At 46.4% G+C, this 72,089-nt stretch overlaps 1 long non-coding RNA gene across 1 annotated transcript; it reads left to right on the top strand.

Moving 5' to 3' along the window:
• The first annotated feature begins 19,594 nt into the window (after window positions 1-19,594).
• Window positions 19,595-45,317, top strand: LOC141065434 (uncharacterized). Its single transcript, XR_012226410.1, has 2 exons — window positions 19,595-19,908; window positions 45,137-45,317. It is a non-coding gene; the product is annotated as an uncharacterized lncRNA (long non-coding RNA).
• The last annotated feature ends 26,772 nt before the right edge of the window (window positions 45,318-72,089 follow it).

Here is a 72,089-nt window from a genome sequence, read left to right as displayed (position 1 = left end):
GAACCATCTTAGAGAACCTATCACAAATCACCCAAATAACAGTCATTCTCTGAGAGACAGGCATATCAGAGATGAAATCCATTGAAATATGGGTCCATGGCCTCCTGGGAACCGGCAAAGGCATCAACAACCCACTAGAGCGAGAACAAGGTTTAGACCGGGAGCAAGTCCCACAGGACTGCACAAAATTCCTGACATCATGAGACAAGGCGGGCCACCAAAAAGACCAACTCACCAGATCTCTAGTACCAAAAATACCTGGATGACCAGCCAATGCAGAGCAATGAACTTCAGACATCACTCTCTTCTTCCACTGGTCAGGAACATACAACTTTCCACTGGGACAACGCTCAGGTTTGTCCTCCTGGAACTCTTCAAGAGCACGTCTCAAATCGGGCGAGATGGCAGAAAGAACTACCCCTTCACCTAAGATGGTAGCAGGCTTGGTCACCACAGGAGAATCAGCAAAGAAGCTCCTAGAGAGAGCGTCAGCCTTGACATTCTTAGTGCCAGGAAGAAAAGAGACCACAAAATCAAAACGTGTAAAAAACAAGGCCCACCTAGCCTGTCTAGGGTTCAAGCGTTTGGCCGACTCCAGGTAAATCAAATTCTTGTGGTCAGTGAGGACCATGACTTGATGTTTAGCTCCCTCCAACCAATGTCTCCACTCCTCAAATGCCCATTTCATGGCCAACAGTTCCCGATTCCCCACATCATAGTTACATTCAGATGGAGAGAACTTTCAGGAAAAGAAAGCACAGGGATTCATTTTAGATGTTACAGGATCCTTTTGGGACAAAACAGCTCCTGCACCAATCTCAGAAGCGTCCGCCTCTACCTGGAACGGGAGTGAGACATCAGGTTGCCGCAAAACCGGGGCAGGAGTGAATCTTCGCTTCAGCTCCTGAAAGGAAGAAACAGCCTCCGGAGACCAATTCATCACATCAGCACCCTTCTTAGTCAGATCAGTCAATGGCTTGGCAATACTAGAAAATTTTGCTATGAATTTCCGATAAAAATTAGCAAAACCCAAAAACTTCTGGAGGGCCTTCAAAGAAGTGGGCTGAACCCAATCATAAATATCCTGTACCTTGGCCGGGTCCATTTCAATAATTGACGGAGACAAAATAAATCCCAAAAAAGAAATCCTCTGTACCCCAAAAAGGCATTTCGATCCTTTGACATACAGGGAATTCTCCCTCAAGATCCGGAACACAGTCCGAACATCTTCCACATGAGAATCCCAATCCTTGGAGAAGATCAAAATATCATCCAGATAGATAATCAAAAATTTATCGACAAAATCTCGGAAAATATCATTCATGAAGCACTGGAAGACAGAAGGGGCATTAGTGAGCCCAAAAGGCATCACCAGGAACTCAAAATGTCCCTCCAGAGTATTAAACGCCGACTTCTATTCATCCCCATGCTTAATGCGGATTAGATTATACGCCCCCCTGAGGTCAAGCTTGGTAAACCAGCAAGCACCTTTAACTCTGGAGAATAGATCCGAAATCAGGGGTAACGGATACTGATATTTAATAGTAATTTTGGTGAGGGCACGATAATCAATACAAGGCCTTAATGAACCATCCTTTTTGGCCACGAAAAAAAACCCAGCACCTAAGGGTGAAGAGGATGGTCTAATATGACCCTTCTCCAACGCCTCCTTAATATAGGATCGCATAGCCTCGTGCTCGGGTATAGATAAATTGAAGAGTCGACCCTTGGGAAATTTACACCCCGGGCTCAGTTCAATTGCACAGTCATAACTCCTATGAGGAGGCAAAGACGCAAACTCATTCTCACTAAATACATCATAAAAGTCCGCCAAATAGTCAGGAACCTCATGCGACTGAGGAGAGGTGGAAAAAAACGGAGCCTCACTAAGGGCACACCGACAACCCCAACTCACCACAGACACAGATTTCCAATCCAAAACTGGATTATGAATTTGCAACCAGGGAAACCCTAGAACAATGGTATCATGCAAATTATGCAACACCAAAAATCTGCAATTTTCTTGATGGTCTGGGGTGACCCGCATTACCACCTGGGTCCAAAACTGAGGTTTATTTTTCGCCAAAGGCGTAGCATCAATCCCCCTCAAAGGGATAGGCGTCCGCAGAGGTGTTATAGGAAATCCACAACGTTTAGCAAAATCCAAGTCCATTAGGTTCAGGGCTGCACCCGAATCCACAAAAGCCTTGGCGGAAAATGTGGACAGGGAGCAGATCAGAGTAATTGCCAGAAGAAACTTAGGTTGAACACCACCCACAGAAAACGCGTGTGCAAAACGTTTCTCTCGTTTAGGACAGACAGAAATAATATGCGAGGCATCTCCACAAAAAAAACACAGCTTAGTACGCCTTCTGAACTCCTGACGTTGCTCCCTGGACAAAACTCTATCACATTGCATAGGTTCAGACACTTGTTCAACAGGTGGCAACACCTCTCGTGCAGTCCTGCGTTCACGTAAACGCCGATCAACCTGAATGGCTAATGACATAGAATCGTCAAGACCAGAGGGAACAGGAAATCCCACCATAGTATCTTTTACGGCTTCTGACAAACCCTTCCGAAAAACAGCTGCCAAGGCATTATCATTCCAGGTAGTAAGGACCGCCCACTTTCGGAATTTTTGACAGTACAATTCTGCAGAATCTCGACCCTGGCTCAATGCCAACAGGGTCTTTTCAGCCTGATCAATAGCATTAGGTTCATCATACAACAACCCCAAGGCTTGAAAAAATGCGTTCACATTAGTCAGAATAGGATCATCTGGTTTCAAAGAAAACGCCCAATCCTGGGGATCGCCACGCAGCAAAGAGATGACAATTTTAACCTGCTGCACGGAGCTCCTTGACGAGTTAGGCTTCAAGGCAAAAAATAATTTACAATTATTTTTGAAATTCAAAAATTTAGACCGATCCCCAAAAAATACATCAGGAGTAGGGATCTTTGGTTCAGCAGCATGTGACTGAGCAAGGTACGCGGAAATTCCCCGCACTTCCGCAGCGAGCTGCTCCACACGATCAGACAATTGCTTTATCTCCATTGAGAGAAAAAAAAATCCCCCTACGGCCTCAGAGATATAGAGGAAAAAAAATATACACACTTTTTTTTTTTTTTTTACAATTCTTTCTTGCTATTGAGTACCCTAGGATCTGCGGTATGGCGGGTGATTCTGTTATGAATGAGTCACCGTAGGAGGCAAAAACAGAAATACTAGCTAAGTCCAGAAAACCAGAGAAGTTGGCAGTTATCGGATTACAGACCCCTGAACCTATCAACAACAGCTAGCAGTAGCCGTGGGGGGTTCCTACGGTGCCCTAGACCCCTTGATCACAGCCGGAGAACTACATAGCCTAAAGACAGAAAGGAAAATCTAAACTGCCCCAGAGCAGACCCTAAAGCAATAGGCAGCCCCCAACATATAATGACGGTGAAGCAAGATGAAAAAACACTCACACAGATAGAAAGATAGACTGAGCAAATGATGGGGCCCAAGCTAACTAGATAGGACAGGATAGAAAAGCTGCTGTCTGTAATCCGCCAAAACCCTATCAAAAACAAGAGCCAACAGCTGATAGGGAAGAAAGCCCTGAAGACGCTAGGCTTCAAAAAGACTATATCAGTACTCAGGTATTTTCTGAAGACAGAGCAAAAAGGAATTCAGCTCACCCCAGCAGGGAATGGCAGAAATCAAGGAAAACAATGCAAAACAAAACCAAAACAAATGCAAAAAGTAGAGCAGAAAACTTAGCTTTTGAGGAGCAGGAATCAGACTGGTCTCCTAGAATCCCTCAGAGAGATCACCAGCAAGGCAGAAGGGCATCGGCTGCCTTATATCCAGTCAGTAATTCCCGTCACCCAGTCATCATCATCCTGCCCAGGTGCTTGGTAATCAGCCTCACTACCTTTCTTCACCAGAAGAGGGAGTTCATCAGACCTCAATGGTGAAGGGGAAAATGAACTCACAGCATGGAGGTATTAACTGTCAATGGTGGAGGTATTAACTTTCAATGGTGGAGGTATTAACTTTCAATGTTGGTTGTTGTGAATTCACTTTCTGGTCTACCTTTGGTTGCTGGTGGGGGTGGTGGAGCAGGTTGTATTGACAGAGGAGTCATGGGTTCTCTTTCCGGGCTCCCTCTGGTGGTTGTAGGAGGTAATGAAGCTGATCTAATTAACAGAGACCTGCCACCTGATAAAGAGGACGACGATTGGACATCTGGAGTCTCTGACTGGATTTAAGACAGCCGACTCCCTCTATCCCTGCTGGTGATTTTTCCTGCCTCCTGAGGTCTTAGTTTCCAGTTCAGTCCCTGCATTCTCAAGCTAAGTGTTCTTTGCTATTGTTCACATTTGATTTGGTTTTGTCTATTCAGTTTTCTGTGGTCAGCCAGCCTGAATACATTTGAGGATTCCCTAGCAAACAGGCATTCCTCACATGTATTCAGGCTGTCCAGCAGCCACAAATCAGGCAGCTTTGTCAAGAGAAACTAAATCTCTGAGCACGCCAAAATACATGAAGGGCACCCAAGCATGCTCGGGAAAACTTGAGCAACGAGTATACTCGCTCATCACTACTAATATAGCCTCGAAGATACAGTTCCAGAGTCTGATTTGTCTGCTCCGTCTGCACATTAGTCTGAGGATGATGCTCAGAAGACAGATAAACATTAACACCAAGCGCAGTACAGAATCCCTTACAGAATCTGGACGTAAACTGCACTTCCCGATCAGAGAGGATTTCATTCGGAACTCCATGCAGCCAGAACACATACTGGATGACCAAATCTACCATCTCCTTGGCTGAGGGAAGACCAGTACAAGGGATGAAGTGGACAGCCTTAGTAAGGTGATCTATTACAACCAGGATCTAAATCTTTCCCCCAGATGTGGGCAATTCCTCTATAAAGTCCGTAGAAATAGACCCCCAAGGGCGAAAGGGGACAGGTAATGGTTGCAGCAATCCAGTAGATGATACACGAGGAGTCTTAAAGTGTGCACATACCTCACAAGAGAGAATGTAGCTCTTCACATCTTTCAGACACGTAGGCCACCAAAAGAAACGGCTCAGGAACTCCAGTGTCTTCTGTACCCCCCAATGACCAGACAACTTGGAGTCATGGACAAACTTGATAACCTGTAGACTTACGACCTTTGGAAGGTATAAAAGTCAATATCAAACCCACATTCTTGAGAACTAAGTTCACATCATCAGTAGGGTTAGTGAGAAATGGGTCTGTGTCATAGGCTTCGTTAATGGTCTACCATAAGTCCTTATTGTGGATGACTCCGACAAAGTTGGCATCCGAAAAAAAGGTCTTGGATGGGGCCCCAGGTACAGAATCCCTGGTATGGACTTGGGACAAAGCATCCGCTTTCCTGTTACGTGAACATGGGTGGTACGAAATGAAAAAATTAAATTGATTCAAAAATAGACTCCAAATAGCCTGACATGGAGAAAGATATCTAGCAGATCTAAGAAATTCCAGAATGCGATGATCCGAGAGCAACTTGTTGTGCTGCCCCCAGCAGATGGTGCCTCCATTCCTTAAATGCAGAGGTAATGGCCAGAAGCTCCTTTACTCCCACATCATACTTCTTCTCTGCAGCAGAAAGTCTATGAGAGAAAAAAAAGCACACGGATGTAACAGACACTTTTCTCCCATTCTCTGCGAGAGGATGGCCCCCAGAGCACAATCTGAAGCGTTCACTTCCACGATGAAAGGATGTGCTGGGTTAGGATGAATCAATTCAGGTGCAGAAGTGAAACGGGTCTTAAAACAATCAAAAGCCTCTTGAGCTTGTGCAGACCAAAAGAAAGTATTTTCCTTCTTGGTTAGTTGCGTAATGGGTTGAACAATTTCAGAAAAATTATGAATAAGCCGTCTATAAAAGTTTGTGAATCCGATGAAACGTTGTACCTCCTTGACATTTTTAGGTGCGGGCTAATCAAGAATAGCCTGGATCTTACTTGCCTCCAAGTTATGTCCCTGTGGTGAGATGACATAACCCAGAAAATGAATCTCTGTGCGATGGAATTCACATTTCTCAGGCTTGATGTAGAGATGATTCTCTTTCAGGCGTCTCAAGACAGTCTTAACATGCTCTTGATGTTCCTGCAACGAATCAGAAAAAATCCAAATATCGTCCATATAGAACACGACAAATTTATATAACAGATCTCTAAAAATGTCATTAGCCAGGTGTTGGAAGGTTACCGGAGCATTGCAGAGACCAAAGGGCATCACAGGGTACTCGAAGTGCCCATAACGACATCTAAATGCAGTCTTCCATTCATCCCCAGAGCGGATCCAAATCAGATTATAAGCTCCTCGAAGATCCAACTTAGAGAAGATCTTAGCATGTCGTACTCTTTCCAGCAGTTCAGGAATTAACAGTAAAGATAACGGTTCCGGATGGTTACCTTGTTGAGCTCCCGATATTCAATACAGGGTCTAAGAGTTCCATCCTTTACAAAAAAGATGGGTGCCCCAGCCAGTGATGAAGAGGGGCGAATGAAACTCTTAGCCAGATTCTCGTCAATGTATTCCTTCAAGACTTTCAGCTCCGGAGCTGCTAATGGGTAGACATTTTTTAATGGAATTGCCACTCCCCGGAAGTAGTTCAATAGGGCAATCATAAGGCCTATGAGGAGGGAGCTGATCTGCCATCTTCTGTTCACAAATATCAGAGAATTCATTACAAATGAATGGTAACATAGATACCTCAGTAGTACGTTCAGGCTCGGACTGGCCCATAAGGTAACAGGGGAATCCCCCGGTGGGCCCCTGTGCAGATTTGGGCCCCCAACCCCACTATATGGGCAGTACTTGGTATAATTCAATTGATTCACTCTGTTCCAAAAAAGTAGCAACTCATCATTCATTAATCAAAGTGCCCAGTTTATTATTACATAGAGATATAGGAAAATTTGTGAACGAGGGAAGAGTAATATTTGTATGCAAGTGAAAATTGGGCCCCCCCCCCATGTCAATGTTACTGGTGGGCCCTTAGCACCCCAGTCCGACACTGAGTACATTCCATATCCTGAGTACTTGCCTGACTTGTTACTGGTGTCTCCCTTGGTGGAAAAGTGATCTCTTTGGTCTCCTAGTTGCTAATTGGATTCTGTGACTGCAGCCAGGGAATTCCTAAAATTAAAGGGAAATGTGGTGCAGAAATTAACATAAAGGATAGTATTTCCTGATGATTGGGCTCAATGAAAACCTCCAGAGGTGCTGTCTCCTGATCCACCGGTCCTGAAACTAGAGGGAAGCCATCCACAGTTTCCATGGTTACCCGGGTGGCTCTCTGCTGAGTCTGTATGCCATGTTCCTAGGCAAAGGTTAAGTCCATGAAATTACCTCCTGCCCCTGAATCCACCATGGGTAAAACAAATGTATTTATTTGAATTAACTGGTTATGTCAGGGACTCGAAGGATGTCTTAAGTATTTTTTCGGAGCGCACATGGTCATCTAATTATTCATGGCTATGTTGCGTTGTAGTGTCGTTGTACACATGCATTTCGCTTGATTTGGCTCTGAGGGCATTACAGTTCTTTTTGGAGAAATTCAGCCACTATTCAGAGGATTTAATTTGTTATATTTTACAGGTTACCCATTTTTTGTTGACTCACAATTTTTTTTCATTTTGATGATCAATTTTTTTTTACCAAGATGGAAGATGAGGGCAGCCCTTAGACAAGGCACTTATCAGATAAAATCCCAAAACTCAGATCACTACAACTTCCTGAACTAAGGAGATGAATATTTACAGAGAAGTCCCATTTCTCCTGCGCACAAAGAATGAACATTGCACAGAAAAGCTTCTACATCTGACAGTAGACTTGGTGTAGTGCGTGTAGAGGTGGCAGTCACCCCCAGGATTGTAGGTGGTCACCCAGTCAAAGAATTTCACATGGGGTCCAAACAATGGCGGATCTTAATAGGGGCGGATGGGGCAGTCGCCCCGGGCCCAAGGTTTTTAGGGGGCCCAGGGCAGGGGCCAATCGGTCGGTCGGCATCGCATATGATCTGTCAGTCTGTCACTGTGTGAGCCGCTCAGCCGCCCGCCGCCGCCCAGTGGCGTAGGAACTTGGAAGGGGGGCGGCGGGCAGTCCCAGGCAGCACGTGTGTGGGGGCGGCGCAGCACGGCAGGAGGCAGAGCAGAAGTTCCTCCTCTCTCTGTGTGCTGTGGGCGGCCCGGCCGGGACTGAGAAGCGTGGAGGCGGCGGCGCCGACTGGCAGTGCACAGTGAGGAGGACTCGCTCAGCCCAGGAGATTTTGGCAGCGGCTAGCGCAGGGCAGGTGGGTCACTGACACACTCACCGTCGGCGTCACCATTTGGGAGGACTGGAGGATGCTCTGCCTCTCCCCAGCCTCCCTCCCTGGCTGCTCCCTCCGCTTCAATCCAATGCATTATGCAATTTATGCGGCTGCCTCCAAATTAGAGGGAGCAGCCAGGGAGGCTGGGGAGAGGCAGAGCATGGAGGCAGCCACATAATGCATTGGAGGGAGGCTGGGGAGAGAGGCAGAGCATGGAGGCAGCCACATAATGCATTGGAGGGAGGCTGGGGAGAGAGGCAGAGCATGGAGGCAGCCGCATAATGCATTGGAGGCTGGGGAGAGAGGCAGAGCATGGAGGCAGCCACATAATGCATTGGAGGGAGGCTGGGGAGAGAGGCAGAGCATGGAGGCAGCCACATAATGCATTGGAGGGAGCAGCCAGGGAGGCTGGGGAGAGGCAGAGCATGGAGGCAGCCACATAATGCATTGGAGGGAGCAGCCAGGGAGGCTGGGGAGAGGCAGAGCATGGAGGCAGCCACATAATGCATTGGAGGGAGGCTGGGGAGAAGCAGAGCATGGAGGCAGCCACATAATGCATTGGAGGGAGGCTGGGGAGAAGCAGAGCATGGAGGCAGCCACATAATGCATTGGAGGGAGGCTGGGGAGAAGCAGAGCATGGAGGCAGCCACATAATGCATTGGAGGGAGGCTGGGGAGAGAGGCAGAGCATGGAGGCAGCCGCATAATGCATTGGAGGCTGGGGAGAGAGGCAGAGCATGGAGGCAGCCACATAATGCATTGGAGGGAGGCTGGGGAGAAGCAGAGCATGGAGGCAGCCGCATAATGCATTGGAGGGAGGCTGGGGAGAGAGGCAGAGCATGGAGGCAGCCGCATAATGCATTGGAGGCTGGGGAGAGAGGCAGAGCATGGAGGCAGCCACATAATGCATTGGAGGGAGGCTGGGGAGAAGCAGAGCATGGAGGCAGCCGCATAATGCATTGGAGGGAGGCTGGGGAGAGAGGCAGAGCATGGAGGCAGCCACATAATGCATTGGAGGGAGCAGCCAGGGAGGCTGGGGAGAGGCAGAGCATGGAGGCAGCCGCATAATGCATTGGAGGGAGCAGCCAGGGAGGCTGGGGAGAGGCAAACCTGGCAGAGCATGGAGGCAGGTGACTGTGTGATTAATCATTAACATCCCTAACCAGTAGCCGGCCATTCCGGCGGTACCCCCTCCCAAGCGCGGCCATTTTATTCCTTTCCAGACCCCGCATCCGAGCAGGCCATTCACCTCCCCTAAATATCAGCATATGCAGTGTTTTTGTGAGAAGAGCCACAAAATGTGGACAGAAAATGTTTTCCTGGGAAGGGGGGTACAGGGGCCCAGGTTTTATGAACAGCCCTGGGCCCATAGGCCACTTAATCCGCCACTGGGTCCAAATACTTCAAGTTACTGGTCTGGGTGGGAACGTCTGATTTTTACTGGTGATGGGCTCGTTACCGCACAGTCTCCAGATACTCCTCAACTCATACTGGTGCAAAAGCAGTTTAAAGATCTTGCAAGGTCTACCTCTGGATTCTTATCTTGGGACTCTATCACCAGAACCATCACCTAATTACACCCCAGAAAGTGAACAGCAAAACTAGTTTCCAGCGCACCATTACCAGCCAGAGGGGGATTTACCAGTGCAGTTGGGGAGACCCAGTGTTTTTCCTTTTTAATGGTGTCTATTAATTAAGGTCATGGAAATAGAAAAAGAGCCAGCTCACCAACAATGAAGATCAGGTGCAGGGAACTCCGTCCTGGTCAGACGATTACCTCAAGTAGAGAAAAAAAAGGGGGAAATGTTCCAGCTCCTTAAAAATTGGAAATTCTTTGTTTGACAATAATGTTCTTTATAAAACATCAATGCTCTGGGACGGATCAGCAAGAGATCAGCAAGCAAGACAGGGTGACAAAGCGACGCGTTTGTCCAAGCTTTGTTTTTCATTATTGTCACATAAAGAATTTCCAATTTTTATTAATTATGGTCAGTGTAATTATTTTTGTGTTTACGTGGGCTTCATACACTTTTTAGGATTAGTGTAATCTCCGACTGCCTGCAGGGGGCTGTTTTATCTGAGCAGCCGGTGTTGGTGCCAGTGAGTTTTTCTCCATGATACATAGTTCTCTATTGATCGTCTCCTTTGTTTTCGTTGGCTCCTTCTTCTGTTTCTCTTGGCTGAATCAGCAATCATCTTGCCTTCTGCTTCTTTCCTGCACAGATCATATGATAGGAGCTCAGCTTTGGAAGCCTGGAGCGCCATGATAACACGAGTACAGCCACGAGAGGTCAGATACTCCAACACCGCAGAGATCAGCCGCCAGAGCGCTGTCCAGCTGCTCAGTGGTCGGGAATTGTAGACTGGATTATATACGTTCTAGTCTTGTGTTAGAAGCAGCGCATAACGTTATTTAGGACTGCGCTTATGTAAGAAGATGAGCCAGAACAGAGGCAGCGGTTTCTATGCACTTTAGGGCCGGAACTACCGGGACTGTCACCACTGTTGCCGGGGGACGATTTATTGGAGTGGAGAGGACCTTTGCACTGGAAAGTAGGGGGCGTGGGGGAGATAAAAGGGACTGAGCGTGGGAACAGTAGAGATTTGGCGGGAAGGCGACACGAGAACAGGGTGAAGGTTGACTCCCTCCCCACTGCTCCGACTGCGAACACCACAGACTCTAGTTCCCTGCAGATTGACTTACCATCGGCGAGCATCCTAACTGAGCTGCCCCTGGATGTTCCCGAACCAGTCCAGTCCTTATCGCTTGCAGTGAAAGATAATTCTACTCGCTCTGATCTTAGCAAGCCCATTAGAGTTTCGCACGCTGCCGTGGCCTGCGAGCCTGCATGCTGCTCATGTTCTGCGACATCCCAGAGGAATCAACAAAAGAGACTGTTTCTACATTCCAACGTACTCAAGCCAAGCAAGCACGGATACATGGGCATGGTCGGGAGACAGTGCATTCCGTTCCTCCGCAACAGAGCCAGAGACATTGTCCACAGACTATGACACCGGTGGGAGATATTCCAGTCTCTACCCAACAAGTTACCTCTTTCTTACACACCCTTCCCCCAAATATTGTGTTTTGTGCAAATTCTGTTGTTGCGCTCAGTGTTCCTGTGCCATTTCGTTGTTGATTTCACCTCCTTGTGCGGAGTATCCCTTGTACATCAATAACCTGTTTAAAGTAAACTCCGTTAACCCCTTCTCTGCCTCCTGCTCTTCACTGCATGCAACGAACTTCACTTCCAGTACCTTTACACTTACACCAGTGTTATACAACCGCGGAACAGCTACAGTCAATTGGCCATTTATATCCATAAAGACTTGAACATTTCCCATTTTTGCTCCGTTTCCTTCTCTTGTTCCAACAGTCAGAACTCTCTTGCTTTTAATATAACTACGGTATATGTGGGTTTATTTTCTGTGGGAGCAAGTTATAGCTTTGACTGACGCCATTTATTTTACCATACAATGCACTAAACAATGGGGACAGAAGATCCAAGTTGAGTGAAATGGTGCAAAAATTGTATTCCACCGATGTTTTTTGGGTTGTATTTTTACAGAGTTTATTCTGCAGTAAAATTGACCCGCCAACATGATTCTCCAGATCAGTGCAATCAAGGCGATTGGTTAATCTTGTAATAAAAAACCTTTGTTCTGCCATTTTCTCAGACCTGTGACTTCTCCCATCCATGAAGTTGGGGTACAGCTAGTTTTCCACATTAAGCTGCTATTTTTATTGCTTTTATTCGGGGGAGTACAGATGACCATTTGATTGCCTTTTACTGTTGCTTTTTTTATTATTGTTTTTTTTTTTAAGAAAATGCAGCAACCGAAAAACAGCAATTCTGGTGTCTGGATTTTTTTCTTTTCGCCATTTGCTTTATATCATTTTATATTTCAATAGACCAAACTTTTTTTGAACACAATAATACCAAATGTGTCCATTTAAGAAAAAACGTTTAAATGCCTATTTGTGAAGGGGAAGATATGGAGGATTTAAACTTTTAGACATTTAAACATTTTTATAAACTTTATTTATAATTTTTACTTTTATTTTTTATTCCCTGTGGGATACTGGAGCCTGTGAGCGTTCAGTCACTTATACCATAGCCTGTTATACCAGAGTTCTGCTCTGCAGCACATAGCGTGATCGTGGCTCTCCTGTGAAGTCCAGCTTGTGGATGAGTTTCACCGGACGACTACTCATCGGTTCCCCACCATTGCAATGGTGTCCTTTGAATCTAGATGTCATAAGTTAATAACGTTGTTTTTATTGGTGAAACAATATATAAAATCCATAGCATAATTCTCTTTTGCGGGTGTATTGGTCAAGTGTCTGCAGATGTATCGTTATATGTCACTAAACTATAGAATATTAAGGAAAAATCTGAGTAATCCCATCTACCGGTACAATACAGTAAGCTCATGATTGTGATGATCGGATATGAGCGATGCCCAAATCAAATTCTCATGGTTTTCTCACATTCATAGACACGTCTATCTTAGAAAACTTTAAAGGAAGTGTCCTTGATTCAAATCACTCATGTACTGCGAATCCAACATGGAAAGTCAATCTGCCATCTCCCCTCCACCCATAACCGGACAACCCAACACTAGGCCTGAGGTGGAGAACCTTGCAGATGGTGAAGCATGCCGGGTGTAGACTCAGAGAAAAAAAATGAAATCCAGAACTGTATCCTAGATGTGTAACCAGCAAAAGGTCCTGCCCGCCAATCACTCTGTATCGAAGAATGACCTAAGGAGCCTGTTGTCCACCATCACTTGTGAAATGATCTGTTAGAAGATATTTACCTCCACATTGCAATCCCCACATCTATAAACGCTTGTATAAAGGTCCCATGAATTGTTCTCAGATTATCGACTTTATTTCTCATCCGGTAAACATCTGTGTTCTAATGAGCCATTAAGAGCAGAAGAAGATGACTTTCTGTTGTTTTTTCAAAACACTCCAAGGCCAACGGCTGCGAATGTACAGCAAATAATGGCAGCTTTGTCTAAGTCACGTGGCACATCATGCTCATTCCTTAGGCTATGTCCTGGTGCCAAGAACAGAGAGCAGAAACACTCTAAGATATAAATCATGAGTCCAAGTAGAAGCTTCTTGGTAGAGGTTGTTTTTGATCCAGGTACTGCTCCTCCGTGAGAAATTAGATGACAACAACCACACCAACAAGAATATGGCTTCTAAGGCCTTACAGAAGTCGGGTCTTTGATTTACCACAGGAATCAGGGCTAAACTACACCACAAATATGCAGCTACCCAACTCTGTGACCAGAAAATGGCAAAAATGGCAACAAGACATCAACAAAAACATCTCACCCAACTACACCAAAAGAAAACATCTCAGAACCCCAACCCCCCAAGGACACAGCACCCATCTACACTGTCAGTCTCCTGCCTTTACCTCAAGTAAAGAGCCATACAAACTATTATTATTATTTCATTATTGCTTAAAGGGAATCTGTCACCCCATTTTTTGACTATCAGCTGCCGGCACCGACATCAGGGGCTTCTCTACATTCTGTAATGCGTTCTGTAATGCTGTAGATAAGCCATGTAACCTGAAAGATAAGAAAAAAGAATTAGATCATACTCACCCAGGGGCGATCTAGGTCCGATGGGTGTAACGGTCCGGTCCGGCAGAATGCTGTAGATAAGCCTCTGATGGCGGTGCTGGCAGCTGATAGTCCAAAAATGGGGTGACAGATTCCCTTTAAGTGCCTTTGGCTCAGTCTTGAGCTATGGCGACTTGATGGATGAACGCGCTGTAGGATAGTATCAAGCCATCGGGTTTCTGGCTCCGTCGTTGCCTTGATCCTTCTATTCTTCTGACTATGATGTCCTTCTCCAGTCATTGCTGTCTTCATAACCCAAACTATACAACTAGGAAATACTTCCCAACTACACCACCAATATCACTTACCCACAAGCACCACAAGCAAGCAGCCCACAACCTGCACCAGCAGAAAATAGCACCCCCAAACTACACTACATAAACAGCCCTTCCTACAAGTGCAACAGTTAGAAAAAGTCGTCAAAACTACAACCCCCATTTATATCCCTAAGAAACTACCACCCCAAACTGCAAACCAAGTAAATAGCCTCAAGACATACAAGAGCTGCAAAAAAATGTCCTTAGGACCAGGGAAGAAAAATCAAAGTGTAAACATATATTCCCATAAAAGCACGAATCTTTAAATCAATATTCAAGTTAGAATATACACCCCCTAGTGCAAATAATCAATTGGCATAAGGCATAGGTTAATATCAATAACCCTATGCTCTCCTGCTATCCCTTCCTGACAGTGGAGGTTGGCTCCCTAGAAGATACGATTATTTGGCGCTCCCACTCCACGACGGCTGTCCCGGACTCGCCCTGATAGACCCTAAGACACTACTGGTGGGAAAACAATGAGCAATTAAAAGAGATGAAAGGATAGTGCTTATTAATTATACCATTAGATTAGCAGGTTATTGTATGTAATAGAGTTCTTGTGTAGTAGATATATAACAATAGTCTTGTCCCTTTAAGGATAATAACCAACAATTCAAATATCAAATAGGATTTAGACAAAGATGGCAATCTCTCTACAGCAGGACAAGAAACATACAAGAAGCCAAGGAGGACTACAGCAAAAATCACAGCATGGTTCAGATAGGGAACATCAAAAATGTATCCACAATGCTTCCCATAAATACACAAATAGCAGTAATGGATGCCAATGAAAAAACAAACAAAGCAGGGGCTTATCCCAAACTTAGCTTCCAGCCTCGACGCGTTTCACCGTCCACGCGGTTCATCAGGAGGCACAATAAGGAACCAGTCAATCCATAGATGTGAAGTGTCCAGATAACGAGGCAGACCTAAGGAGGGTTTTTTACAGCAAAATAGTCTATAGAACTAGGGTAATACACAGCTAAAAAAGTTGAATGTAGGCCTGAAATGCCACAGTTTGTAGCCCACAGAGAGATGAGGCGTCTGACAGAGATACCACACTTTAAAAAGTCTGGCCATTTTTTTCTAGTATTCAGAAGCCGTATAACTATTCATATTTCATATATTTTATATTGACATACTTAAGCACGATAGAGTGCAACTTTTTTATATTGTACATGGAGTTAGCTGCTCCTAAGTTAACACCTATTCACACTAGCTTGGATGTGCCAGTCAGTTTTTTGCTATTTTCTATGGAAAATGAACTGTGACTGAGCAAGATCTGTACCTGAGCCTTCACCAAGATATTTACCAGAGCCTCCAGCAAGATCTGAACCAGAGCTTCCGGCAAGATCTGATCCAGAGCTTCCGGCAAGATCTGATCCAGAGCTTCCGGCAAGATCTGATCCAGAGCTTCCAGCAAGATCTGAACCAGAGCTTCCGGCAAGATCTGAACCAGAGCTTCCAGCAAGATCTGATCCAGAGCCTCCAGCAAGATCTGAACCAGAGCTTCCGGAAAGATCTGATCCAGAGCTTCCGGCAAGATCTGATTCAGAGCTTCCGGCAAGATCTGATCCAGAGCTTCCGGCAAGATCTGAACCAGAGCTTCCGGCAAGATCTGAACCAGAGCTTCCAGCAAGATCTGATCCAGAGCCTCCAGCAAGATCTGAACCAGAGCTTCCGGAAAGATCTGATCCAGAGCTTCCGGCAAGATCTGAACCAGAGCATTCGGCATGATAAGTACCAGAGCCCCCTGCAAGATCTGTACTAGAACCTCTGGCAAGATCTGTACCAGAGCCCCCGGTAAAGTCTGTACCAGAGCCTTCGGCAATATCTGCACCAGATCCTCCGGAAAGATCTGTACTAGAAGCTCCGGAAAGATCGGTACCCGAGCCTCTGGAAAGATCGATGCCAAAGCCTCCAGCAAGCCAATGTGAAATTCTACAGGTGTCTTCTGCGGGAGTGGGACTTGTGGACTTTCTCTGATGGAAGAGCCTGGTTCTAATTGTTACCTCTACACAAATATGTCTAGAGAAAAATTTCTCATCCTTGGAGCCCCATATTGTATTGCTGGCCCACTGGTATTGTATGGGTCCATAGATTTCAGTGGATATCATGTTGTGCATTCATCTAGCACAGATCCATAACATGGCCATATACAATGTTCAGCTGGGATATTAACCTTACATGGGCTGATAATAAGAATGAATGCTAGAAGAAGGAGCAGAACCTGCGGTCCAGGACATCGCGTCCTACAAAGCAATTCTGTCCGGCCTCCAACTTTCTGGTGACAGATATACTTGTCTCAGTTTGTTGCTCACATATATTCTCTCCACCAGAGAGATGAGTGGCATGTAGCGAGGTAGGATTGAGGAGGAAGAAGTAATGACGGTGCACTGTGTGGCCATCTCTGAGGCCTCAATAAATTGGCAGAGTGTGAATCCCAAGACCCCGGTGGTGTCCCTAAAAGTGATAGATGAGGCAGAGAAGAGAACGTAGAGGAGTGTGGCTACCCTTCTTATAGTTTATAGTGCAGTCAGGATCATTCTGCAATTTTCATCAACATGAGAGCTGCATGTTCTCTTCCATTATTATTATTTATTTCTATAGCCCCATTGGTTCCATGGTGCTGTACATGAGAAGGGGTTACATACAAATTACAGATATCACTTACAGTAAACTAACAATGACAGACTGATACAGAGGGGAGAGAGGACCCTGCCCTTGTGGGCTTGCATTCTACAGGATGGTGGGGAAGGAGACAGTAGGTTGGGGGGTTGCGGCAGTTCCAGTGATGGTGAGGCGGTAGCTCCGGTAGTGGTGAGGGGGCAGCGGGGTCACTGCAGGCTGTAAGCTTTCCTGAAGAGATGGGTTTTCAGGTTCCGTCTTAAAGATCCGAATGTGGTTGACAGTCGGAGGTGTTGGGGCACAGAATTCCAGAGGATGGGGGCTATTCGGGAGAAGTCTTGGAGGCGATTAGGTGAGGAGCGAATAAGTGTGGAGGAGAGAAGGAGGTCTTGGGAGGACCGGAGATTTAAGGTACTGTCACACTTCGCGATGTACCAGCGATCCCGACCAGCGATATGACGCGGTCAGGATCGCTGATACATCGCTAAGTGGTCGCTAGCGAGCTGCCACACAGGCAGATCTCACTAGCGACATCGCTGGGGACGGGGGTCGCTACTTACCTGTCACACCAGGCGATCCTGCGTCCTCCCGCCCGGCTCCACGCGTCGCTCTTCGTCACAGCAGGAAGCGCCGCAGGAAGCTGACGACGAGAAACAGTCCAGCCTGTTCTCGCGCGATCAGCGATAACCAGCGGGGAGCGGGTTGTAGGTAAGTATCAGACACAGCGATATCGCTAGCAATATCGCTATAACGTCACAAGTTATAGCGATATTGCTAGCGATATCTCTTAGTGTGACAGTACCTTAAGTGAGGGAAGGTGTCAGGAGATTAGTTCAGAGACATATGGAGGAGACAGGTTATAGATGGCCTTGTAGGTCAGTATTAGTAATTTGAACTGGACACGCTGAGGGAATGGGAGCCAGTGAAGAGATTTGCAGAAGGGAGAAATGGAAGAGTAGCGAGGAGAGAGATGAATTAGTCAGGCGGCAGAGTTAATGATGGACTGGAGAGGTGCGAGGGTGTTAGCAGGGAGGCCACAGAAAAGGATGTTGCAGTAGTCGAGGCGGGAGATGATGAGGGCATGCACAAGCATTTTAGTAGATTGAGGGTTGAGGAAAAGACAGATTCTGGAAATATTTTTGAGCTGGAGGCGACAGGAGTTAGAAAGAGTTTGGATGTGCAGTTTGAAGGACAGAGCAGAGTCAAGGGTTATTCCAAGGCAGCGGACATCCAGAACAGGGGAAAGTGTGATGTCATTAATTGTTATAGATAGATCGATCAGATAAGGAAGATCTGTGAGATGGAGGAAAGATGATGAGTTCAGATTTGTCCACATTGAGTTTGAGGAAGCGAGAGGAGAAGAAGGAGGATAAGGCTGATAGACACGCCGGGATTCTGGACAGCAGAGAGGTGACATCTGGGCCAGAGAGGTAGATCTGAGTGTCATCAGCATAAAAGTGGTACTGGAGTTCATGGGACTTTATGAGTTGTCTCAGGCCAAGTGTATAGATTGAGAAGAGTAGGGGTCCTAGAACAGAGCCTTGGGGGATTCCAACATAGAGAGCATGGGATGAGGAGGTAGTGTGGGAGTGGGAGATGCTGAATGTGTGGTTGGAAAGGTATGAGGAGATCCAGGATAGGGCGAGGTCTTTGATGCCAAAGGAGGAGAGGATCTGTTGTAGGAGGCAGTGGTCAACTGTGTAGAAAGCAGAGGACATGTCTAGAAGGAGTAGAATAGAGTATTGTCCTTTGGCTGTAAATAGTTTGTTAGTAATTTTGGTCAGGGCAGTTTCAATGGAATTATAGAGACGGAAACCAGATTGCAGATTGTCAAAGAGCAAGTTAGATGAGAGGTGGGAGGAAAGTTCAGTGTGGACGTGCTGCTCCAGGAGTTTGGAAGCGAATGGGAGCAGTGATATTGGGCGATAGCTGGACTTAGCGATTGGGTCGAGGGTTAGCTTTTAAGGATATTCGTGATTGTGCCATGTTTGAAAGCAGAAGGGAAGGTACCAGACGTTAGTGATGGGTTAGGGATGGGATAAGTGTGGTGGTGAGGTTGGGGAGGAGGTGATATGGGATGGGGTCGTGTGCACAAGTGGTGAGGTGTGATTTGGAGAGGAGACAATTAAGCTCCACTTCAGTGATGTTGGAGAGGGAGGTTATGGGGTTTGGGCATTGGTCCGGTATACAAAGGGGCTTTGGTGATTGAACAACAAAGACTTGCTTTGTTTGGTCGATCTTATTTTTGAAGTGTGTGGCAAAGTCCTCAGCAGAGATGAGTGAGGTTGGTGGGGGCAGTGGTGGGCGGAGAAGGGAGTTAAAAGTTTAAATAACTGTTTGGGATTGTAGGATAGGGAAGATACTAGGGTTGTGAAGTAGGCCTGTTTAATAGAGGTGAGGGCAGATCTGAAAGCGAGTGTTGCCTGTTTGAAAGCAGTGAAATCATCTTGCAAATTTGTTTTCTTCCAACGTCGCTCTGCAACCCTAGACACTTGCTGGAGCTTTTTAGTGATGTTAAAGTGCCAGGGAGTGTGGAGTTCCATAGTGTGGAACAGATAAGAAGGTGTCCACCGCTCTTCCGATAGGTGTGAGTCCTAGATGTGGAATGGACACTTAACAGGCATTTATGGCATACAATTTTGATAGCTCCTATGTGTCACATTTGTTATGGTTTTCAATTACTTTAATCTGAAAATCTAGTTTTCGGACCACTAAAGTTTGCTCACTCATGGTCTAGAATATCAGTATGTTCTCTTGAATTGCTCTTCATAATGACATTCTACTATGAATGTCATCATTTTCCTGGTGTGTGACTCTTTCTTCTCCATGCAGATAATCCTGGGAGATGTCCAGCAGTGAACATCGTTCCACCTTGTCCGACTCCTTTTCCATCTCCGTTGTGTGGGAGGGACATGCATTGTCAGGGCAGTCAGAAGTGCTGCCATAACAACTGTCTCCAGCAGTGCACCGACCCCGTAAGTAACAAAACTTTGGTTATTTTATCACCAATATGTTGTAACAGCAATCATCTATTCCTGTAGTAAAAAAATGTAAAAACCCTAAGAACTCCACAAAGACTCTGCTCTGTATGGAAAGTCACAACTGAAAAATGACGAAAACTAATAATATAGCTGTAAGAAAGTGGAGCATCTGCCACGTACAACAATGGTAATGTCATGACTGGGCCGTATTTTGCTAGGAGTGTACACAGCATCCTCAGATGAACCTTAGTCTTTGACTTTCATCAATATTCTCTTTCACCTTCAGTCATATAAGTACTTAGTCTACTATTCTGCACAGCTCCCTCAGGTGAGCCTTAGTCATGCTGGAGCTTCATTATTAATCTCTTTCACCCTCAGCACTATGAGTTCTTAGTCTAGGAGTGTACACAACGTCCTCAGATGCACCTTAGTCTTTTGACTGTTATCATTATTCTCCTTCACCTTCAATCATATAAGTACTTATTCTACTATTCTGCACAGCTCCCTCAGGTGAACCTAGGTCATGCTGGAGCTGCATAATTCATCTCTTTCACCCTCAGAACTATGAGTACTTAGACTACTAGTGCACACAAGTTCCTCAGATGAGCCTCATTAATATTGGAGTTTCACGATTCATTTCCTTCACCCTCAGTACTATGAGTACTTAGTCTAGTAGTGTACACAAATCTGTCATTTGAGCCCTAATCACATTATACGTTCATCATTCATCTTCACCCTCAGCACTATGAGTTCTCAGTCTAGTAGGCTTTACAAGTCCCTCTGAACATTATTAATATTGAAGTTTCATCATTCACAGCTTTCAACCTCACAACTATGAGTACTTAGACTACTAGTATACACAAGTCCCTAAATGAGCCTCATTAATATTGGCGTTTCACAATTCATTTCCTCCACCCTCAGCACTATGAGTACTTAGTCTAGTAGTGTACACAAATCTGTCAATTAAGCCCTAATCATATTGTTCATTCATCATTGATATTCACCCTCAGCACTATGAATGCTCAGTCGTAGGCTATATTCACATGTTGAGTTTTTGCTGCATTTTTTTTCCTGCGGTTTTTTTTTTCCTTTCAAATGAAAAGATGTGTTTTACAGTACCAGCAAAAGCTATGAGACTTCAGAAATCTCATGTGCACACATTGGTTTTTTTTCCCTGACTGAATTGGAAAACTGCAGCATTTTTTAAAACTGCAGCGTGTCACTTCTTTCAGCGTGTTTGCAGAATTTTTTCACCCATAGAAAACAATGAGTGAGTGCAAAAACGCAGGTATCAAGTTTTGCTGTGTTCTTTTGTGCAGAAAGCTCTGGAACAACAGACACTAAATTGTATGAACCTGGAAACACAACAAAAACAATGCAGAAAAAATGCAGCAAAAAATTCAGCAAAACTTCTTTACTGCTAAGAGTGCAGGTTTTTACTGCAAGACAAAAAGCATCAAAGATGCAACGTGTGAACATAGCCTGTTAGTGTACACAAGTTGCTGAGGGGTCTCAGTCATATTGTACTTTCATGATTCATATTCTTCACCCTCGGGCTCTACAAGTACTTAGTCTATGCAAACAGGAGAAACAGAAGGAGTAGTGGATTCAAGATTAATTATAAAAATACAAAATGTATTAGTAATTGCATGCACAGAAAAGCATAATAAGTCAAAATTCAAAATTCCATGAAGTCATAAGACGCAAGATAGGACAGACCCAACGGGGAGAAACAGATATGGACACTGTGCACCCCAGCAGTCACAGAAGCACAAATACAGTCATATCTAAAAAGTTTGGGCACCTCTATTAATGTTAACCTTTTTTCTTTATAACAAGTTTGGTTTTTGTAACAGCTATTTCAGTTTCATATATCTAATAACTGATGGACTCAGTTATATTTCTGGATTCAAATGAGGTTTATTGTACTAACAGAAAATGTGCAATCTGCATTTTAACAAAATTTGACCTGTGCAAAAGTATGGGCACCCTTATCATTTTCTTGATTTGAACACTCCTAACTAGAGTTGAGCGACTTTGGTCAGATCGGGTTTCGTGAAACCCGAATGAAACAAAATAAGTTTCAGATGAAACTCGTCCGACGAGAGCAAAACAAAGTCGGAGTTTCGTCCGAAACCCGACCCCAATGCAAGTCAATGGGAAATAAAAGTCGGACGAAACTCCGACTTTTTTTGCTCTAGTCGGACGAGTTTCATCTGAAACTTATTTTGTTTCATTCGGGTTTCACGAAACCCGATCCGACCAAAGTCGCTCAACTCTACTCCTAACTACTTTTTTCTGACTTCCTGAAGCACTAAATTGGTTTTGTAACCTCATTGAGCTTTGAACTTCATAGCCAGGTGTATCAAATCATGAGAAAAGGTATTTCAGGTGGCCACTTGCAAGTGGTTCTCCTATGTGATTCTCCTAGGAAGAGTGGCATCATGGGCTCCTCAAAACAACTCTCAAATGATCTGAATCTGAGAACAAAGATTATTCAACATAGCTTCTCAGGGGAAGGATACAAAAAGTTGTCTCAGAGATTTAACCTGTCAGTTTCCACTGTGAGGAACATAGTAAGGAGATGGAAGAACACAGGTACAGTTCTTGTTAAGCCCAGAAGTGGCAGGCCAAGAAAAATATCAGAAAGGCAGAGAAGAAGAATGGTGAGAACAGTCAAGGACAATCCACAGACCACCTCCAAAGACCGGCAGCATCATCTTGCTGCAGATGGTGTCACTGTGCATCGGTCAACAATACAGCGCACTTTGCACAAGGAGAAGCTGTATGGGAGAGTGATGCGAAAGAAGCCGTTTCTGCAAGCACGCCACAAACAGAGTCACCTGAGGTCTGCAAAAGCACATTTGGACAAGCAAGTTACATTTTGGAAGAAGGTCCTGTGGACTGATGAAACAAAGATTGAGTTGTTTGGTCATACAAAAAGGCGTTATGCATGGAGGCTAAAAAACACAGCATTCCAAGAAAAACACTTGCTACCCACAGTAAAATTTGGTGGAGGTTCCATCATGCTTTGGGGCTGAGTGGCCAATGCCGGCACCGGGAATCTTGTTAAAGTTGAGGGTCGCATGGATTCAACTCAGTATCAGCAGATTCTTGACAATAATGTGCAAGAATCAGTGACGAAGTTGAAGTTACACAGGGGATGGATATTTCAGCAAGACAATGATCCAAAACACCGCTCCAAATCTACTCAGGCATTCATGCGGAGGAACAATTACAATGTTCTGGAATGGCCATCCCAGTCCCCAGACCTGAATATCATTGAACATCTGTGGGATGATTTGAAGCGGGCTGTCCATGCTCGGCGACCATCAATCTTAACTGGCACCTTCTACATGGTGCCACTAAATAAAAGGGCCACAAAACACTATCACCTATAGCATATTGCGTATTAAATAGTGCAGCTAAACACCACACTTAAGAACAACAAAAAAATATAAAAAATGCCAACATAGCAATGACAATAAAGTTAAATACTGCATAAACATGCATATGGACAACTATTGATTCATTATATTTCACATTGTGCCGTTATATGGGCTTGATTATTTTGTCACTATTACCTATGTCAATATGCATTGGCTTTCTGTATACTGTTCTTGCATATTTATCATTGTATACTTATTGCCTAATTACTGCTTATGCATGTTTATGGCATGGCCTATGTTCTCCGGGTCCTCTGCATGGAGATCGGCGTCTTATGTGCCTCGGGTACACGCACTGGGTTTCCTCCCCGGCGCGTTTGCCCTGATGCCTGACACCTGTCCCACTGCTAGAGGACCCGGTTGTTACATGGCGCATGTGCCGTTATCGCGGCGTGGACTTGATTCTTCTGTCACACCTGTAGTCACGCCTCACTGTGAGAGGGCTTGGTTATTTGTATGCGCAGGCGCCGCTAGTGCAGCTCTGATTTGTCCGTTTATATCACATGATCACACAGGTGATCAGGATGCCATGACATAAAATAGTCCTCTCCACACCTAGCCCTCACTCCCTTGAGAAAGTGCCCGCAGTAGGCGCGAAACGCGCGTCGGGAGTCGCCGTTCGGACCTGGTTAACCTGTGCACTCCTGGTAAGCAATTTACCTTCACTTTGTATGCATCCATTATGGATTTGGGAAGCATTTCAGGGACTGCCATCTATCGCTATCACTAGCAATATTTCACTATATGGCTGCAGGGAATCCCTCCATTTCTAGCTATAAATATATGTTTTTTGGCCATGATATACAGAGATGGGGTCATACCTGCATAATAACTGTATTCAGTTCTATACTTCCTAGATCTTTTTGTATTATTTGTGCTTCTGTGACTGCTGGGGTGCACAGTGTCCATATCTGTTTCTCCCTGTTGGGTCTGTCGTATCTTGCGTCTTATGACTTCATGGAATTTTGAATTTTGACTTATTATGCTTTTCTGTGCATGCAATTACTAATACATTTTGTATTTTTATAATTAATCTTGAATCCACTACTCCTTCTGTTTCTCCTGTTTGCATAGTATTTATGGAGTGGAACAATGCATTTGATGGCGGTTGATTTATTATGGTTACCGCTTTTTTCTATATACAGAGTATTGGGCGTTTCTGTATGTTTTAAGTACTTAGTCTAGTAGTGTATACCAGGGTTCCCCAACTCCAGTCCTCAAGGCCCACCAACAGATCATGTTTTGAGGATTTCCTTAGTATTGCTCAGGTGATAATTGCTTCACCTGTGCAATACAAAGGAAATCCTGAAAACATGATCTGTTGGTGGGCCTTGAGGACTGGAGTTGGGGAACCCTGGTGCACACAAGTCCTTTTGGTGAGTGTCAGTGACATCAGACCTAGTTCCATGTCCAGCACTAGGGGAGAAAATAAATCTAATAGAGAAGTAATTCTGTCCAGAAACCAACATTAGTTCTTCTTCTCTACATCGGGGACGAGTAGGAATCATGAGTCATCCTGGTTGTCTATTGGGCAGTGTCTCTTCTCCTTCAGAGAACTAGATGAATTTGAAGCTTCTATAGTTCTATAGTTTCACATATGCTCCACAATATAGACACATACACAGATAGAAGGACTCCACCAATCCTTACTTGTAGTCAAGCTCAAAAATCTCACTTCTCTGCTGTAGATATGGAATTGAGGTCAAATCTATAAGACTCAAGTGACCATCAAAATTATTATGATACTGGGGGCGTGGCCTAGCCTTGGACGTGAGAGGCAGCAGGATTTTGAGCTCTCCTCCAGATACCTCATATTAAGCTGCTAAATAACGTTTTTCTGCAGTGAGAAAGGATCTTTGGCCTCACTCAGCACCTGCACAAACGACTGGCCTTGAGTGGACTCCAGTTTTATCTGACTAAAGTGCCTTTTTCTCTGCTACTGGGAAGGACACCTCTCCGGGACAGGGTGTGAGAGAAGAAGCGGCCATCTTGCTCTGGACACCGGGGCTTTATACCCCTCTGATAAGGAGAATCTTCAGCTTGCTGCCTTCCGCGACCGTCCTTTGAGTTCAAGGGCTAAACTTCCTATTCAGAATACCGCCGGGAGCCCCCTCAACCCAGGAAACTCCCTGCTACCTAAGTTCCCGCCGGAGCCGCCATCTTGGTGGGGAGACCGCCTGCCACGTGAGTCATCTTCCCCTGCCGACAAAGACGGAGGACCGGTGACTACTCTGGCGCCCCACTAGCCCAGCGTCACTTACCCGGCTTGCCGTGGGCAGTCCTGCAGCGCCTGTCTGGCGCTGGTCGGCCGGGGGCATGCATCCCATCGAGGGCGGCTTCACATCCTGCCGGGCAGGCTTCCTGGTGCCGCGGCGGTCGCCCGTGGGAGTCCTCTCCTCTGGAGCGCGGCGGGTGGTTCTGGGCTCGGCGCCGTCTGCAGGGGCGATCCCGGAGCCGCCTCTCTGTCCTCCGGTAGGGCGCGGTACGGCGCTTTACGGCCCCTCTGTGCTGGGCGGCGTGTCCGGCCTCAGTGCGCCTGTGGAGGGACCCCTAGATCTCCAGCAGCCATCTTAGCTGGGCTCCTGTGGCAGTGAGGCTGTGTGGACCGCGCTGGGACGGAAAGGCTGAACTGGCTTTTCTCCCCTCCTGCATATTGTGCCTTGCGTTACTGCCTGCTGCCCCACACCCCTTTGTCAGCAATACTGAAGCAAGGGAGTCTGTGTGGATAACACTGGGCAGCAACTACTTGCAATAAACAAGCTATATATTTGGCGGATATTTGAGACTTTCCACAGACCTCACCATAATTTTCTATTTTTTGTGCCATAAACAATAATCTACCTATATACTTATGGTGGAAATTTTTCATCCTTTTATATTTATTTGGCATTTTCTATACTCTGCCAGCACAGTCGCAGTCTCTATCTCATTTTGTGCTCCTCTAGCGACATCCAATGGCCATGTTAGGTACTGCGTTCAAAGTCTAGACATAATGCACTATTAAACAAGTTTCTCATATGTCCAAGATGTGAACACAGCTTTCACATTATCAGAACTCTCATAATGGCTAAATCACAAAAAGAACGTGAAAAACTATCTAATAAAGCAGCAGCAGACGAACAGAAAAAAAACACACATGGAGACTTAGACAAATATCAAAAGAAAAAATCCGAAACCTCCCAAACTTCTGCAAGAAGGTCACTCAAAAAATCAACTTCTTTCGAGAACTTGGACGATTCTGAATCTAGTGGTGACAACTTCAACAGTGACTCTATGATGGAAGATGCCGCTCCCATCTCTAGAGCGTTCATGAACAAACTGTTAGCTCAAAATATGAAACTCATCCTGGAGGAGATATCCGGCATGCGTTCAGATCTCCAACATCTGGGTCAAAGGGTTGAGGCCTTAGAGTCTGCAAACTCAGAGCAAGTAGACGCTCTTAACTGTCTTAACGAGCAAGTCCTCAAACAACAACAGCTTAATGTAGCTCTATTAGCAGCAGAAGACCAGGAAAATGGGAGCAGATGAAAGAATATCCATATAAGAGGCATTCCTGAATCTTTTGCACATGATACCTTGGGAAAAGTATCCAGAGAAATCTTCGCCAGCATTCTCGGTCAGGACAGAGCCGCCTCTATCACTATTGAACGAGTACATCGTGCTCTGAGACCTAATCCAAAGCAAGACGAGCCACCGAGAGATGTTATCTGTGGCCTCCTTAGTTATGTGGACACTGCAGACATCCTAACAAACGCTAGAGAACAGGACAAAATCCTGTATGAGAACTCTCAACTGCAACTCTTTCAGGACCTTGCTCCATCGACCCTAGCTAAGAGAAGGATTCTCAGACCACTCCTTTCAGCTTTAAGAGCCAAAAATCTTAACTACAAATGGCTGTACCCCTTTGGCCTTGCAATAAACGCAGGAGGCAGACAAATCTCGATACGTTCCCCGGAAGACCTACCCAAAGCTTGGGACTCTTTGGGCATTTCACCCATGGATCTACCTTCATGGATGCCGATAGACACTGTAGGGATTTCGACTCGCTCAGGTGCAGCGGGAGACAATTATGAGGCAGGTTTTCCCAAAGTCCATGAGGTTTATTTGCTCCATAAAACAAAGCTCCGCCTATCACCAACATAGCCTCTAGCTTAGGCCAAAAGATCATAAACGTCCGTGGCTTCAGACTCGGACACAGAGCCTCAGCACAAGCTGGGAGGTGTAGTCCTCCCCATATACAACGAATACATAGGCCAGGGCAATGTCCCGAGCAGCGCTCTATCTGCAGCCGCAGACCCAGGAAGGCTTCTCCTTCCTTAGCACACAGGCCACTCTCTGTAGTGTCCCACCTGGACACAGGGAAGTCTGTCCACCTCTGACAGACTCCCTCACACACTCTCTCACATGTGCCAAACACCTCAATTACATAGCCCTGTAACCACACCCACAGGTGATCACATGGCTATGACCTCACTAAAGGTTCTATTGCACATAGACACACACAGGCTTCCCTGATACAGTGTAACAGAAATATCAGCAGTAGCTCTGCTGATCAATACACCCTGGAGCCTGCATCCCAAGGCCACCCACCTTGAGACCCATAATGGTCATTTAGGACCCTGCTCCTGTTACCACACTGAATGTGCCTGTACACTCGTCCTGGGACACCCACACAGCGCCCCCCAGCGGACATAGTGGTCACTACACCACATACCTCCCCCCTCTGTTCAAACACATGACATCACCCAGGGATCTTGAGACCGGGCACCCATGTCACCTTGCCCTACAAGTCGAGAGGACCATCTCCGTCTGTTTCGGTAATCATGCTGCAATATATTTACGTTAGGCCTCCCCCGCCCCCAGCAGTCAGTATCTCGGCCTTGGGCTTTGGCCTTCCCGTTAATATCCGTCAGTGTGACCAGACACTCTTTAGTCTCCACCTGTCTGCAGTGCGCTCCGTCACCCGACTTTTCTCTCACTGGCCGGCTCTCCCAGTTCGTATGGTCACGAGTCCCACGTCCAGTTGGGCTAACTGGCTGGTCTGAGTCTGACCCTCTGTCGCTATGTCCACCACCAGGTCTTGTGCCTATGTCACTAAGATTAGAACGGCCACTTGCGGACTCTCGACGTTCTTGCCTTCGACTACCTGTCCTTTCATTCCTTGGAGAATCCCTTCGGGTCCTTACACCTTGGGTTGGAGGTGGATGCCACCTGACGTTCTGTATCTGCTTATTCACCTGCAGTCGATCCTGCGTTAGCTGCTCAATCTCCTTCAGGTATGCTACCCGATATTCCAGGAGCATGCGAAGCTTCCCAATGCTTTCCACCGAACCAACCACAATGACAGGAACCATGTCATCTTCAACAGCGACTTGGATTTCACCAGCAAGTGGGATCCTCACTCTCTTCACACTGGATCGATTCACCATCTCCTGCATCATCTTTCCAAGTCTGCCAATGACTTTCCCCACCAGATTTCTGGGTACCGGAATTATGTCTTCCACCAAGCCCAGCCGACTTTGAGCTCCCCTTGCAAGCTCCAGACGTCGAGCGGCTTTCCTATTACGCTTCACGAGCATCTGTTTCGTGCGGAGACATTGTAGGTGCATCTCCTTCAGGACAGCCACCCTTCTCTCTGTGTCTTCCGTTTCTGCCAGTATCACCAACTGGTTTGTTTCTGGTGCCCAGCTCACACTATAGGCTTTTACTGCCTTTTTAAAGGTCTCATGCACACCTTCGCTGGCACACGCTTCTCGCACGTCTTCGGGTACCTCCATCACGCACTTGAAGGTCATGGACTTGCTCTCATCCTGGACAGATGGCTCTGGGTTCCCCACGAACACTTCCCTCAAGGTATCTGCCAAGACCGGGTGACTGTCTTGTGCAGCTCTTGGCTCAACATCTTCCTGAGATTTACAGTCTTCAGGACCCTTTTCTAAGATGGCTACTGGCAGTTCTGTCTTACTCTCACTCGCGCTCACCCGCGGTAAGTCTTCGTCCAATTCCTCCCGCAGAAGACTGTTAACTACTCCTCTGAGTTCCTCCATCTCTTCCTTGAGGTTCTTGTTCACACTTTGCCAGGTGGACAGGTGACCTCTGAGCTCCAAGACTTCTTTCTCTAGCGCTTCTACTCTGTGCTCCCTTTCTTGCTCAGAGCCACAGTCACCCCCCGAGATTGAGTCTTCCCTCCACTTACTCACTAACCGTGTGACTACTCCCGCCGTCTTATCCACCAGGTCAGCGTCAGTTTTGTCACAAGTTTCAATCAGCACAGCACTAGATTCTGTCCTAGTGGTGGCTACTGGCAACAACACGTCACAGTCACACCACATCGTACGGTGAACCCCCAAGACACTCTATCCGTGTGTCAGCTCAGCTCTTTTTGCTCACCACACCATTCTCATTCACACTGTGGTACCCTTCAGGTGACGTCAGGTCAGTAAATTCATCTAACGCAATTCTTACTCTGGTCGCCCTTATGTCTGGCCTGTCCACGTTAGGAGGCGTCAGCGTCTTCGTACTGGTTAGTCCAACAGTAGGAATGTCTCCATCCTCATGGCATATATCATCAAACCTGACAAAGTCCCGGCCCCACTCCAAGGCATACACTACGTCTGATGGGATACTACCCCCTTGGCACTCACTGCCTCCAAGCCCCTCAAACATTATTATGTCTACTGCATAGTTCACTGTGACCACATGTGCACAGCGAACCTGGACCATTTTCTCAGTCAGACAGAAAGTGAGAGGAGTTCCTATCAGCGTCACCTGACTCTTTGAGTCTAACCGTCCTGATATCCCTTCCCGGTGTAGCATCACGGTACACACTTGCGGCCAGTCATCACTCGGAAAGAATATCTCACATTCTGGAAATGACATACATGAACACTGCAGTTTCCCAGACATACCCACTGAGCCAACCAGGGCTGCCATTTCTTCACACTTGGCCCCTTTCTGGACCACCACTTCTTTTTTGGTTACCGCCCTATTTTGGGACTCCACCCCCTTTTGGGTTTCCACCCCCTTTTCGGACTCCACCCCCTTTCGGGATCTCCCCATGTCCGTTATACCGGTCTTCTCAGACCACAGTTCACACCACACAGTTTGTCTTTCAGGCTGGTACTGGCCCTTTAAGCACAACACCACACCAGTTCCTTCTGGCACTGCCACAGCTCCTGCTGTCACCGATCACCGACACCACTGGCTGCTGTTCACACACACACAGCGGCTGGAGTCACTGCAGCTCCTGCTGCGCCATCTTCGAGGACCCGCCGATCCACCGGAAGCCGCTTGTCCCCTTCGTAACCGCGCCGGGTTACTGGAAGCCGCTTGTCACCCTCCAAGATAAAAAAAAAACACAAAAGCGCGCCCATAGGGCCTTACCAGTGCCGGTATAATGGGTACAAAGAAATAATACAGGGTACTCACCCTTAATAGATGAGTAAAGCCACAACTACTGTATCCGCTTAGTTACACTCCATAAAGCTGCAGCAGGATGGTGTAAACAGACAGCGTCTGCTACCAATGCTCCCAGGGCAGATCCCAACAAGAAAACACCAGGTCCTTGTGCTGCGAGACCTTCGTGACCCCACTGAGCCACAGCAAGCACCTTCAGGTTTTGCAGAGGAAAACGGAAAAAAAAAAACACATGCAGGAAAAACTCCAAAAAAAACTTGCGTGTCCTGACTGTGTGCTATTCAGGACGCTCCTGTCTCCACTTGAAACCGTCCAACACACAGGGCACACCGGGTGCAATTCAGGGAGCCGACCCTCCTCCCATGGTCTCCTCACACACCGGCCTCACCAGGTCCAGGGGCTCGGCGGGTGCTCCTCAGGACATCGGTCTCCGCCTGAGACTGCCCAACACTCGTGCCTCACCAGGTCCAAGGTCACACCACGTGCTCCTGGGATCCGACTCTGCTCCCAGGGCTGACCCTCCAGGACCTTTCCTCACTGAACCCTCCAGGTACACTGTCTTCCTCACTGACCCAGGTCAGTACCACATGAACAGCTGTCCGATACCTGTGTCGGCCACACGGGTCACCGTTTTACTCCTTGACTCAGGTCAGTACCACATGAACACCAGTCCGTCTCTCCTGTGTTGCCCACACAGTTTCCAAGGCGCCTCTTCTCCTCAGAGGTATCCCACAAATTTTAATACAGTCACTTTCTCTGACCTCAGTCAGTATTACTCACGGTTGTCAGACCGTCTGCTCTCCTGGCTCAGAATCGCCAGCACTGCCACACGTGTTTCTGGGAATCGCTGCCCGCATTCTCCACCAATTGTAGGGATTTCGACTCGCTCAGGTGCAGCAGGAGACAATTATGAGGCAGGTTTTCCCAAAGTCCATGAGGTTTATTTGCTCCATAAACCATAACTCCGCCTATCACCAACATAGCCTCTAGCTTAGGCCAAAGATCATAAACGTCCGTGGCTTCAGACTCGGACCGAGAGCCTCAGCACATGCTGGGAGGTGTAGTCCTCCCCATATACAACTAATATACCCAGGCCAGGGCAATGTCCTGAGCAGCGCTCTATCTGCAGCCGCAGACACAGGAAGGCTTCTCCTTCCTTAGCACACAGGCCACTCTCTGTAGTGTCCCACCTGGACACAGGGAAGTCTGTCCACACTGACAGACTCCCTCACACTCTCTCACATGTGCCAAACACCTCAATTACATAGCCCTGTAACCACACCCACAGGTGATCACATGGCTATGACATCACTAAAGGTTCTATTGCACATAGACACACACAGGCTTCCCTGACACAGTGTAACAGAAATATCAGCAGTACCTCTGCTGATCAATACTCGAGCCTGCATCCCAAGGCCACCCACCTTGAGACCCATAATGGTCATTTAGGACCCTGCTGCTGTTACCACACTGAATGTGCCTGTACACCCGTCCTGGGACACCCACACAGCACCCCCCAGTGGACATAGTGGTCACTACACCACAACACCAATTGGAATCTTCCTCCCCTTACTAGATCGCAAGAATGGTCGGTGAAAAAGAAATATATTTCTCCTAAAACCAAGAAGCAGGATCCCAAGAAACACCCACCTTGAACTGCAGAAACTCTGAGTCTACATTAATTTCATCTATTCTCCTGTGATGACATTACTTTTTTAATGTCTTGTAATTTCTTATTAATGTTCCTCCTTTTAACCTAGCTTTCCTTCTACTTTATGTTGTCTGCGTTATATACTTTATTTCCCTCATTCTCTAACCTAGCTCACAACTTGGACTACCTCACCTATGTTTGGGTTCTCATACCCCCCCCCATGGTAGGGGAGTCATTGTTTGTAAAAAGTTTATTGTTCATGATGTTCTTATTTTTCAGGTTTTCAGATAGGACAAGATTCCCTATGAGAATCACTAACCATGAGTAGTCAGGTGAGCCCGGGCTCTGTTACGGTGGCGTTGTTTAATGTCAAAGGACTGAACCCCCCTTCTAAACACAACCAAGTCCTTAATCTTTTAAAAAACAGAATGCACAAATTTTTTTCCTACAGGAAACCCACTTCAAATTAGGCAGAATCCCTAACACATCCTTCTCTTCTTATCCTGTCTGTTTTAACAGTTGTAGTTCCTCTTCCTCTAACACTAGAAGTCCCAGAGAGGGGTCATTTCACATTTCTACTTTTGGAACCCAGAGACGGGTGGAATGACCTGAAGGATTTTATCTAACATCCTATAATCACCGTCTTTTGCTATGTAATTAAGGCCACTACTGTAGCACCACAGGAGGTTGTTTTCCATTGAGTTTAACCATATAGTTTCTAGTTAGTTCTATTCAGTTTATTGTATTTGATAATATAAAGACTATACATATTGTATTTAGTTTAGTTTTATTTGAGCAAAAAAGCACTGAAACAATGAATCATTTTTTATATATATACAGAGCTATGAGGGGCCTGTACCGCCATAGAGTGCACAGACACAGAGCTATGAGGGGTCTGTACCGCCATATAGTGCACAGTCACACTGCTATGAGGGGCCTGTAGCATCATATAGTGCACAGTCACACAGCTATGAGGGGCCTGTACCGCCATATAGTGCACAGTCACACAGCTATGAGGGGCCGTACCACCATATAGTGCACAGTCACACTGCTATGAGGGGCCTGTACCGCCATATAGTGCACAGTGACAGAGCTATGAGGGGCCTGTACCGCCATATAGTGCACAGTCACACTGCTATGAGGGGCCTGTAGCACCATATAGTGCACAGTCACACAGCTACGAGGGGCCTGTACCGCCAAATAGTGCACAGTCACACAGCTATGAGGGGCCGTACCACCATATAGTGCACAGTCACACTGCTATGGGTGGCCTGTACCGCCATATAGTGCACAGTCACAGAGCTATGAGGGGCCTTTACTGCCATATAGTGCACAGTCACAGAGCTATGAGGAGCCTGTACCGCCATATAGTGCACAGTCACAGAGCTATGAGGGGCCTGTACCGCCATATAGTGCACAGTCACAGAGCTATGAGGGGCCTGTACCGCCATATAGTGCACAGTCACAGAGCTATGAGGGGCCTGTACCGCCATATAGTGCACAGTCACAGAGCTATGAGGTGCCTGTACCGCCATATAGTGCACAGTCACAGAGCTATGAGGGGCCTGTAGCACCATATAGTACACAGTCACAGAGTTATGAGGGGCCTGTACCGCCATATAGTGCACAGTCACACAGCTATGAGGGGCCGTACCACAATATAGTGCACAGTCACAGAGCTATGAGGGGCCTGTACCGCCATATAGTGCACAGTCACAGAGCTATGAGGGGCCTGTACTGCCATATAGTGCACAGTCACAGAGCTATGAGGGGCCTGTAGCACCATATAGTACACAGTCACAGAGCTATGAGGGGCCTGTACCACCATATAGTGCACAGTCACAGAGCTATGAGGGGCCTGTACCGCCATATAGTGCACAGTCACAGAGCTATGAGGGGCCTGTACCACCATATAGTGCACAGTCACACAGCTGTAAGGTGTCTGTACCGCCATATAGCGCACATTCATTTGAACAAAAAAGCACTGAAACAATGAATCATTTTTTATATATTTTAAATAGAGAATTAGAAATTTTAGAGCAAGGTACAGCTGTGAGTAAGGACCAGAAGCATTTGTGTCTAAGTCAGGAGGACTGAAATTTCAGTGTGAAAAATATACAAAAGAACAACTGTTATTTGTCTCCATGATTTTTATTTTTGATATAAAAATAATAAAAAAAATACAAGGAATAAAACAATTCCACACATATTTACAATAGGCTACAGTGGCGGGGCTGCATGTGTGTGAGTGGCATGTCCTTCTTGTGTGACTAGCATTTTAGCACTCACCGAACTCTGTCTGCACTGTCGGAACATACCTGGCACTGCCTGGGTATGTCCCTGGTACATTTGCCACACGTGTATTTGTAGCAGTCAACACATCTCTCAGTTGCACAATTGTTCGTGCATCGATGGTTGACCTGACACTTCGCCCTTTTGCCAGGGCTGGGTGTGGAAGGTTGTTGCCGAAGGAGTTTCTCCTTGCGTGCCTTCTTTTCACTCACATGAGAGCCACCTAACTCTTTTGCAAGCTCAACCAGGAAGTCCACCCGTCTCTCCTGCACTTCAGTGCATGCCTGATAAAGAACATGCGCATTCAGTGCTGCCATGTCAATCATGTTGTAGAACATGGCGACTGGCCGTCTCCATGTTCCTGCACGCACGCTGTACTCCCGCACCATTTGGTCCATTACATCCACACCGCACTTTGTGTGGTTGTATTGTGTGACCGTGTTTTGCTTCCTTTTGTTGGTATCCTCAGTCTCAACCACGCAGTGCATGCTGCTGAGAATGTAGTCGGCCTTCTTTCGTTTGGGTGCATACACTGTCAGTGTGGCACCAGTGGTTGAAAACACCTGAGTGGTGAATTCAGTGCGGTCCATCTGTCTAGCAGATTGAGGAATTTCCCGGCGACTCTTGTTGACTGTGCCGAGGATAGTGGTTTTCCGGCTAAGCAGTCGTTGTGCAAGTGACAATGATGTAAAGAAATTGGCCGTGGTTACAGTTCTGCCCTTGTCCATGAATGGTTTTATCAGCCTCATCACTAGAGTTTCGGACAGTCTCTCCCGGCTGGGACGACTGGGGTCCTTGCCAAGATATGGGAGGACATTACAGAAGTACTTTGATTTCAAGTTGCAAGCCACCCAAAACTTGAGGCCAAACTTGTCTGGTTTTGTTGCAATGTATTGCAGAAAACAGCAGAGAGTCTTTGACGGGAAAAGCTGTTCATCATCAGTGATGTGTCGACCAGGGTTGTAGGATGCGATGCAGTTAGTGACAAACGATCTCCACACATCGGAGATTGCAGCAAACTTATCGGTCTCCACTCGCTCACTGCGTGTGAACATGTCATCAAAGCATAGGTGTTGCATGATGTCTTGGAAGCGGTTTCGGGCCATAGTTGCAATGATCCTTGGGTTTGCCAGGTTTGCTGACCAGCTGTCACGTAGTGATGGAACCTTGGTCACCCCCTGCAAGATAATGACTGAAATAAATGCCATTAGTTCCGGGAGACCCATGAACCAATCCACATGCTCCGTATGACGTGCATGTTGAGTAGTCCATTCTTGAATGCTACGAAGCATGTCAAGAGTGATAAAACAGAGGAAGCTCTGAAGGCGACTCCAGACACTTTGTCTGACCTTAGCACTTGGCTCTCCATCTGTAGGGTATGGTTCTATTGGGGTGAAATGGAGACGTTTCCCCACTTGTACTTCACGCCACACTGTGCCATATTTTGCGGTCTCTGTCGGCTCACTCGCCAACCGAGCTCTCTTTTTTGGTAGAGGAGGAGTCTCATCATCTGCAAGATAAATAATTTCAAATTAACATTTTGTTTTGGTTCTACTGAGACAGCCCTGACCAAAATCACTAATGATCTACTTACAGCCAAAGCAAACAGACAATATTCTATACTCCTGCTTCTAGACCTGTCCTCTGCTTTCGACACAGTTGACCACTGCCTCCTACAGATCCTCTCCTCCTTTGGCATCAAAGACCTAGCCCTATCCTGGATCTCCTCATACCTTTCAAACCGCACATTCAGCGTTTCCCACTCCCACACTACCTCCTCATCCCACCCTCTCTCTATTGGAGTCCCCCAAGGCTCTGCTCCTCACCCAACCGCCTCCAAGACTTCTCCCGAATAGCCCCCATCCTCTGGAATTCCCTGCCCCAACACATCCAGCTATCAACCACACTCGGATCCTTCAGACGGAACCTGAAAACCCACCTCTTCAGGAAAGCCTACAACCTGCAGTGATCCCCGCTGCCTCCTCACCACTACTGGAGCTACCGCCTCACCATTACTGGAACTGCTGTAACCCCCCAACCTACTGTCTCCTTCCCCACCATCCTGTAGCATGTAAGCCCGAAAGGACAGGGTCCTCTCTCCCCTCTGTATCAGTCTGTGATTGTTAGTTTGCTTGCTGTAAGTGATATCTGTAATCTGTATGTAACCCCCCTCTCATGTACAGCACCATGGAACCAATGGTGCTATATAAATAAATAATAATAATAGTAATAAAAATAATAATAATAATAAATAAAAAAGATAGTCAGGAAATAAAAATAGGTAATTTGAAAAATCTAACCTGAAGACAGCTCAGAGTCCGAATCCGGTTGAAGGGTTGGTGTTGCTCAGGATCAGTTCCAATGCCTGTTGAATGGTGTGCCTTCTCTGCATTTTGCTTCTTGTGAACAAAAAAGGTGAAGCAGTCACCTATCTATCCCCCACAGCACAAAAGGACAATGCAGCTGGGGGGTGGGCAGACACACTCAGGAGCAGCTTACATTCTTTTGTTTACACTCTCTTACAAGACCTTTGTTGAGGTGGATCAACATAATTGCCCCCTTCAGATTCCTCAGGCAATGGCCACATTTACAAATGAAAGGATGCTAATTGGAGCCATCAGAGTTGTCAGTTTGGACTAATGGTCATTTGACCCTCTTTCAGGACTTCAGGGGGGAGCTCGAAATTTCTGGGACTTCTAGTGCTAAAGGGGTTAAGGCCCCTTTACATTTAGTGATGCACCAGCGATCCCGACCAGCGATATGACCTGGTCAGGATCGCTGGTGCATCGCTAAATGATCGCTAGTGAGCTGCCACACAGGCAGATCTCACAGCGATGCAGCAGCGATCTAGCGGTCGTTACTTACCTTTCAGACGCGGCGATCCTGACGTCCTCCCGTCCGCGTCCACGCGTCGCTCGTCGGCGCCAGCAGGAAGCCCAGCAGGAAGCAGATGACGAGAAATGGAGCTGCGCGATCAGCGATGGACAGCGGGGGAGCCGGTCGGAGGTAAGTATCACACATAGCGATATCGCTGCTGCGTCACCAAATCGGTGATGCTTTAGCGATATTGTTGGCGATATCGCTATGTGTAAAACCCCCTTAAGTGTGGCAATAAAAAAAAAGGTATCCCATTTGCCCTAAAGGACAGTTTAAGCGACCACGAAGGCCGGTATATTTTCATCAAGGGAATGCTAGCTAATACTGTGGTCACCTTTGCTAATCTATACGCCCCCAACGCTCAGCAAGTGCAATGGATTATAAAAACACTAGACACACTGCAACTATTTAAGGAAGGGCTACTGATTGTGGGTGGGGACTTCAACCTTACTCTTCAACCTGAAATAGACGCTACAAGTGGTTCTTCCACCATTTCTCATGCCTTAAGACGTAAACTTTTATATAAATTAGAATGGCTTCAACTTATCGATCCCTGGCGTCTTCTCCACCCAACCACGAAAGATTTTACGTTTTTCTCACCTCCCCACTCCTCATACCACCGAATTGACCTTCTCTTAGTCCAAGCACAAGCTCTGCAGTTAATTAAATCTACTAAAATAGGTATCATCACTATCTCAGACCATGCCCCAATCTTTCTTGATCTCGCTATTGACACGTTACCCCGTCCCGCCAAGGTGTTTAGGACAAGATTGCGGAGACTTTTCGACAATACTACGAATCACTCTATAATTTAGATACTCCTGAACCGATGATAGACTGCTCTACTGCAGCAGACAGGATACAGAAATTTTTAGCCCCCCTTTCTCTTCCCAAGGTCCCATTAGGAAATCATATATCTCTTCTCTCAAAAATTACTTTCCAAGAAATACAGGACACACTATCCCAAACAATAAAACGCCAGGCCCAGACGGTTTCCCTGTGATTTATTACAAAAAATTTGCAGACATTCTCCTTCCCCACCTAGTTGACCTGTTTAATGCATTTCTGGAGGAGAAAACCCCATCTAGTCAATCTCTGGAGGCATATATTACTATCATTCCCAAGGAGGGTAGAGACAGCAGCCTTTGTAGCAACTATCGGCCTATCTCTTTACTTAAAACTGATTTGACGTTATGGTCGAAGATTCTAGCCTCTAGAATTAATAGTGTCCTGGAAACATTGATCCACCCTGACCAAGTGGGTTTCGTAAAGGGAAGGTAGGGAAAAGACAATGCTACAAAAACTTTACTTGCTATCTCTCATGCTAAACGCTCCGGCATTCCATTAACCATTCTGTCGACAGACACCGAGAAGGCCTTCGATAGAATTAGCTGGCATTATTTGATTTGCACTTTGCAAAAATTTGATTTTCCTCCTCCTTTTATAGAAGCCATTATGTCTCTCTATACGACCCCAACTGCTAAGGTCAGGGTAAATGGTTTATTTTCAAACTCTTTCAAGATTACCAAAGGCACTAGACAGGGCTGCCCTCTCTCCCCCTCCCTTTATGTCCTAGTGATGGAAACATTGATACAGAAAATCAGGCAAGACCCCAATATCAGGGGATTAGTGGTGGGCCAGATCGAACTCAAGATAGCTGCTTTTGCAGATGACCTCCTCCTACTCTTGATTACTAACCCCAACACAGCTTTTTCACACCTCTCAGATTTATTTACGGAATTTGGAATTCTTTCTAACTTATTATTATTATTATTATTATTTATTGTTATAGCGCCATTTATTCCATGGCGCTTTACATGTGAGGGGGGTATACATAAAAACAAGTACAATAATCTTAAACAATACAAGTCATAACTGGTACAGGAGGAGAGAGGACCCTGCCCGCGAGGGCTCACAATCTTCAAGGGATGGGTGATAATACAGTAGGCGAGGGTAGAGCTGGTCGTGCAGCGGTTTGGTCGATCGGTGGTTACTGCAGGTTATAGGCTTGTCGGAAGAGGTGGGTCTTCAGGCTCTTTTTGAAGGTTTCGATGGTAGGTGAGAGTCTGATATGTTGTGGTAGAGAGTTCCAGAGTAGGGGTGATGCGCGAGAGAAATCTTGTATGCGATTGTGGGAAGAGGAGATAAGAGGGGAGTAGAGAAGGAGATCTTGTGAGGATCGGAGGTTGCGTGCAGGAAAGTACCGGGAGACGAGGTCACAGATGTATGGAGGAGACAAGTTGTGGATGGCTTTGTATGTCATGGTTAGGGTTTTGTAATGGAGTCTCTGGGCAATTGGGAGCCAGTGAAGGGATTGACAGAGGGGAGAAGCTGGGGAATAGCGGGGGGACAGGTGGATTAGTCGGGCAGCAGAGTTTAGAATAGATTGGAGGGGTGCGAGAGTGTTTGAGGGGAGGCCGCAGAGCATGAGGTTGCAGTAGTCAAGGCGAGAGATGATGAGGGCATGGACTAGGGTTTTTGCAGATTCTTGGGTGAGGAATGAACGGATGCGTGAAATATTTTTGAGTTGAAGTCGGCAGGAAGTGGAAAGGGTTTGGATATGTGGTTTGAAGGAGAGATCAGCATCAAGGATTACTCCGAGGCAGCGAGCTTGTGGGACTGGGGAGAGTGGGCAGTCATTTACTGTAATTGATAGGTTCGTAGGGGGGGTCACGTGAGATGGGGGAAAGATGATGAATTCTGTTTTGTCCATGTTGAGTTTCAGATATCTAGTGGAGAAGAAGGATGAAATAGTGGACAGACATTGAGGGATTCTGGTTAGTAGGGAGGTGATATCTGGTCCAGAGATGTAGATCTGTGTGTCATCAGCATAAAGATGATACTGAAAGCCATGAGATTCTATGAGCTGTCCCAGGCCAAAGGTGTAAATAGAGAACAGCAGGGGCCCTAGGACTGAACCTTGTGGGACTCCGACAGATAGGGGGCGAGGTGAGGAGGTGGTGTGTGAGTGGGAGACGCTGAATGTCCGGTCTGTTAGGTATGATGAGATCCAGGAGAGGGCCAAGTCTGTGATGCCGAGGGATGAGAGGGTCTGTAATAATAGGGAATGGTCCACTGTGTCAAAGGCAGCCGACAGGTCCAGGAGGAGGAGGACAGAGTAGTGTCGCTTGCTCTTGGCAGTTAAGAGGTCATTGGTGACCTTAGTAAGGGCAGTTTCAGTGGAGTGGTGTGACCGGAAGCCAGATTGTAAGCGGTCGAAGAGGGAGCAAGAAGAGAGATGGGAGGACAGTTCAAGGTAGACGTGTTGTTCCAGTAGCTTGGAGGCGTATGGGAGAAGTGATATAGGGCGATAGCTAGATACAGAGGATGGGTCAAGAGAGGGCTTTTTGAGGATAGGTGTGATGGAGGCATGTTTAAAGCTTGAGGGGAAAACACCAGTTGTTAGTGATAGGTTGAAGAGATGGGTTAGGGTTGGGATGAAGACTGTGGTGAGGTTTGGGATGAAGTGGGATGGGATCGGGTCGAGTGCACAGGTGGTGAGATGTGATCTTGAGAGTAGAGTGGAGAGTCGATCTTCTGTATTGGTGGAGAAGTTGGTTTTGAAGGTGGAGGGCTGGGAAGTCGGGAGGAAGGGCTCTGGGGGTTGTTGACCAAAACTGTCCCTGATGTTATCAATTTTCTGCTTGAAAAATGAGGCAAAGTCTTCAGCTGAGATGAGTGGGGAGGGAGGAGGTGCTGGGGGACGGAGGAGAGAATTGAAGGTGTTGAATAACTGTTTAGGGTTGTGAGACAGGGAGGATATGAGAGATGAGAAGTAGGTTTGTTTAGCTGTGGCGAGTGTGGTCTTGAAAGTAGTGAGGGACTGTTTGAATGCGATGAAATGCTCGTTGGAGTGGGATCTTTTCCATCTGCGCTCAGCAGCCCTGGAAGCTCGCCTCAGCTCTTTGGTCAGGCTGGTGTGCCAGGGCTGTCTGTTGATTTTGCGAGTTTTGGTATGTGTAAGTGGGGCAGCGGATTCCAAAGCTACAGCTATTGTGGTGTTATATAGAGCGGCAGCGTCATCCGCATTGTGTAAGGAACTTATATCTGTAAGAGGGAGGAGGGATTCGGAGAATGAGTGTAGGTCAAGGTGTTTAAGATTCCTGCGAGGGTGTGAAAGTTTGTGGGGTGGGGATTGTAGACATGGAGTGAAGAGGGAAGAGAATGTGAGCAGGTTGTGGTCAGAGAGAGGAAGAGGTGAGTTAGAGAGGTTAGATAGGGAGCAGAGGCGGGTGAAGATGAGGTCCAGTGTGTGGCCATCTTTGTGGGTGGCTGTAGAAGACCATTGAGTGAGGCCGAAGGAGGAAGTGAGAGATAGAAGTTTAGTGGCAGCTGAGAGGGAAGTGTCAATGGGGATGTTGAAGTCGCCCATGATGATAGTAGGGATGTCCGCGGAAAGGAAATGAAGTAACCAGGTGGTGAAGTGGTCAAAGAAGGTGGTGGCTGGCCCTGGGGGGCGGTAGATGACAGCCAGTTGGAGGTTGGAGGGGGAGTAGATGCGCACAGAGTGCACCTCAAAGGAAGGGAGGGTAACAGAGGGTGGCAGTGGGATTGGGGTGAAGGAGCAGGTATCTGACAGGAGAAAACCAACTCCTCCACCATGTTTGCTGCTGGGGCGGGGGGTGTGAGAAAGGTGGAAGCCGCCATACGAAAGTGCAGCAGGAGAGGCTGTGTCAGAAGGGGTGAGCCAGGTTTCGGTGATGGCGAGGAAGGAGAGTTTGGTAGTAACAAAAAGATCATGGATGTAGGAAAGCTTGTTGCAGACAGAGCGAGCGTTCCACAGAGCTCCTGTTAGTGGGACTGGGGAAGCGGGGGCTGGGTGAATGGGTATAAGGTTGGAGAGGTTACGGAAGGTTGTGATAGAGCGTGGATGGGAGGTAGAAATGACTGTGGGAATGTGGTGAGGAGGACCAGGATTTGGAGAGATATCACCAGCAGTGAGAAGGAGCAGAGAAAGTGTTACCAGGTGGGGGCAGGAGAGGGCATGAGGGGGCTGTCTGTGTTTGGAGACAGAGGATTGTATGTTAAGGAACAGTTTTGAGGCGGAGGTGAGGTGGATGGGGAGGATTGAAGAAGAGATGAACAGTTCCTTACTAGGAGTAGGGATTAGGGGAATTAGCAGAAAGTGAAGGATTATTGGGGTGAAAGTGAAAACAAACAGAAACATTGTTTACAGTGACTGTGTCCAGTTACCTTCAGTTCCCTTCTGGTTCAATTCTGGTTTTAATTCTTAAATTAATCTTCACACTTCTAGCACACACTTATAGCAATCACAATGCAGACTGAAGTCTATGCAGACTTGTACTCTGCAATATATGTACAACTAAGTGCAGTCAGGTGTGAAGCAGAGAGGAGTGGTCTCTGCTCATCTTGGCCAGACAATTAAGAGTGGACCAGATGTATATGATCAAGCCAGAGTAAACAAGGTCATAAATAACACTGGGGTAAGCTGGGGTTAGCTGAAAGGCATACCATGTGAACTTCAAAATTAACATGAGAAAGTCTGAAATTTTGAATATCTCGGCATCAGAAAAAGAGGTCTCGAAGCTAAAACAAACGACCCCTTTTCATTGGCCTCCTGAAAAATTAAAATTCCTGGGGATTTATTTAACCTGCTGACCCCTCTACTCTATATAAATTTAATTTTCTCCCTGTTATCCAACTTACAAACTCCACCTAATTCTTACGAATTACCTTATCTTTCTTGGATAGGGAGGATCAATGTTGTCAAATCCTATATTTTTCCAAAAAATTTTTATGTTATGAATATGGTCCCTATTCCTCTTCCCAATTCCTTTTTTATCATGGTGAACAAATTAGTCTCAAAATTCATATGGAAAAACAAAAGAGCCAGACTGCCTCCCAAAATTTTATTTTTACCAAAAAATAAAGGGGGACTCGGTCTCCCTGACTTCAAGAAATACTACCAGGCCATCCACCTATCCCGTTGGCTACGCATGGTTAAGACCAACCCTGATCAGAAAGCTCTAAATTTTGAAGTCAGTCTGTTGGGCAATATGGCTGAGGTTTTTCTCTGGTCTTCCTGTACCCCAGCTACTCACTCGATCGACGCCATAACTTATAACACCTTATCTATTAGACGTTCTTTAGTTCCTAATATATTACCTCATTGCTATTTTTTAGACCATATTCCAATAAGAGTCATTCCTTGGCTGACTGACCCGAACTATGTTGACGTTTATGGTCAATGGGATTTTTTACCGAATCTGCCAATCTTGCACCTTCTCTCTAACCAGGTCCCCTGTACAGAAGACTGGCCAAAAGACGCCAGGAAACAACCTCGAGACCTTTTACAAAAACTTCATATACGTTTTATTATTTCCAAATTTAGGTCGAGATACAAACATGGTTCTGACTGGCTATGGCTGGAATTTTTAGTAGGTCTCCGGTCTATTCCCCCTAAACTCGTCTCTAAATTGTATGTTAATCTGGTCAATCCGCTATCTCAGTTTAAGCCACTTTATTTATCCTCATGGGAATCTGAACTAAATCTGTCTTTATCTACCCAGGAGACTAGTCAAATCTTAGGCAACTCCCACGGTTTCTCAATTTGTATTCTATTACAGGAAAATGCTTTTAAAATTCTTTCACGCTGGTACAGAACTCCGGACAGACTGTTCCATATGGGTTTGGTTTCCTCTCCTCTATGTTGGAGATGCTCTGGTTCGGTTGGAACACTGACTCACATCTTTTGGACATGCCCGGCTATTTCTGCATACTGGTCAGGAATTGATAGTTCCCTGCGCCAATTAGGATTAACTAAACGGAACCTAACCCCTCAAGAAGTTCTTCTATCACTACCTACTAGAGAGTTTAAACCCAAGAAACATAACCTACTACCACTTTTGTTAGCGGCTGCTAAGCATCTAATCTCCATTCATTGGAGACAACCCTCCTCCCCCAAAATTGCTGAATGGGTAACTAAAGTTCAAGACATCTATAGAATGGAAGAGCTGTCACGTTGGGAGTCACGCTCACATAGCGATTTCCTATCAACTTGGCATCCTTGGATAAATAGACCCTCCCTTATCCCTTGACAGCTCTCAGTTGTCATATCTATACATCCCTCATCTCCCTTTATGAGTCCTGCGCCGAAGTGGCAGAGCCCGACCTCAAAACTGCCCTAAATTACTACAAACATTTCCAATTTTGATCGATCTAATTACCCATCTTTTAACTCATTTGACTGCTTTAACTGGTGCACTCCTTACTTCTATTTGTCTCATCTTTGTAGGTCTCCAGAAGGATTGCGTACGTTCTTTTGGAGCCGTTACTACAATCACTAAGTTAATTCTACCTGAATCTAGTTCTTTATATTGTTTAGTTCCTTTTATAGTTTACCTGTTTTATGTTCTCTGCTAGTACGATTTCATGGGAATTTAACTGACACTCTATCCAATTGTTTTGTCCCAACCTCGTCCCTAAATCCCCTACACATATATTCGCATTGGGTAAACGTAAGTAAAATCTTCATTTCATGAATGATTTAGGTTTTAAAAGTTGATTTTGTGCTTTTCAGGTGATTGAGTAACTCCTCAGGGATGGTGCCAAGTCTTCAAGGAGGCCAGTCAAGAGGATGAAGGCCAGCTCTGGAAATAATGATCGGGAGCTGCCTCGTTGTGGACAATGTGCGACGGTTGTACTCTGTAAGAACAGCTGGAAAGTCAGATTCTGTGCAGTAATAAAACATTTTCTGGTGACTCCATAGCTCGGATTTTTTTTTATCTCACTGCTAACCATGTAGACACCATTCAGACGAACGTGTCGAATCTATGCTGGATTTCAGCTGACCGATCCTTCTGCTCCCGTAGAAATAAGCTGCCTCCATGGTTGTGTATAAGTGGTAGGAGGAGACTACACATAGGTGTATGTGTCCGGAGAAGTGGAGAGAGGGCTGTTAGGCATCTGATGTTTATGCCCGTCATTACATGGGGTGTATGAGGTGAATCTGTAGCTGGCAGTCCTCTGATTGGCATCAGGCCCAGTTCACATTGAGCTTTGGCTGAGTAGTTCATCTAAAGCAAAACCAAAAAAAAGGAGCCGGAGTATAAGTTGGGATACATTCAGCGTGTAGGAGCATGTTCACACTGGCCATTAAAAAGGCAAACCCTAAGATAGAAGCAAAATGAGCATATCGTCTGCTATAAGTAAGAAGCAATAGTGCAGATAATTTACATAGGGGACTTAGTACCATTATTGAGTACTGTGGACCCCCGGCAATGGGGAGCTATATAAACATAATGTCCAGCTCAAGCAAAGACCTCACCCTAGCTTGTACAGAGTACAAAACCCTAAACCAAAACAAAAAAAGTGATTACTAACCCCCGTGTTATTTCTATGCACTATGACTGTACACTTACAGCAGGGTATTTGCTCATTATGATCTTCAGAATCATCTGACTAGTTTAGTTTTTCCATTGCTTAGAACCAGTACTGAATACATAGAGGTCACCAGAGACAAAGCCCCAACCTGTAGATCTTCTACACAAGTAGTGATGATCAGGTTCTAGAACAAAAGTGTCATTCAGATGAAATCAGCGGACTTTGGGCATGACCGCCAACGATCTGATGTGTAGGGGGGATTCCCTTTCTTTGGAGATATAAGGGTCCACTTGTCAATTTCAGAATCCCTGATGACATTTTCTTGCAGACGAGAGAGAGCATGTATCAGAGACTCAGGGGAACATTGTCTACACTCATTGTATCTCGAATAGTTTCTACAAACTTTACATAAAGTACAAGCTGATATAGGAAATATTACAGCGTGTCTGGACTTGTGGGATCTGAGCAGCACCACCCAGTGACTAATAAATAATAATAATAAATTGTATTTCTATAGCGCCGACATATTCCGCAGCACTTTACATTTCAGAGGGGATTTGTACAGACAATAGACATTACAGCATAACAATAATCACATAGATCATAACAGATAGCAAGAGGAGTGAGGGCCCTGCTCGCAAGCAATCACATGACCAGTCGCCATGCCACACAACCTTATTTCTTTTTTGTAATTCTTTATTTATGAATTTTGTAAAGAACATGTCAAATTACAACTCACAGTTCCATGAATCACAAAAGATTATGGCCTTAGGTAAACAATATGTCTGTGGGTTAGGCCATACAAGACATCTGCAGTATCAAATCCACAGACATGAAGACAATAACTAAAAAAGTAACAAAATAACAACAAAACAACAACAATCAGGTGCAGCAACTTAGTACAATCTGGCGACATGTCAGAGTATGCATGATATAGATGAAAATTAGTTTTCAACCTGGAAAATAGAAAGTCAAGGTTGAAAAACTCCCAAGTTTTAAGATCTAGCGAGGGAGCCTGTCCCGCTCAGGGGAACTAAGGGGCTGTCCTCGAGGGAGCTCGATTACCATGGTTCTCAGAGATACGCCCGAAAGCATTATTATCTATAGTTCAATCCCTTCTCATCCTTTTGATCCAGGGTTCCCAGATCTTAAGGAATTGGTCGTGGGAAAAAGTTTCCCAATTCGAGAGTTCCTCCAATTGAAAAATCTCTCCTACTTTTATTAGCCAGTCCCTGTGTGTTGGTGGGGATTTTTGTTTCCATCTTAAGGCAATTAAGTGTTTTGCGGCACCTAACGATAAGGGAAGAAGATCGTGCTTTTTAGGTTTGAAGTTGATAGAGGGAAGAGATAAAAGAACTTCAGAGGCAGTAAGTTCCACGTGTACTACTCCCAAGGCCTTCAAGACCCCTTTAATTTCCTGCCAAAACATTAGGAGCCTTTGGCAAGTCCAAAAAATGTGGGGCAAGTGGACTAATTTTGATAAATCTCCTAAGTCCATTCTTAAACATAGCCATGCTCATAAAAAACGCAAATATTCAAGAGCTAGACCTAATAAACCGCATGTTTTCTTTACATCATCAGACCCGGACTCCTCTGATAATTACTTGAGTGCTTCAGATGATAATGCACCAACCAGTGTGAACATAGGCCAACATTTTTCAAAAAACGCAAGAGGCGCGGGGGTCGCAAGCACCACAGGCGCAGTAGGAATTACTACCCGCAAGAAGCATTACATGACCAAGTAATTAAGAATGTGCAAAATTATTCATCCAGAGATTTAACTCCAGATCAAATTGAGATCTTATCTTTGGGGTTAAACTTTGCTCCGGATCAGGACTTTGATTTGTTCACAACTATACTAGATGTGAATAAGTTCATGCGGAACTTGACTGTTAAAAAACACTTTTTGAATGATTCACAAACAACAATGAATGAAGAAGGAGAATGTGATGACAACACTCAGACAATAACTAACGAATTTTTACATATGAACTTTCAGGAGCAGGTGTCATTGGTAACTTTGCAAGATTTGGACACAGAAAAAAATAGAGAGATGGAATATGTTAACCAGTCATCAAATTTTTCCACAAAAAATCCCTATTTCTATCCGGTCCACGCGAGATCTGAGTGTATGGACCGATTTCAAGATATAGTGGAGAAGGAATTGCAAATTTTGTTTAATCAAAAAAATAGTAAATTTAAAAATCTATCTGGCAAGCAATTTATAGCCCTAAGAGAATTAAAATCAATGACAGATATTGTTATAAAAATGTCAGATAAAGGTGGGGTAGTTGTGGTTCTAGATTCTAGAGATTATTATGATAAAATGATTGCGTTATTGTCAGATGAATTGACATACAGGAAACTGGATTATAACCCTTTAGAACAATTTAGGGATAAAACTAATCAAATTATCATGGAAGGTTTGGAGTTAGGAGTCATTACTAAAAAACAGGCAGAATATCTGCAAGTGAAAAAACCGGTGCTTCCAATCATATATGGAGTACCCAAAATACACAAAGGCTGCGGCATTCCTCCTATGCGTCCGATTGTCTCGGGCATCGGTTCAGCACATGAGCATTTGTCACAATGGGTTGACACATTGTTGCAACCCCTTGTACAGAGGATGCCTGGCTATATTAGAGATTCCAAACAGGTGTTACAAATGTTCTCTAACAAGATGTGGTTGTCATCATATTCATGGCTGAGTTGCGATGTAGTATCATTATATACATGTATCCCTCATGATTTAGCAATAAGAGCTTTGCAATTTCATTTAAAAAGGTTTAGTAACTACTCTATGGATTTAATCAATTATATCTTGCAAGTAGTAATATTTTTGATGTCACATAATTTTTTCTCCTTCAACCAGTGTTATTATTTACAGTTGAAGGGAGTAGCCATGGGAGCCAAATTTTCACCGTCCCTTGCAAATCTGGTTATGTCGTTTTGGGAATATGAATTTATTTTCTCAGATTCCAATCCTTTTTATGGACAGGTGGCATAGTATGGCAGATATATCGATGATACCCTATTAATTTGGGATGGAGATGTATCTGCCATACCTGCCTTTATGTCATATGTAAATTCTAACCAATATAATATTAAATTTACGCATGAACATAATATGGAACATATATCTTTTTTGGATTTGGATTTATTTGGTGCTGAGGGGGAAATAATCTCTACGAAAACACATCATAAACCCTATAGTGGGAATACTATTTTACATGCAACCAGCAGTCACAATAAACATACCCTTAAAGCAATACCAGTAGGAGAACTCACAAGGGTTAAACGTAATTGTAGTGAAGAGAGTAATCTAGATAGTGAACTGGAACATGTAAAGAAAAAATTAAAAAATCGCATGTATCCGGATTGGTCTTTGAATCGAGCACAACAAATAGTAAAAAATAAAAAACGTAATGAAATGATTTTTTCTGGTGGCAATGCAAATGAGACAGTTATTGGAAAGAAACCGTATATTTGTTTTCAGTTTAGTCGCCAATTTCCACAAATCAAGGGAATCATTAATAGATATTTGCCCATTTTATATGAAGATAGTAAATTGGCCGATATATTAAAGCCAGGTATTAATATAGTATCGAGAAGAGCTCCTACATTGGGAGACAAATTATCACCTAATTTATTTTCTCTCAATAATAAAACTAATAAAACCTGGTTAACCTGCAATGGTTTTTTCAGATGTGGAGCTACAAAATGCAAAACATGTAGATATGCAAATGTTACAAAAAAATTTTCTGATGCGGCAAATAAAGTGCAATATACCATAAAACAATATATCAATTGTAATTCAACTAATGTAATATACAAGATAGATTGCACCATTTGCAAATTATCATATATCGGGTGCACATCTAGAAAAATGAAGATGCGCATTAGGGAACATCTACATGATATTAAAAATACGAATAACATGAATCGTAATATATCAGCTGTGTCGCAGCATTTCATTAGGCACCATGCTAGAAATACCTCGAGTTTTAAAGTGCAAGGAATAGAACAGGTTAAAATTCCTTTCCGCGGCGGAGATTCAAAGCGACGCCTGTTAACAAGAGAGGCTTTTTGGATTTATCACCTAGATGTCCGATCCCCGAATGGTTTAAATAAACGAAATGACCTAATGCTTCATTATTGTTGAAAAGATAAATATTTTTCTTTTGCAACATGTGTTTTAATTTATTTTGTACATTGCTATGTAATTTTAATGAGTTAATTGTCATGTGATTGTTTTTGTGCATGTCATTGGATCAAATGCAGTATATATGCAGCTGAGATCAGTGTATCTCTATGGCTCTGACAAAGATCTTACAGATCGAAACGCGTTGCCGTGTCCGTGTGTATGGCATTTACTATGAAGATGACATAATTTTAATGTTGAAATAAAGAAGAAATTTTTTTACACGCAGCTGGAACTAATTGCTTTTTCCTATTGATCACACATCAGTCCAGACGGAGCTCCGAGGTCTGCGGTCTACATTTGGTGAGCTGGCTTTTGTTTGTTTTTAAGGTTGAAAAACTCCCAAGTTTTAAGATCTAGCGAGGGAGCCTGTCCCGCTCAGGGGAACTAAGGGGCTGTCCTCGAGGGAGCTTGATTACCATGGTTCTCAGAGATACGCCCGAAAGCATTATTATCTATAGTTCAATCCCTTCTCATCCTTTTGATCCAGGGTTCCCAGATCTTAAGGAATTGGTCGTGGGAAAAAGTTTCCCAATTCGAGAGTTCCTCCAATTGAAAAATCTCTCCTACTTTTATTAGCCAGTCCCTGTGTGTTGGTGGGGATTTTTGTTTCCATCTTAAGGCAATTAAGTGTTTTGCGGCACCTAACGATAAGGGAAGAAGATCGTGCTTTTTAGGTTTGAAGTTGATAGAGGGAAGAGATAAAAGAACTTCAGAGGCAGTAAGTTCCACGTGTACTACTCCCAAGGCCTTCAAGACCCCTTTAATTTCCTGCCAAAACTTTAGGAGCCTTTGGCAAGTCCAAAAAATGTGGGTAATAGTGTGGCGCCCCTGAGGCTCAGTCGCCACAGAGGTACTGCACCTTCTCCTAAGGGGGAAATGAAGAATTATAGGTCAGTCTCACAGGAGAGTGAGAGAGAAGGAGGCCAGTCTGACAGGAGGTCAGGCGGGGAAGACAGTCATTCAGGAGAGACTGAGGACTGGTCTTTGGAGAAGGAGATCCCTGGAAGAGGGATAGAAGAAGGAGTGCGGCAGCTGCCTCAGTGACCTGAGCCAGCTGGCACGGGAAAGAGAGAAGAAAGAGAGAGACATAGAACTGTAATCTGCACTTCCATAGGAAAGAGAGGAAAGGTAACAGAGAGGACATGGGTTGGAGAGAGTACTCTGCCTACAGGTTCCAGCGCAAGGCCGGGGCTCGGTCCCCGAGGTTGTATGGACACTTATGGTTCTGCAGCAGACATCGGTGGAGTAGTTGGCTGTAAATGCACTACTCCCAACTAAGACTTGAGGGCACAACAGCAACATGGATAGAGAGCCGGGAGTGAGGCGTCCCCAAAGCAGGCTACAGCTGTCTGCCGTGCAAGTAGAGTTATAGGAACATCTGTCAGGAGGCATTCTAGGATAACTAAGTACTGGAGTGTTTCCCATTTAAAGGCGCATTGGAGGAGTTAGGAGAGAGAGGCACACGTTGGCGGAGTGTGGGAAAGGAAAGTCCAATCTTGCCTGGAGGTTGGCTGAGTCTCTACCCCGGAGGACACAGTACGGAGGCAGGCACCTGTGTGCACTACGAACTGTGAGTAAAGCTTTGGAACTACAGGCCTTGGTGTCCTCCACTTAATCTCGCGCTAACACAAACAGCACTGCTACATCTGAAGTATCCGCATCTACACTGCCTGCGCTTCTCCTCCAACATCGCATCTACACTGCCCTGGGACCACAGCTCCACCTGTGGGGAACTACACCATCTTTGCTGCACAATACCATCAGTCCCAGCAGATCTGTATGCAGCGTTGGCCTAACATCTTACTTGCCAAACACCACAGGTGGCGTCACGAACTATCCATATAAACCACTACATTAAACCACCATTACTTGGGCGCCCAGGGCCACGGACCGCGTCACCGCAGCACATCCCCCTGACACCGACCTGGTACCGAGTACCTCACGGCCCTGGGAGGGTGACCCAATAGTACCTCTCGATTTTTCACATCTCCAGCACAGTGGAGAGTCAGACAAGCCTAGGTGAAAGAGCTTCTCAGGGGTGAAATACCACCTCTATAAAATTTTGTATGCCGATTCTTGTAGCAGAATGCATCTTGAAAAGCCGTGGGAGTTAGAACAAATTGATTGTTTCTCTTGTGGTGAGAGAGTGATGTTAAGTTCCCGTTCCCAAGAATGAAGGAATAATGGAGTATAGTTGATTTTGGAATGAATGAGGTTATCATAAATCTTAGAGGTCAGTCTTAAGATAGGTGGTTTTATTTTCGTCAGTAAGTCAAACCAATGCCAATTGAAGGAGTGGATGTTTAATTTTTTAATTTGCTTCATTAATTGGGTCATGTGGATATGTTGGAGGAAATTTTTTGGGTGTTTTTTAGCTTCTACTGGCCAAAGGATGTTGCAGAGAATTTTATTACACACAACCTTATTTCTAATGGGAACATACAAAAGCTTAATCTGTACAGTTGCCTAAAATTACATATACACTTTAAGTGTAGGACAGGTTTTAAATTATAGATATTTATTTCACATGATGCACTGTTTTTAAACTTTAAAGACTATCACAGGACTAGGAACACTAATGATTAAATTAATTCACCAAGAACAAATTTACTGCTAAATCCAGCAGTTGTAGAAAATCCATGCACAGTCATGTGATGGCTAATGCTGGGACACAATATAAAATGGGCTCCACACAAGAGTCTAGAGTCCTTTTCCCAGTCCAGAGTTCTTGCCCCAATCCAGGGTCCTTGTTCTTATCCCGACTCTACCTAATGCAGAGTCCTTGTCCAAGTATAAAGTTCTTCTCCCAATCTAAAATTATTTTCCCAATCCAGAGTCCTTGTCACAATCCAAAGTCCTAGTCCAAGTCCAGAGTCCTTCTCCCAGTCCAGAGACCTTCTCCCAATCAAAAGTGCTTGTACAACTCCAGAGTCTTTTTCCCAGTCCAGAGTCCTTGCCCCAATAAAGAGTCTTTCTCCCTACATAAAGTCCTTCTTCCAGTCCAGAGTCCTTCTCCCAATCCAAAGTCCTTCTTCCAGTCCAGAGTCTTTCTCCAACTCCAGAGTCCATCTCCCAGTTCAGATTCCTTTTCCCAATCCAAAGTCCTTTTCTCAATCGAGGGTTTTTCTCCAAATCCAGAGTCCTTCTCCCAAACCACAATTTTTCTAGAGTATTTGTACCAGTCCAGAGGTCTTCTCCCAATCCAGAATCCTTCACCCAATCCAGAGTTCTTCTCCCAAAACAATATGCAAATTGCCTCTTCAGAAAGAAAGAGGACTTTTACTCTACAGCGCCACCTATTGGTAGTAGCGATCCCAAAACAGTGTCCTTCTCCCAATCCAGAATCATTGTCCCTATCCACCTTGTCTCAATTCAGTCCTTGTCCCAAAATAGTGTCCTTGTTTCAATTTAGAGTCCTTGTCCCAATCCAGAGTCCTTGTCGCAAAACAGTGTCCTTGTCCCAGTCCAGAGTCCGAATCCCAGTCCAGAGTCATTCTTATCGTCCAGAATCCTTTTCCTAGTCCAGACTCCTTCTCTCAGTCCAGAGTCCTTGTCCCAGAGCACAGATCTTCTCTCAGTCCAGAGTCCTTGTCCCAATCGAGAGTCCTTCTCCCAGTCCAGACTCCTTCTCCCAGTCCAGACTCCCCCCTCCCTGTTCAGTTTTTGTCCCAGTTCAGACTCCTTCTCCCAGTCCAAACTCATTCTCCCAGTTCATAGTTCTTGTCCCAGTCCAGAGTCCTTGTTTCAGTACAGACTCTTTCTCCCAGTCCAAACTCTTTGTCCCTGTCCAGAATCCTTCTCCCAGTCCTGCATCCTTCTCCCAATCCAGATTCCTTCTCCCAATTCAGAGTACTTGTCTGAGTCTAATGTTCTTCTCCCAATCCAGAATTGTTGTCCCAGTATAGAGTTCTTGTCCCAGTCCAAAGGTCTTCTCCAATTCCAGAGGTCTTCTCCCATTCCAGAGTCCTTCTACCATTCCAGAGTCCCTCTCCCAATGCAGAGCCCTTCTTCCAATCTAGAATCCTTTTCCCCCATCCCGCATCCTTCTCTCAATCCAGAGTCCTTCTCCCAATCCAGAGTACTTGTCTGAGTCTAAAGTTCTTCTCCCAATCCAAAATTCTTGTCCCAGTATGGAGTTCTTGTCCCAGTTCAGAGTCCTTCTCTCAATCCACAATTTTTCTAGAGTACTTGTACCAGTCCAGAGGTCTTCTCCCAATCCAGAATCCTTCACCCTATCCAGAGTTCTTCTCCCAAAACATTGTCCTTCTCCCAATCCAGAATCATTGTCCCTGTCCACCTTGTCTCAATTCCATCTTTGTCCCAATCCAGAGTTCTTGTCCCAAAATAGTGAACTTGTTTCAATTCAGAGTCCTTGTCCCTATCCAGAGTCCTTGATCCAAAACAGTGTCCTGGTCCTAGTCCAGAGTCCATATCCCGGTCCAGAGTCATTCTTACAGTCCAGAGTCCTTCTCCTAGTCCAGACTCCTTCACTCAGTCCAGAGTCCTTGTCCCAGAGCACAGATCTTCTCTCAGTCCAGAGTCCTTGTCCCAATCAAGAGTCCTTCTCCCGACTCCTCCTCCCTGTTCAGTTTTTGTCCCAGTTCAGACTCCTTCTCCCATTCCCGTGTCCTTCTCTCAATCCAGAGTACTTCTCCCAATCCAGAGTACTTATCTGAGTCTAAAGTTCTTCTCCCAATCCAAAATTCTTGTCCCAGTATGGAGTTCTTGTCCCAGTCCAGAATCATTTTCCAAGGCCAGAGGTCTTCTCCCATTTCAGAGGTCTTCTCCCATTCCAAAGTCCTTCCCCAATCCAGAATTCTTCTTCCAGTCCAGAGTCCTTCTCCCAATGCAGAATCTTTCTCCCAGAGTCCTTCTCCCAGTTTATTGTTTGTTCTTCCAAATTTCTCAGAGACCTCAAATAAACTTTCCTCTTGGCAGAAGTTTCACCTGTAGCTGGAGTTCTGCTCCCACTCCTCAGATGTGGAGATACTGGGTATTCAAAAGTCACATGTCATGGCACCTGAATGTCCTGATTACCACATTTGTGTATCCTCCTTCATAAATCATTACTCAAACATAACGTTAGGCACCTGTTGAACATCCTGGTTCATCATCTGTATAAAATAAGTAGCACTGGAGAGGAATTGCTCATATCTCCAGGACCAGAAGACGTGGCTCCAGTAAAGATTTCTTTCCTGCTTCTATTCTTCCTGTGCTGCTCAGGTCACCCTACCTCTGCAGTTTCACCCCCAAAACCAAGCGATGATGATTGTAAGTGATAAACATGAATGAATTAAGAACATTGTAGTTGACATTTAAATATACTGACAATTCAGAAGGGACAGACGTATCGGAAAAGAAATCTTAAGGGGACAAAGAGTTAAAAACAAAAAAGAGTTTGGAAGAGACAAAAGACTATGGAGGGGACAAAGTGCTAGAGGGAAAAAGGCATCTACATGGGGATTATAAGATCTGGAGGGGACGATGGTAACTGAAGTGGGTTGATAGGAGACTGGAGGAGGACAAAGCAGGTGGAAGGGTGCCACAGGGGTTTGGAAAGGACAGAGGGTCTGGAAGGAGCTGGAGGAGATAGCAAAGTCCTGAGTGGACAGAAGTGTTGGGGAGGATGTGGTAAAGAAATCTGGTGGACACCGAGGTCTACAGAGGACAGAAGAAACTGAAGGTGGCCAGATAGGTCTGAAGAAGTCAGAGGTATCCGGAGGTGACGTTGGAGAGTTTAGGGAACAAAAGAGTCAGAAACCACTGGAGCCAGAGGCAGAGGAGGACATGACTTGGGGATGGGTGGACCTTTACTCCTGCAGCTTTTTTTGTATAGTGGTGTAGATTTTAAGCAAGAGTGATGTTGCCTTCAGAGTAAGAAGCACAGTATGTCTGTACCTGGGGGGGTTACTGTGAGGAGGGTGGCTTATATAGAACAGGAAATCTGTCTCTCTCCCTCTTTGTTACACAGGAGGAACAGGAGGAAGCATTTCCCGCCCTCCCGCCCCTGTTTATAATCACTGTCCTAAAACGTTTTAATTATTGCTTGTATGATGAATGCTTTATTGTATTTTTGAAATTACCATTGTATATTTTATTCCAGGTTCAATTTTATCATGGCTATAAAGAGTTAACAGCATTAACCTTCTAAGCCCAAGGGAAGGGCCATCCTTCAGCCATGGTTCCCTAGAGGTTTCCTCCACAGGGGGTTTTTCCTCTCCTGAGCGCTGTAGGATGACTCTTTGTGAGTCGGAGGTTTGCCAAGTTAGTCCCCTTAATGCTTTTGCAGGGACTTCTAGCTTATAAGTTTACTAAAGTGATTTATTTACAATAAAAAAAAAAAGGTGTCAAGTGTGAATTTATAACCCGTCACAGCTTTGCGGTTTAGGAGCCAGGTGGAAGTTGCAGACAAGTTAAGGTGGACTCATTTTAACTAATAGAGGAGGTAAAACCTCATGGTGGTGACCAGGCTCGGCTTTGGTGGCCTCAAGGACGTTGTAATGGTAACGTCAATCAGGGGCGGGCACAGTGGTTAAGCACAGGAGTCAGGATAATTGGGTCATTGGTGCCCTGAAAGGTTACTGGCTCTGCTTGAATGGCCCCCAGGGCGTGCCGCCCCTTTATGGCTGTCTGTCCTGGTGCCGCCCCTTTATGGCTGTCTGTCCTGGTGCCGCCCCTGTATGGCTGTCTGTCCTGGTGCTGCCCCTTTATGGCTGTCTGTCCTGGTGCTGCCCCTTTATGGCTGTCTGTCCTGGTGCCGCCCCTTTATGGCTGTCTGTCCTGGTGCCGCCCCTGTATGGCTGTCTGTCCTGGTGCTGCCCCTTTATGGCTGTCTGTCCTGGTGCTGCCCCTTTATGGCTGTCTGTCCTGGTGCTGCCCCTTTATGGCTGTCTGTCCTGGTGCCGCCCCTGTATGGCTGTCTGTCCTGGTGCTGCCCCTTTATGGCTGTCTGTCCTGGTGCCGCCCCTGTATGGCTGTCTGTCCTGGTGCTGCCCCTTTATGGCTGTCTGTCCTGGTGCTGCCCCTTTATGGCTGTCTGTCCTGGTGCTGCCCCTTTATGGCTGTCTGTCCTGGTTCTGTATGTCAGACAGCTGGGGAGATCACAGGACTTGTGAATCCCAATGTACTAGCACTTCACCTGACTCCTACTGTGATTGTTTTAATCCTGTGATTTAAATAAAGCTGTGGACATTTTTGACAACCAAAATAATGTGTTGTGTATTTATTCTAGTGCCTAGGGTTACTGTAGTTATGGTGGTTTTAAGATGGAGTGGGGGTCCGTCCCATATCCATAAGTCATGGAGAAGATAAAGGATGAGTCTGGAAGTCGGAAGATGGATACGGGTCTAAAGGGGAATAGAGGATGGGAACTGGACTGATGAGTGTGCAGGTGAGGTCAGGAAATCCGAATGGGGCAAGTCGTCAGGAGAAGACAATGTGAAGATGATAGAGGTATGTAGGGGACAGAGAAGAAAAAGAAGTGTGAAAGAGAGAATGGTATGAAAGGGACAGAAGAGTCTGACAGGGACAGTCTGGATGAGAGAGAGGAGACTAAATGGTACAGACTGTCTGAAGGGAATAACACAGTCTGGAAGGGACAGAATATTCTGGAGGAAGCAGAGATCTGGGAGGAAAAAAAAGGAGTCTGCAGAGGAGAAGGGTGAGTGTAGAAATCAGAAGAATCATGGAGGTCTGTGAATTACAAAAGAACATGAAAGGGGCAAATGGAACAAAGGGGTCTGAAGAGGAAAGTGACTTGTAGAGTGGACAGAGCAGTTTGGATAGGGACACTGATCTAGGGAGAGACCGGTCAGGAGACCACGCTGAACCCTGAATGATAATAGTCTAGTGGGAACAAGTAGTCTAGAGAGAACAGAGAGTGATGACCCATGAGGACCCTTCCAACTCTAATATTCTATGATTCTATGAGGTATGTGTCTACTGTGAGCGGTGTGTCCGGTATGTGTCTACTGTGAGCGGTGTGTGCGGTATGTGTCTACTGTGAGCGGTGTGTGCGGTATGTGTCTACTGTAAGCGGTGTGTGCGGTATGTGTCTACTGTGAGCGGTGTGTGTGGTATGTGTCTACTGTGAGCGGTGTGTCCGGTATGTGTCTACTGTGAGCGATGTGTGCGGTATGTGTCTACTGTGAGCGATGTGTGCGGTATGTGTCTACTGTGAGCGGTGTGTGCGGTATGTGTCTACTGTGAGCGGTGTGTGCGGTATGTGTCTACTGTGAGCGGTGTGAGCGGTATGTGTGTACTGTGAGCGGTGTGTCCGGTATGTGTCTACTGTGAGCGGTGTGTGTGGTATGTGTCTACTGTGAGCGGTGTGTCCGGTATGTGTCTACTGTAAGCGGTGTGTGCGGTATGTGTCTACTGTGAGCGGTGTGTGTGGTATGTGTCTACTGTGAGCGGTGTGTCCGGTATGTGTCTACTGTGAGCGATGTGTGCGGTATGTGTCTACTGTGAGCGATGTGTGCGGTATGTGTCTACTGTGAGCGGTGTGTGCGGTATGTGTCTACTGTGAGCGGTGTGTGCGGTATGTGTCTACTGTGAGCGGTGTGTGTGGTATGTGTCTACTGTGAGCGGTGTGTGCGGTATGTGTCTACTGTGAGCGGTGTGTGCGGTATGTGTCTACTGTGAGCGGTGTGTGAGGTATGTGTCTACTGTGAGCGGTGTGTGCGGTATGTGTCTACTGTGAGCGGTGTGTGCGGTATGTGTCTACTGTGAGCGGTGTGTGCGGTATGTGTCTACTGTGAGCGGTGTGTGTGGTATGTGTCTACTGTGAGCGGTGTGTGCGGTATGTGTCTACTGTGAGCGGTGTGTGGTATGTGTCTACTGTGAGTGGTGTGTGCGGCATGTGTCTACTGTGAGCGGTGTGTGCGGTATGTGTCTACTGTGAGCGGTGTGTGCGGTATGTGTCTACTGTGAGCGGTGTGTGTGGTATGTGTCTACTGTGAGCGGTGTGTGTGGTATGTGTCTACTGTGAGCGGTGTGTGCGGTATGTGTCTACTGTGAGCGGTGTGTGCGGTATGTGTCTACTGTGAGTGGTGTGTGCGGCATGTGTCTACTGTGAGCGGTGTGTGCGGTATGTGTCTACTGTGAGCGGTGTGTGTGGTATGTGTCTACTGTGAGCGGTGTGTGTGGTATGTGTCTACTGTGAGCGGTGTGTGTGGTATGTGTCTACTGTGAGCGGTGTGTGCGGTATGTGTCTACTGTGAGCGGTGTGTGCGGTATGTGTCTACTGTGAGCGGTGTGTGCGGTATGTGTCTACTGTGAGCGGTGTGTGCGGTATGTGTCTACTGTGAGCGGTGTGTGCGGTATGTGTCTACTGTGAGCGGTGTGTGCGGTATGTGTCTACTGTGAGCGGTGTGTGCGGTATGTGTCTACTGTGAGCGGTGTGTGCGGTATGTGTCTACTGTGAGCGGTGTGTGCGGTATGTGTCTACTGTGAGCGGTGTGTGCGGTATGTGTCTACTGTGAGCGGTGTGTGCGGTATGTGTCTACTGTGAGCGGTGTGTGCGGTATGTGTCTACTGTGAGCGGTGTGTGCGGTATGTGTGCTTGGTATTACTGGGATCTCACTGGTATTAATGGGATGGTATTACTGGGATCTACCTGGTGTTACTGGGATGTTATTACTGGAATCTGTCTGGTATTACTGGGATGTTATTAATGGGATCTGCCTGGTGTTACTGGGATGTTATTAATGGGATCTGCCTGGTGTTACTGGGATGTTATACTGGGATCTGCCTGGAATATCTAATTTAATTTTTAGGAAAAAATGTTGTAAAGCCACCAAATTAGAATTTCAAATGTTGTGATCATCTGTAGTGAGCTGGTGGTGAGGTGGGATTAGGAGAGTCGAGTGTAGATTATTGATCTGTATTGGTGGAGGAGCAGATTACGTGGACACATCTTTCTAGTTATATAGAAGGGTGTCGGGGACCGTGGGATAAAGCGATCAATGTTAGTATCGATCTCTTTCTTGAAGCAAGTGGAGAAGTCCTCAGCTAAGACGATCAATGAGTGAATAATGGGTTGAGGGCTTCACTAGGATCCACCATTTTTACAGGACCTCGATATAAGCTTCATACTTTAAGGCCGGGGTCACACTTGGAAGCAAATACAATGCAAAAGAAACTTTCATCAATACCCGGCACTGCCGCCGGCACTCGGACCGAAGTGTGCATATATTTCTATGCAGCCGTACACTCCGGTTTCAAGTGCCAGCAGCAGTACCGGGTATTGATGCGAGTTTCTCACATTGTACTCACAAGTCTGACCCCGGCCTAATGTAGGAGGAGGGCCCCCCGCCGAGTGTCTGGGCCGGAACCAAGTGGAACGTCATCTAGGTTCCTATGGGGTCTATTTCTGGGGAGCAGAGTTAGGGGACGGACCGCTGAGACTTCCAGGACTGTTGGGGGAGGAGCCTATATAAAAGGGGCAGAGAACGCCTGTCAAAGTGAGTCAGCAGAACGGGAGAGAAGGAGCAGGAGACCGTGGGTACACCAGGGAGCCAGAGCCTCCAGCAGTAACCAGAGAGGAGGACAGCGACAGAAGGGAGACTCACAGTGGACTGCAGGGAGACGGCGCCAAGCCGACCGACGGAAGACCGCCTCACTCCAGTCCGCGGCTGCGGCATGCCCACAGCCACCCGCGGCTGTTGCCGCATTGCTCCAGCTCGTGGCTGTTGCCTGCCCGCAGCCAACTGCGGCCATTGCCGTCTCACTCCAGTCCGCAGCTGCGGCCTGCCCGCAGCCACCCGCGGCCATTGCTGCCCGTAGCCGCCACCGCCCAGCTCCAGTCCGTGGTAGGGGCCGGGACGTCACCCTCTGCGGGTCCCCTTGTGCAGCCGCTGACTGCGCCGGTGGCCTACCAACCGCCATTCAGCACCGCCGCTGCCCTCCCCTGTCCGCTGGGGGGGAAATTCCGCCCAAGAACTCTTCTATGGTCTGTTGTGCCCCTGCTTCATCTGGGTGTTGGAACGCCCGAAGGCTACGCCAGATCCTCAGCGTTTGCGACGCCGGAGCACCACCGAACGATACGTCGAGGGACGTCAGGACGGCGTGCCTGCCATTACCACACTAATTCTGACCTTCTGACATTCCTCCAGCAGAGAAGCCTGGACACTGCCCAATTTCAATGTACGATGCTTTGCAAAATCCCCAGGAGAGTGTGAGATAGACAAAGACTGCGGTGGGGATAAGAAGTGTTGCACCGAGGTGTGCACACCAGAATGCACAGCGCCTCTGTTTGGTAAGAGAATTAACTCTACCCACAGTGACATATGGAGAAAACTTCCCTCAGAACTGGTGTTCATCAAGAAGAGACATCTACCATCTAATGTTTGCCTGTGTCCTTGTGAGCAGGTTGGCGAATGCAGTAATGGACAGGAGGCAGAGCAAGGGTTAATGTTAATTTTACTTGAACAGGGGGATACTCCACACAGGGAGGAAAAGGGAGAGACAGGGGTATGGCAGATGATATGAGCACAATAGGTATGCAGGGCGAGGTAACAATTGTAATAAGTATAGCAACTGTTCATTAAGGGTTAACTTATCAGTCCGACGGCTTCAGACTGCAGAGTCTTAGGTTCAAACGGTGGCGCCAATGTAGTTAGCGCATGATGGGTCCAGTGTTGTCCTGAAGGCATTGATGATACGGTTTCCGGCAGTGACGGTGAGTCCTCGATGTCTTGTGCAGGGTCCTGGGACCAGGATTCATTGTGCAAAGTGCAGCGCAGTCTCCAACACTGCCAGAGCTCAACGTAGCTCGACAGAAGTATGCGGGTGAGAAAGGTCACAGTACTCGGTGAGTCACCCAGTTTTTCTTAGGTGGCACGCGCGCTGTATTTACTGGCCTGGAGCGTTTGGCACCTTCAGTTGCAGGAGCCAACGGGCACATGGCAGGTCTCTGGTCTCTGTACCTGGACGCAAGGACTCTATAGCGCGAGTCTGCGCTGTCACGGTGCTCAGAGAACGGAGCACCAAACTTCCCCTGCTGTGCGCTGTGTGTACTCACCAAGTATCTCCGCTTTAATTGGTCTGGATCATATCTGTTGGGGGGGGGGTTTCCGACTGTTGCCCATTCGAAGCACCGTAAGTCAGAAGGAGTAGTCGAGTCAGGCTGAACAGACGAGGGTGGGGACGCGCCCGTTTCCAACGGAGCAGCCACTTCAGGGACTTCAGGAACTTCAGGCACATGTCCCTCTCCTGGGTCAACAGGCAACAGATCAGGAAATTCCTGTTCTTCACAATCAGCAATGGCTGGAGTTAATATTTCAGAAGGACTTTGCATCTCTTCTATTTGGTCAGGATCTCTCGACAAACAGGAATGTAGCATATTCTTCCCCTTCAGGTTGGACTTCATAGATGGGCCCTTTGGAGTTGATTGTCCTCTTCACCCGATATGGGTTTTTTCCCAATGGTACTCCAGTTTGTCTTGAGGATGCTTATCTCGGAACAACACACGGTCCCCGGCTTGGAGAGCTGTCCCTCGCAGAGGAGCTCTCTCTGGATGCTCAAGTTCCCGAAACTTGGTCTGCACCAGGCGATGTAGTGTCTGCAGACTGTAACGTCCGTCTGCAAGTCTGGGCTGCAGAAAGACAGCACCCCGAGTAACCCCGATACCCTTTACCCCTATACAGGGATCTGGATTTACAGCAGAGCCCAGGAGGCGCTGTCAAAATAGGGGCAGTGCGCCAGAGCAGAACGGTCGCCAATAGAAAAGCAGGAAGGAGCCAAAAACGTGGTCAGAACCAGGCAAGCAGTGGAGGTACAGAAACGGCAGGCAGAGGCGGAGTCGAGAGTCCAGGCCAAGGTCACAAAACAGGAGGGCGGTAGAGGTGCAAAAACGGCAGGCGGTAGCAGAGTCGAATATCCAGGCCAAGGTCACAAACCGGGAGAATAGCAGAAGTACAGAATCAGCAGGCAGAAGAGAGGTCAGGGATCCAAGCCAAGGTCAGCGTCAGTAGTCGGGAGAAAGGTAACGGTACAAAAACGGTAGGCAATAGAATAGTCAGAAATCCAGGCTGAGGTCAGAGTAAACTATAGTAAATCACAAAGTAGCACGCAGGGGAACCAAGAATATATCCGGCAGCTTGCAAGCCCAGTCCCAAGGTATTTGAGGGATCAGGTCATCCCTCACAGGCTCCCAGGCTGATGATGTCATCAGGACCGCCCCCAGGACCAGACCTGATGATGATGCACCAACCCCTTCATGACTGACAGAGGAGCGGAGTCTGCATCCACTAGACACCTGCGCAGAAGCCCTTTCACTGTTGCCGCCATCACTCGGGCGCGAGCCACGGCGCCTCCCAGTGGCCGAGGCAGGAACAGCAGGCCCCGAGTCCGACGGCGATGTGTCAGTCCGGCGCCTCCTGGTGGCCGAGGCCTGGACAGCAGGCCCCGAGCCCGAGGGCAGCGTGACAGTCCGTCACCTCCTAGTGGCTGAGGGCAGAACAGCAGGCCCCGAGTCTGACGGCGACGTGACACAGACGATGACAATGTTCTCAGACCCAGGTGGATACCCCTGTCCGTGGGTAGTCCTCCTCCGGATCCATCTCCAGCTCAGCAATCTTTCTTACTGGCCGGCTGAACAGTAGGGTATATGGAGTGTAACCAGTGGTGCAATGTACTCGGTTGTTGTACACCCACACTAACTCAACTACGAATTCAGGCCGCCGGACTTTTCAGTCTTCCTCTAGTGTCCTGAATATCTGGATCAGAGTTGAATTGAACCATTCACAGGCTCCATTTCCCTGAGGGTGATAAGGCATCGTCCGAGATTTTTTGATCTGGTACAGGTGATTTAATTCTTCCTTCACTCGCTCAAGGAAACAGACATCTTGATCGGAGTGGATTATCTTCGGGCAGCGGTACACTTGAATGAAATTCTTGCAATTGGCATGTGCTTCAGATTCGGCAATTTGATCACGTGTCGGAGTCACAATGGCAAACTTAGTGAAGTGGTCCATCATCTCCAGACAATGTTCATATCCGTGGAGAGCTAGACCTATCGTCAGGTAATCTATCATCAGTACTTCTAGGGGGGCAGAAGTCTTTTTGGGAGCTCTCTGCTCCAGAGGTTTAGCTAATTCGCAGTTTCTACATTGCCGACAGGCCTCCTCCACCATGGCTTTCAGTCGAGGATGATAAACTAGCTTTTGCAGCCACTGAAAGGTCTTCTCTTCATTGAAGTGAGCTCCTCTTTCGTGTGCTTCTGTGGCAACCTTAGGTAGCAGCACCTCGGAGATCACCACCTGCCAGGTGACACCCAGTTCCTGTTGTAATAGGATCTTTCGGTACAACAGACCATTCTTCATTTGGAGCCTTTCCCACTGCCGAAGGATATGCAGAGTGCCTGGGGACAGGGCGTCTCTCTCTCTGACTGAGAAGTTGTTTTAGAGTTACCCACTGTCTCATTAGAGCGAGTTCCTCATCTTTCTGTTGTAACCAGACCCACTCATCACAGGGCCATCCCAGTATGCATTCCCGTGACACTGCCTGTACCTGTTCCTGCGTAATCTCCAACTTCCTGGCAGAATCCCGAAACTCAGGGACCTCTTCAGCCTCCAGTTCTTTGCCTCGGTTGGGCCCAGGATTCTTGCGTGTCACATCTGCGTGAGTATTCTCAGCTCCCCTCTTGTAGGCGATTCTATATTGATACTTCGCCATCCAAGCCACCCAGTGCTGCTCCTTGGCCCCTAGTTTCGCATTTTCCAGGTGGGCCAAAGGGTTATTGTCGGTGCGTACCAGGACTTCAGAGCCAAACAAGTATTCCGCAAACTTCTCAGTCATGGCCCACACTAATGCCAACAGCTCCAGTTTGAACGAATTCTAATTGCCTGAAGACTGTGAAAGATGTTCGGGTCTTCTTGGGGATCACTGGATATCTTGTACTGTGGCAATTTTCTCATGGGATGGTCTCATCCCTTCAGCAGAGATGACATGTTCCAAGTACTCAATCTGGGTGCGAAACAGATGACACTTCTGAGGCTTCACTTTCAAATCGTGTCTCCGAAGACGGCTCAAAACCTGTTCCAATCTCTGCAGATGTTCCTCGAACTTGGCGGCATACACTATGATATTGTCCAGACAGATGAGAGTGGCCTCAAAGTTCAAGTCGCCTAGACACCTCTCCATAAGTCGCTGGAAAGTACCAGGAGTGTTAGCCAGACCGAATGGCATCCGTTTGAATTCGAACAGGCCCATAGGTAGTATAAAGGCCATCTTCGCTCGGTCATGCTCGGAGGCTCCTGACCACGCTCCAACACTCGCATCCCACACAACAGAGTAGTTCAGCAAAGCCACATTGCGGCTCCTTGCTTAGAGTGTAGCAGAGCACCTTTGGTGGTTCCCTGCTTGGAACACTAAATGTGCTGGGAGGTGGGTGGAGTTAGAATACATAAAAGAGCGGGGAGATTTAGGATTAGAAGTCAGTCTGAGGGAGGAAGTCACTCAGAGAGGAGTGAGGAAAGGATATCCCTGGAAGAGGGATGGAGGAAGGAGGTGCTGCAGCTGCCTCAGTGATCTGAGCTAGCTGGCATGGGAAAGGAAAGAAGGAGAAAGACATTGAACAGAAACCTGATCTTCCATAGGAAAGAAAGACAAGTACGGAACGAAGGAGTAGAAGACAACAGAGAGGACGTGGGTTAGAGGAAGAACCCTGCCTAGAAGTTTTAAGTGCAAGGCCGGGGCCCGGTCCCCGAGGTTTGTATGGACACTAATGATTCTGCAGCAGACACCGGTGGAGTAGTGGGCTGTAAATGCACTACTCCCATCTAAGACTTGGGGGCACAACAGCTACTTGGATAGTGAGCCGAGACTCAGGAATAGGGAGTCCCTGAAGCAGGCTACAGCTGTCTGCCGTACAAGTAGAGTTCTTGGGAACATCTGTCAGGAGGCACTCCAGTGTAACTCAGTACTGGGAGTACTTCACACTTAAAGGCGGTATAGAGACGTTCAGAAAGGCACATGTTGGCGGAGTGTTGGAAGGGAGCATTCCATCTTGCCTGGAGGTTGACTGAGTCCCTGACCTGGAGGACATGGCATGGAGGCAGGCACTTGTGTATACTACAGACTGTGAGTAAAGCTTTGGAACTACAAGCCCTGGTGTCCTCCATTGATTCTTGCGCCAACGCACCCAGCATCACTACATCTGGGTACCAGCTTCTACACTGCTTGTGCCTCTCCTCTGCCCCCACATCTACACTGCCCTGGGGCTACAGCTCCACCTGTGGATAGCTTCACCATCTTGGCTGCAATACATCACCAGCCCCAGAGGATCTGCATGCAGCTTCGGCTTAACATCTTACTTGCCAAACACCACTATTCTATTAACTACATTCCACCATTACATTCCCCCATTACTTGGGCGCCCAGGGCCACGGACCAGGTCACTGCTGCTGTGACACATCCCGCCGACACCGGCCCGGTACTGAGTACCCCACAGCCCTGGGAGGGCGACCCAACTTGGCGTCACGAACAGGATGATGAGACCCGATGCCATCGAACAGGATGATGAGACCCGATGCCATTGCGTTCTGTGTGCCTAAGATTTGTTGGACTTAAAACTTTTGAGAATGTGCAGAAGACCCAATTTAATAGACTGTAAAATGAACATTAAAAATGGCCGCTGGCGCGGAGAAGAAGGGCGTGATGATATGGGAGGTCCTAGGAAAAGACCGCGAACAGTCTTGGGCCTCCCCTGCCTGAATTACTATGTGACAGCAACATGGCCCACCCCCCCGAGGGGTTCGTATACTGGCTTGGTATGGAGGCGCTGGAAGAAGACGCCGCCCCAAGAAGGAGGGGCAGAAGCCAGTGGCGGGAAAGAGGCTGAGGCAGGAAGAAGAACGCCAGAACGCCATCTTGGAGAGAGACGGGAGGAGGCCTGTGGAGCACAAGGAGGTTATGCTGAATCTCCCTGGCGCCATGGCTGAAGGCTCCAACCCAATATCTGAGATGAACCGCCAGCAGCTGGAGGACGAAATTGCCCGGCTGACCCAATGTTTGCAACTGAGGCAGGAGGCCTTGTGGAGGCTGAACTGGCAGCACGCCCGGGAGGGGCCTACACCTGCGGTAACCACCGCTGCTGCACCGGAGCTTCCCCAGTCAGATTCCGTGGAGCCTGCCGCCGCCATCACACCACCGGCAGCATCCGGAGCACCTAGCTGCCGCCACAGGAAGAACTGTATGAGGCCCCGGGAGCTGGAGCGGAGGAAGAGGAGCTCCCACCCGGACCTGACGCAGCTGCACAGGTCCCTACAGAGACCCCCGCGGACCCAGAGCCACTGTTAGCTCCACCGCCATCCCCGGTGTCCCATCAGGCAGCGCCCACTGCTACTACGCCTGCATCGGAGCAGAGACCGCACCACCGGGAAACATCAGGTATGATCGCCGCCCCTGCAACCGGGTTGCCTCCTGAGTTCCTGTACTCCGCGTGCAACGGGTCGGTACTCCGCATGGGACAAATGGAAGTGCTGTGTTCCCAATTTAAAAGCACTAAGCTGCCTGCGATGGGGAAATGGAAGAAGTCCCTGCTGAAAAGAGTAAGGTTGGAGCAAGCACGTCCCATTCGACATCTTCTGATCTCAGCAGAGGAGTGTGAGCAGCTGATGGGTGTCACTATGCATAACTAACTCTCGTTACCCAGGAGGGTATTTGCACCGTTGTGCCTTTTGCTCTATTTTTTTTTGATCATTATGGTTTTGTTTTGTTTTTCCAGTGTTGCCCTGTTTTGTTGGCAGCCTTTCCATTTGAACTACAGAGATCATGAAAGCTGAATGAACCAGAACTGTGTTTGCAAATAGTTGCACCTCTTTAGGTGCCCTCTCTTGGTTTTACATAGACACTTTTCGAAGATAAGGTCTACCTCATCTGGAGCATGACTCCAAACAAAGGACACTGCAAGTGATCCCGGCTGGGAGGGGTGTCCAGCACTTACAAGAATTGTTGAAAGTTTTAATGTGAAGTATTTGATGATGATGTGTCTTATAAGAGTATTTGTAACTAGGAAATGGCTTTTATATAGAATTAGGAATGTTTTGATACAGAGGTGAGAGATTTGAATAAAGAATTGAAAACGTAGGTGATGAACCAGGCACCACGGTTGTCGCTCAGAGTTAAAAGAAAGTAGAAAATGTGCACTAAAGCTGGAAAGAAATGTGTTGATGAAGAATACTGAAGTGATAGTAACAGACAATAGCACTTTGAATTACGTATTGTATTGAAAATTGCACTTTTGACTTAAAATTTTAGATAGTTAATTAAGAATTGTTTGCAACGTTCAAGAATGAGTGCCTCTCACATTGGGAAGTTTAGTATAAGAAATGTTTGTTTAGCATTACAAAAATTTTGTATGTTCCTGTGTTGTCAACATACATACATACTACATATATACTACATTCATACAACATACATATATACTACATACATACTACATATATACTACATTCACACAACATACATACATACTACATACATGCTACATACACTCACTGGCCACTTTATTAGGTACACCTGTCCAACTGTGTGTTAAGACTTAATTTCTAATCAGCCAATCACATGGCGGCAACTCAGTGCATTTAGGCATGTAGACATGGTCAAGACAATCTCCTGCAGTTCAAACCGAGCATCAGTATGGGGAAGAAAGGTGATTTGAGTGCCTTTGAACGTGGCATGATTGTTGGTGCCAGAAGGGCTGGTCTGAGAATTTCAGAAACTGCTGATCTACTGGGATTTTCACGCACAACCATCTCTAGGGTTTACAGAGAATGGTCCGAAAAAGAAAAAAAATCCAGTGAGCGGCAGTTCTGTGGCCGGAAATGCCATGTTGATGCCAGAGGTCAGAGGAGAATGGGCAGACTGGTTCGAGCTGATAGAAAGGCAACAGTGACTCAAATTGCCACCCGTTACAACCAAGGTAGGCAGAAGAGCATCTCTGAACGCACAGTGCGTCGAACTTTGAGGCAGATGGGCTACAGCAGCAGAAGACCACACTGGGTACCACTCCTCTCAGCTAAGAACAGGAAACTGAGGCTACAATTTGCACAAGCTCATCGAAATTGGACAGTAGAAGATTGGAAAAACGTTGCCTGGTCTGATGAGTCTCGATTTCTGCTGCGACATTCGGATGGTAGGGTCAGAATTTGGCGTAAACAACATGAAAGCATGGATCCATCCTGCCTTGTATCAACGGTTCAGGCTGGTGGTGGTGGTGTCATGGTGTGGGGAATTTTTTCTGGGCACTCTTTGGGCCCCTTGGTACCAATTGAGCATCGTTGCAACGCCACAGCCTACCTGAGTATTGTTGCTGACCATGTCCATCCCTTTATGACCACAATGTACCCAACATCTGATGGCTACTTTCAGCAGGATAATGCGCCATGTCATAAAGCTCGAATCATCTCAGATTGGTTTCTTGAACATGACAATGAGTTTACTGTACTCAAATGGCCTCCTCAGTCACCAGATCTCAATCCAATAGAGCATCTTTGGGATGTGGTGGAACGGGAGATTCGCATCAGGGATGTGCAGCCGACAAATCTGCGCCAACTGTGTGATGCCATCATGTCAATATGGTCCAAAATCTCTGAGGAATGCTTCCAGCACCTTGTTGAATCTCTGCCACGAAGAATTGAGGCAGTTCTGAAGGCAAAAGGGGGTCCAACCCCTTACTAGCATGGTGTACCTAATAAAGTGGCCAGTGAGTGTATATACTACATTCATACAACATACATACTACATACATACATACTACATATATACTACATTCATACAACATACATACAACATACATACATGCTACATATATACTACATTCACACAACATACATACATACTACATACAAACTACATATATACTACATTCATACAACATACATACAACATACATACATGCTACATATATACTACATTCATACAACATACATACAACATACATACATGCTACATATATACTACATTCATACAACATACATACATACTACATACATGCTACATATATACTACATTCATACAACATACATACAACATACATACATGCTACATATATACTACATTCATACAACATACATACTACATACAAACTACATATATACTACATTCATACAACATACATACATACTACATACATGCTACATATATACTACATTCATACAACATACATACAACATACATACATGCTACATATATACTACATTCACACAACATACATACATACTACATACAAACTACATATATACTACATTCATACAACATACATACAACATACAACATACATACATGCTACATATATACTACATTCATACAACATACATACATACTACATACATGCTACATATATACTACATTCATACAACATACATACAACATACATACATGCTACATATATACTACATTCATACAACATACATACTACATACATACATGCTACATATATACTACATTCATACAACATACATACTACATACATACATACTACATATATACTACATTCATACTACATACATACTACATACTTACTACATACATACAACATACTACATACATCTAATATATAAAGCTCAAAGTGTGTATGTGTGTGTATGTTTGTTTGTATGTCCGGGATTGGCATCCGCACCGTCGCAGCTACAGCCACAAAATTTGGCACAGTCACACGTCTGGACCCCGCCCCTCATTGTGATGTCACAATGCCCCTATTTGCATACTGGGGAAGCAGTGTGTGTGCGCCAAGCCCCGCCCCTCATTATGATGTCACAATGGTTGCCATGGCGATGCTGATGTCATCAAAGGTTGCAAGCCCCGCCGCCGCTCATTATGATGTCATAATGGTTGACTATGAGATGGAGGATGTGGATTGAGTATATGGGCACGGGACTATGGGATGGAGGATGTGTGATGGGTATATGGGCACTGGACTATGGGATGGAGGATATGTATATGGGCACGGGATTATGGGATGGAGGATGTGTGATGGGTATACGGGCACTGGACTATAGGATGGAGGATATGTATGATGGGTATATGGGAACGGCACTATGGGATGGAGGATATGTATATGGGCACGGGACTATGGGATGGAGGATATGTATGATGGGTATATGGGTACGGGACTATGGGATGGAAGATGTGTGATGGGTATATGGGCACTGGACTATGGAATAGAGGATATGTTTGACGGGTATATGGGCACAGGACTATGGGATGGTGGATATGTATATGGGCACGGGATTATGGGATGGAGGATGTGTGATGGGTATACGGGCACTGGACTATGGGATGGAGGATATGTATGACGGGTATATGGGCACGGGACTATGAGATGGCAGATATGTATGATGGGTATATGGGCACTCGACTATGGGATGGAGGATGTGTGATGGGTATATGGGCACTGGACTATGGGATGGAGGATATGTATATGGGCACGGGATTATGGGATGGAGGATGTGTGATGGGTATACGGGCACTGGACTATAGGATGGAGGATATGTATGATGGGTATATGGGAACGGCACTATGGGATGGAGGATATGTATATGGGCACGGGACTATGGGATGGAGGATATGTATGATGGGTATATGGGTACGGGACTATGGGATGGAAGATGTGTGATGGGTATATGGGCACTGGACTATGGAATAGAGGATATGTTTGACGGGTATATGGGCACAGGACTATGGGATGGTGGATATGTATATGGGCACGGGATTATGGGATGGAGGATGTGTGATGGGTATACGGGCACTGGACTATAGGATGGAGGATATGTATGATGGGTATATGGGAACGGCACTATGGGATGGAGGATATGTATATGGGCACGGGACTATGGGATGGAGGATATGTATGATGGGTATATGGGTACGGGACTATGGGATGGAAGATGTGTGATGGGTATATGGGCACTGGACTATGGAATAGAGGATATGTTTGACGGGT

This window comes from Dendrobates tinctorius, unplaced genomic scaffold, assembly GCF_039654945.1.
Source record: "Dendrobates tinctorius isolate UK_male_01 unplaced genomic scaffold, ASM3965494v1 ptg000251l, whole genome shotgun sequence".
Lineage (NCBI taxonomy): Eukaryota > Metazoa > Chordata > Amphibia > Anura > Dendrobatidae > Dendrobates > Dendrobates tinctorius.
The sequence above is the reverse complement of the archived record's forward strand: the minus strand, read 5'-3'. Positions and strand labels throughout refer to the sequence as shown.